The 72,089-nt window shown below is 39.2% G+C and overlaps 4 protein-coding genes and 1 pseudogene across 4 annotated transcripts; all 5 read left to right on the plus strand.

Moving 5' to 3' along the window:
- Positions 1-5,321: 5,321 nt before the first annotated feature.
- LOC138915953 (vomeronasal type-1 receptor 4-like) lies at positions 5,322-6,523 on the plus strand. The gene has a single exon (XM_070224910.1). The coding sequence runs from the start codon at positions 5,424-5,426 to the stop codon at positions 6,453-6,455; it is 1,032 nt and encodes a 343-aa protein (XP_070081011.1). The 5' UTR covers positions 5,322-5,423; the 3' UTR covers positions 6,456-6,523.
- A 23,970-nt stretch (positions 6,524-30,493) lies between these two features.
- Positions 30,494-31,586, plus strand: EQUCABV1R927 (vomeronasal 1 receptor equCabV1R927). The gene has a single exon (XM_070224911.1). It carries the CDS (start codon positions 30,503-30,505, stop codon positions 31,532-31,534), a length of 1,032 nt encoding a protein of 343 aa, XP_070081012.1. The 5' UTR covers positions 30,494-30,502; the 3' UTR covers positions 31,535-31,586.
- A 735-nt stretch (positions 31,587-32,321) lies between these two features.
- On the plus strand, positions 32,322-33,382 carry LOC100062658 (polycomb group RING finger protein 5). The gene has a single exon (XM_005596484.4). It carries the CDS (start codon positions 32,465-32,467, stop codon positions 33,233-33,235), a length of 771 nt encoding a protein of 256 aa, XP_005596541.1. The 5' UTR covers positions 32,322-32,464; the 3' UTR covers positions 33,236-33,382.
- Positions 33,383-59,805: 26,423 nt separating this feature from the next.
- Positions 59,806-60,741, plus strand: EQUCABV1R926 (vomeronasal 1 receptor equCabV1R926). The gene is given in 1 exon segment (NM_001166869.2): positions 59,806-60,741. A coding segment is annotated over 1 exon segment (936 nt).
- On the plus strand, positions 69,510-70,376 carry EQUCABV1R-PS951 (vomeronasal 1 receptor equCabV1R-ps951 pseudogene; annotated as a pseudogene).

Here is a 72,089-nt window from a genome sequence, read left to right on the forward strand (position 1 = left end):
AAACATTAGCTTGTAAGAGCACATAAACTTTAGAATAAAGTGTTATATTTTAGAAATACCACAATAAAGAAAGATATTTTCATTACGTCTATCTTGGGATATAAAAATTCTGTGATGCTAAAGTTTTTGAATCTGTAAGCAGGCCTTTTGAAGGGATGACTTGACACATTTTTTCAACAGCACAGCCTCTCCTGTTAGACTTCCTATTTGATACTGTACACAATACCACAAAAGGGAAGAGAACATACTGTTGAGAGTTCTAAATCCCAAATTTTATGTGCTCGTCTCTACTGTAGATTCAACTTAAGGAGTATTCAGGAACATCTTATATGACCAAGATTGTCGTTCCAGAACTGCAATGAGAAACCATAGGAAATGAAAACGGTTATTGAAGAGATACCAGCAATCCCATATCCATTACAGCATTATTTACAAAAGTAGTGACAAAAGCCAAGATATGGAAGAACAGGTGTCTGTCAATGGAAGAATGTGTAAAGAAGATGCGATATATATGTACCATGAAGTATAATTCAGACATGGGAAAGAAAGAAATTCTGCCATTTGAAACAACATGGATGGACCTCAGAGGCACAATGCTTCAAGAGATAAGTCAGAAAGAGAAAGGATAATACTGTGTGATCTCACTTACATGTGGACTCTAACATAGCCACACTCATCAAATGACAGAGTCAAATGGTGCTTACCAGGGGCCGGGGCTTGGGGAAACAGGAGAGAGGTTGTTTTTGGCTTCAAACTTGCAGCTAGTAGACAAATAGGTCCTGGAGATCTAATGCACAGTATAGTGAATACAAAACACAACGTTTTATTGTAATCATGAAACTTCTTATGAGTCTAGATCTCCATTATTCCAAACACTGAAAGAAAAGATAATGAGGTGATGTGCTAGAGGTACTAGCACTCAGTGATAATCGTATTACAATATGTAAATGTAGCAAATCAATACGATGTACCCTTTGAATTTACACAATGTAATATGTCAAATGTATTTCATTAAAGATAAACATATATGACTCCTTATTTTTTATCATAAGTGAGAGAATAGACACATGAGAGAATCAATGAATGGCCTCATATCTGTCCTCCGCCAGCTCCGTCTTCTTAGGCTCATCCGACCTCGCACTCTACCTCTTTGCCCCCTTGTACATCTTCATCTGTCCACCTGTGACCTTTAGACATCCAATAAAACTCTACATGCACTCTGACCTCGACAGAACCCTTTTGACTTCAGTATTGCACTCTCCACCTTCAGCTTGTGACCTTTTTCACCTCCAAACCTCTGTGACCAGTATTCTAGAGACCTCATTCTAACCCTCCTCAGCCTTTGTCACCTCTGCAAAATCTGTCTTGCATGCCCTCCTTTCTCTTGCCTTCTATCTGCTCTCAATTCTGATATCTTATCCCATTCCCTGGGACTTCTATGCCCTGGCACCCTCTTTCATCCCAGCTCTGAAGTCATACGCATCATCAGTTGCCCCAGAAACCCAGTTTGTACCATGCACTCATTGCATCGAACTCTATAATTCTGGACACATTCTCCTTGTCTTTTTGGCTCACACATGCCCACTGACCTTTACTGTCTTATTGTCCTCTGCCCATTTGGCCTTCTTGCCTGTGCCCACCATTTCCCCTAGTGCCATCTCCTTTTCCCCACATTCTGCCGAAATTCAACTGTTATCATCTACCAAAATCTCTCTACCCTATCTGAATTCGCCTTCCCTCCAAACAATGGTGTTTAAATGAAGCCCCTTCTGGCACTTCCTCACTTTTGACATTAACTTCCCCTCCCGATTAGCATTTTTATTCCCTTGATCCTATCCCCCCTTGATCTCTTCAGATCTCCAAATCTCCCACCTTTCCTTCATTGCACATTTTGCCTGCTCTGTCTTTCATCCCCAGCATTGCACTTTAATACTTCACCAGTATTAAAAACCATTGCCTTTTCTCTTTCTGTTCACTCCCTTGCCCTGTACTCTCTATAACTCCAAGCCCCCTGGCTCTCGGCACCCCCATATTATGTCTTCTTGGTCCTGTGGCCTATTCTTACTCCACTCTATCACATAGGCACTTTCACTCCCCCAAAAACCCAAGTTTCTCAGTATGTGTCTTGACGTAAGATGACAACGCTCACAGCACATTTTAAGTGCTGTGCATTGTAATAAATATGGCCCATGTGATTGTTGCAGGGTTATCAAAACTATAGAGGGCAGCATGGCCCTCCTTTTCAGGCATCCAGAAGTCTGGAAATACAAGTATTCTTCTGTATAAGATCATGTAATTGAGATACACCCATGCTTGGTGACTGTTATTTTATGAAGAAGTGTAATTGTGAGTTTATGGAAGTGTATGTATGTATAATTACATATTTAATTGTAAATTTTATGTGATCAATATGTGCATTAGTTTTTGTTTTTTTTTTTTAAAGATTTTATTTTTTCCTTTTTCTCCCCAAAGCCCCCCGGTACATAGTTGTGTATTCTTCGTTGTGGGTTCTTCTAGTTGTGGCATGTGGGACGCTGCCTCAGCGTGGTCTGATGAGCAGTGCCATGTCCGCGCCCAGGATTCGAACTGACAAAACACTGGGTCGCCTGCAGCAGAGCGCGCGAACTTAACCACTCGGCCACGGGGCCAGCCCCAATATGTGCATTAGTTTTTGTGTGTGCAATTAACATTTTGAGAACATGTAAGTGTGTATATATATAAGAATGTGAATGTGTGACTATGAGTTTGAATGTGTGAAGGAATGTGTATGCTTGTGTGTTTTTGCTTGTGTGTGTAAATGAGTGCATGTAAGATGGATTGTCCAGCATTATGGTTCTGCCAAGTGACTTGACAAGGGGGGATAATAGATCCCTTTTGAACTTGCATCACAGTTGATTTGTTTGCAGGAAAACCTACAGAATTAAATTCAACTTGCAATTTATAACTGTATTTTGTTCTGACCAACCAAAAACATATTTCTTAAATTCAAAAACATAGCTTCTTACTGAAAATATTGTACAAAAAAGAAATAAGGATAGAGGAGTGTGTTGATAATTTGATGGTCTTGAATTAAGGAAGTAGCATTGGCTTATCTGATACTTAAAAGCATGGTGGAATCTCCCCGTTAAAGCATCTCATTCTGGTGCTTTCTATCTGAGGGACTGTTTTAAAAACTTCTCTCACTATTTTATGGATATTTGTATGATTCTGCTTCCTATCACTAGTGAGGGTCACTATTGGTGGAGTTTCCTTACTGTTTACACATTCATTGACATTGAGGTGTGCAAATGAGTGCAATGACATCTAATGTAAATTATTGGTATCATGTCCCTCTTCTTGCATCCTTTTTAAAACACATTTCTTTGAACATAACTGATGATGCAACTTAGCTGTGTGAAGTTAGAAAATAGCTCACTTTAGCTAGAACATCTGGGGGAAATAGAACATCCACTGAGATACACATACCCACTGCCAGTCGATCAAATGTGAGACCTAAGTATTTCCTGCCCTGCTCCATGTGAGACACTGTCTGCCTCCAGGGTTCACGGAAAAGTATGTCCATGCCTCCCACAAACACACCAATAGTCTCTTAAGGGATGTTAGCTAGAAACTTGTAGTTGTTCTTGGTAATTAGCACCTGGGAAGAAAGTTTTGAAAAAATATTCTCAGCTCCCAAGCCTGTTCCTGCCAATGATGCTACAAGTGAAATGATAATTGCGGTTCTGAGGGGAGCTGAGGTCACAGAATCAGAAACTCATATATCAGGGTCTAGCTAATTCTGTCACACATGTACCGACTGCTTTGACCTTCGTGCTAACCCTACCATGCCAGCAGCAGGAAAAAATGGATGAGTTTTAGATTTATTCATCTGAGAGTTAGAACCTGTAAGAGAAGGAGTTGTATCAGGAATCTGGGTAAGTGAATGTAATGGACAAGGCAAATGTTCTTTCATGTACCTGGTCAAGTGCCAAAGCCAGGTATGAAGACGGAATAAATCTTGAGGATAAACTGAGTGAGATATCAAGAGAGATGTGTTCCTAGATCTTCCAGCAATCCAGCATGGCTCAAAGGTAGGGACAGTGGTTATTATGGTTTAATCCAAGTCGTGTAATATTTGATATCTATGTGCTTAAGGACTGTACCTCAGGTGTCAAGCTGCTGTTCAGCTTACTTACAGGAATCATAGACATAATCTTCAGGTTTCTAGAGGTACACCGAGTGTAGCTCTATTGTCGTAATAAAGAGTATGATGAACATACAAAGATCAGTTGATCCTGTGCAGTAACAGTGTGTCTAGCAGCAGTTGCTGGAGAAGAAATGTCTTCTCTAACTCAGTATATGAAGCGCTTAACAGATTTCCTGATAATGTCTCTATTAATTATAGACAGACTTTTCCCACTTAAAGTGAGTAAGCAGCACTTTAAAAAAATATAGCAATAAGTTCAGAAAATATGTTTAGGCTCAAATTCTTCTTTTGATACTTCTGATGCTTTTAAATATTATAACAGTATATTGAGACACCCAAAAATGTATGTAATTTATACACTACATGCTCTTTTCCTTGGCATCACATCATTGCATGTTGCCTGTGTACCTTGTACTTTAATCTTCTTCACAAATCTTTCATTCCTGCTAATAATTTCATCTAACATAGGTATGAATAAATGACATGTATATGATTTGAAATTAGTAATAATTTGTTTCTACCATACACTGTTTATCAGGCATCAGTGTTTCTATCTCATACTTCCTGTGACTTAGACCGTTGTCCTTTTGTTCCTGAAATCAATGCAAACGAATCTTTCTTTTCCATCCTAATGTTGAGGAATTCTTGCATTCGTTAAACTCAACTTGTACTGGGACAGGATCGTGCAGTTTTATCCTGCAACTAGGGCATCTACATTTTATTAAGATCTGTAAAGCTTTAGTCAAAGTCTATATCTGCCTCTCAAATGTCTTCATACATAAGTGAAATCTCATCACTACCAAATTTTAGATAAAAGATCACCGATCTAAGTGGAAACAACAAGATCGAAAAGCAAAACTGAATTTAGATCTGGCTTATTTGAAGAACAAAACTATTAATTTAGTGTATTATGGATTAAATGCACCACTTTATTGCCAGGTTAAAATCCCCACTGTGTTCTCAACCAGTGTGTTAATTTAGATGAAACACTTCACCTCTCTGTCCCTTTGTTGTCCTCATCTTTATAAGGAATGTAACAGTGGCTGCCTCATGAATTTGTGAGGAATAAAGAAGTTACTGCATCTGTGACCTTCATGGCAGTATTTCTTACATTGCAAGTGTTCATTCATGATTCTACTTTCAATTCTTGGAGTCCTCTGAAGGACAGAAAAAACTTTAAGTAATTATTTCTACATAGGATTTGTTGGTAAGTGGAGTAAATTGTATTTCAGTTGACATGATTCCTGTGGCCCACACCTCCTATTCCTCTGCAGGATCCTCTGGCTCAGAAGACAAATATGAGGCATTGAGAAGTGAGAGGATGGCCGCCAGGGATTTGGCAATAGGGACGATTCTCTTATTACAGACTACATTCGGAATTGTGGGGAATTTCTTTCTTCTTTGCCATTATCTTTTCCTTCATTTCACTGAGTGTAGGTTAAGATCCACAGATTTGATTATCAAGAACCTGATTGTAGCCAACTTATTGGTCCTGTTATCTAGTGGAATCCGCTATACATTGTCATCTTTTGGAGTGGATCCTGGTCATCCTGATTTGGAATGCAGATTTTTGCCCTATCTTTGCGCAGTGGGCAGGGGTGTGTCCATTGGCACCACCAGCCTCTTGAGTGTCATCCAGGCCATCATCATCAGCCCCAGGAACTCCAGATGGACAGAGATTAAAGGGGAAGCTCTGAAGTGCATTGTCCCTTCAATTACCCTGTGCTGGGCGCTGCACATGCTGATAAATATCATTTTTCCTATGTTTATGACTATCCGTGGGAGCCACAAAAACACCACAAATAGAAAAAATTTAGGATACTGTTCTACTGTTCGTCATGACAAAACCAGAAACAACTTATATGCAGCATTGCTGTCATTCCCTGATGTTTTCTGTTTTGGACTTATGTTCTTGGCCAGTGGCTCCATCGTTTTCATCCTGTACAAGCACAAGCAGAGGGTGAAACATCTTCATAAGACCAATGTCTCCCTCAGAACCTCCCCTGAGTCCAGAGCTACCAACACCGTCCTTCTCCTGGTGAGCACCTTTGTCCTTTTTAACACCCTTTCCTCCATTTTTCATGCACTATTGGCTCTTGTTAATAATCCCAGCTCCTTCCTCTTGGCGGTCACTTCAGCAAGCACTCTGTGTTTCCCAAGTCTCAGTCCCTTTCTGCTCATGAGCCATGAATCCAGGGTATCCAGGGTGTGGTTTGCCTGGACAAAAAATACAAAATCCTTCAGGCTGGCCCACTTGTCTAGTGGTTAATTTAGCACACTTCGCTTCAGTGGCCTGGGATTTGCAAATTCAGATCCTGGTTGTGGGCCAAGCGTCACTTGTCAAGCCAAGCTGTGGCAGGATCCCACAGATGAAATAGAGGAAGGTAGCCACAGATGTTTGCTCAGGGCCAATCTTCCTCAAGCAAAAAGAGGAGGATTGGCAATAGATGTTGGCTCAGGACCTATCTTCCTCACATAAAAAAGTAATAATTTTTAAAAAATACAAAATCCCCTAATCTAATGAGAAACATGAAAATTGTCTGTATTTCTACAATGTTCATTAGATAGCTCACTCATCCTCCTCAGAGTCCTAAGTACAGTTATGTCTCGCTGACCACAGAATGTAAACAAGACATGCTGAATTTCTTCTTCAAAATAAATAATAGTTTGGAATAGTAATCGAAATGTAATATCACATATTTATCACAGATTGATAAATGTGATTGATTTATCATGTGATTGATGTGCTGCTAATACTTGCAGTAGAGGACTGCAGAATTAACGCAACAATGAACACTGAGTTCTAAAATAATCTGGACATTTTGGAGAAGTCTTTGACTGTGTAACTTCAATCTATTACAGCAAATTCCCCAGAGATGAACTAGGCACAACATTTTTAGAAAAGATGCTTAAAAGTAAAATAGCGTGTTGCTGGTCATAACTGAAACTGAAGACAAGGGTGCTGCAGGGGAAGTTTAGCCAATGAGTAAAGTTTTTTCGAGTGAAATGAGTTTTGTACATTACATCCTTCAGGAAGCAGGAGTCATTTATTTGAAAGATGATGTTGTGGTTGGAGGTAAGCATGTTTAAACATTTAACATTTTCAGGTAGAAATGGCCAGCTTAATTTATAGAGGGGCAAATGATAGCACAAAATTAGATTTTAGCTGATTTTCAAATCACGTGATGTGAGTGGGACAATTTCAAAGACACGAATTGCATGGAATTGGGTTCTGTAGAAGGCAGCGTTTTCTCTTTGGGGAAGACGATTTGGGCATGTTGGCAATGAAGAGGTTTGGAGGTGCACACTCCAGTCTCTAAAATGACTAAATAGATGGCCATTAAATTTGGAGCATGGTAGGGAGAGGTATTTTGAAGGGAAAGACATGAGTCCATTCTATTTATGTGGAGTTTGTGACTCCTTGATTTTCAAGGAGGAAAGTGAATATTTCCTTAATTTCAGGAGAGGTTTTTAAATAGGTTTCTCTGTATTTACATTCTGAAGCTGATGCAAAGTAATGAGAATTCAGTAGCTTAAATTACAAAGGTATTTTGAACTAAATGATATATATTGGTTCTTGTATGACAAATAGAAATCATTCCTTTATCTCACACAAGCGACTTCAATATTTCACACAAATTATATCGTTAAACAAGTATTAGAAAAAAACACATGTGGACACACACATAAGTACAATTGTGATGATAAATGTATATGTCTGTGTAATTTGTGTGTGTATTTGTATCTGTGTGTGAATTTTGAGTATATCTGTATATATTCATATACATATAAAGTCAACTATCTTTGTTATCAGTCATTCAGTATATTGGAAATTTGTACATTGAGAAAAGAATTAATATAGTACTAATTACAATAAAGACAAATCTTAACTTGTATGTTACCTGATGTTATATTGCTATGCTGGTTGTTTAATTGTTAAAATTCCATAGAATGACTTTTTCACTTTCCTACTTTAATTTTATTATTTGGCCATATCTCTTCAGAAATCCAATGAACATAGTGAAAAACATTTGAGTTTAAAACATGTAATTGGTCTATTTAATTTTATATAATATAATTATATAATATAATATATTATAATAAAATATAATATAATGATATAATAATTGATACATTTCAGTGTCAATAGAGTTTATTTTCTTATTTTATCTAACTTCTACTGTATTCATTTATAAATATGTCTACATTATAATTCTTCATTATGATTGATCCCTTTTCTTTTAAAGTTGTATGCTCATTATGTGTTAATTTTTGCCTAGAAATGTCAATATAAATTTAAAAGTTAATCACAGTGTCATTCTGTTTAAGACTCTAAACCCTAGCTTTACAGTATAAGGACTTTACGATGCTGATCTACTCACCATATCCCACCTTTCTGATTGGTGATATATGTTTTCCAAATTTAAAGACACAAACACACTTCATAAGTGCATAGCTCAAGGGCAGTTCACATTTCTGTTCTCAGTACCTAGTTCACCCAAGGGAATTTCGTCTAACAGACCCCTAGAAGTCCATCATGGTCCCTTCCGGTCACTGCTCTTCAGGGGAGTCACTGCTCATCAGGGGAGCCACTGCTCTGGCATGTAACAGCACAGGTCACATTAGCCTCTTTTGCAATCTATATGGAAAAATAAATAGAGCCTTTACTCTTTTTATTTTCATTTTTTGTTATCCATTATATTGTTTGTGAATGTATTACTGCATGTTCCTGGTAATCATTCATTTACATTGCAGTATAGGACTCTAGTGTTTGAATAGAAAACAATCATTGCACTGTTAGGCTTATGGGTTGTTTTCAGTTTGGGACTATTTAAGACATGTTTTGATGACATGTGCCAATTTCTCTTGGCTATTTATGGAATAGTGGAATTATCGGGTGTCATGTTTACACCTCTTTAGCTTTAGCTGATAGTGCCAAAGAGGTTTGGGAGATGTTTATACCAATCTCCCCACCCACCAACAGTGTGAGAGACTCTTGGTTTGCCCACATCATTTTCAAGACTTTCATTATTTTTTCTCTTCTTTTTTCTTCTCTCCAAAGCCCCCCAGCACATAGTATTATATTCTAGCTGTAGGTCCTTCCAGCTCTGCTACGTGGGACCCCCCCTTAGCACAGGTTGATCAGCGGTGCTAGATCTGTGCCCAGGATCTGAACCGACGAAACCCTGGGCCCACAAAGCGGAGTGTGCAAACTTACCCACTTGGATACAGGGCCGGCCCCATGTCTTTTACTGTTTTATCTTTTTTTTTAAGGCTTCTGATTGATGTGTGATTGTACCAAGTGGTGAATTAAGTTTTATTTTCTGGATTATTATGTAAGTTGAGCATATTTTCACTTACGTCATGGCAATTTGGCAATCACTGTTTGAACTGTGTGTTCATTTATTCTGTCTATTGTTTCTATCTTGTCTTTTTCTCTGTAATTTGTAGTGATTCTCAGTATCAGCTGGACATGTTTCCTGTCTTTATTCTCAATCATTGGTGCTCTCTCTGTCTTTTCATTTGTGTCTGTGTTTGTCTTGATGAAGAGAAAGTCTTAATTTTTAATATAACTTGATATTTCCTCCTTCGTAGGTAATGTTTACCATTCTGTTTTAGAAATATTTTCGTATCCTACGACTGCAGATGTATTCTTTTTTCATTTTAGAAACTTTACAGAGCTTTAAAATTTAGATTCAGAATAAATCCAGAATGGATTTGTTGTGTGCACAGATAGCAAATTATATATTTTTCTAAGCTAGCAAATTTCACTGGATTCAGAACATGTGATATTATGCTTTCTTTTCATTTGCTCTCGCCTCTCCTTGCTCACCTAGGATAACATCACCCCTCTCCCTTGGATCAGTCTCTCCTGTGAAGTGTCCTGGTAAATCTGTGTCTTTTCCTGCCTCCTTCAGTCTTTAATAACCTCACAGGACCACACAACCAAGGTCAGTCTTGGTATCAGAAATCTTCAATGGATCTTTTTACTCAATTATTCTCAAGTTTGAAAGAGAAAGGCATACTCGATCAGGAGACAATTTTCCATGGGCCTCTCAAATTTTTTCATGACTTGTGTCAGATACTGTTCTGGACTACCTCGCAAGGGTTTTTGAATAACTGCTTTGGGAGATGACGATTGTATTTGTTGTGGAGCAAGGACAGATTAATTAGCTGACAAATATAATAAAGATAATGCCTTCCTCAGAAGCAAAGGTTGGGCAGTTGTACTTATAACCCACGTGAAAAGATTGAGGTTTGTTCAGCTTAATGTCGCCAGAAGTGACACAAGCCTACTACGTGTGCAGCATCCTCCTTGACCTCTCTGCACGGCCCTCTTGATGTTATGGGTGCAGCAGGAACAGAGGTGAACACAAAGGTCTTGATGCCTGTTGGGCAACAGTGAACAATGTCTTGTCTAAGTTCCAGGAGTCTCATGACTTCTGCTAACAGTCATGAAAATGGCAGACTAACTTGAGGGTCTGCAATGGGGCAAAATATCGGACACTCTGGATTTCTTGGCAGTCTTGACAGTGAGGATGGGATAGTGGCTGAGCCATGCAGCCAATAGCCTTTGTGCATTGTCATAGTATCAAACGGAAGCGAACTTGATGAGGCAGTTGGGGCCTATCTCCGTCTGTTTGGGCAGCTATAATAAAATTCCACTAACTGGGTGGCTTGTAAACAACAATTTCTATCTCCCGGTTTTGGAGGATAGAGGTGTGGGATCAGGGTGCCAGTTTGGTCATGTGAGGACACTCATCTGGTTTGCAGAGTCCTTACTGTATCTTCACAAGGTGGAAGGAGGCAAGGGAGCTCTCTCAGGCTTCTTTTAAAGGGCACCAATCCCATTTGTTCGGGATCTGTCCTCATGATGTAGTTGTCTCCCAGATTCCACTTCCTAGTACCCCATCTTGGCCAATAAATTTCAACGCATAAATTTTGAGGGGAAATGACTACTCCTTTTGAAATAATTCAATATTCTCTTGTTGTTCTTACGTCAGAATGTAAGAGTAGTTGTTCTGTTATTTGTTTGTGATTCCCCATCCCATAAGTGCCAGAGGGGCTTGTCTCATTCAGAAGGAGCTGCAGGTAGATCAGTGTTAGTGGGACCAATTACCCTTTCACTTGCCCCCCAGAGGCTGGGTAAAGATTCAGATCTAGTACCAGGAACTTTTGATATTCAAACTTTTTGTTATGTAAGTGATATTCTCTTTGTTGGCAAGTTTGATGATTCAGTCTTGAGAGCCTGTATTAGAACTTCTTTTCATCTGTCAGTCAGGATAGCAGGCTGAGAAAACCTTACCAAAATTCAGAGTCCCATTTTCCTACGAAAGTTTATTGGGAGTCTGGGAGTCTATGGGCAGATTGACAATCCTCAACCCTTCCAGCAGTGAAGGCATAATTGTTGTCGCTTTGGCTCCTGATGTTTAGAAGAAGGCCCAGCCCCTACTAGATTTCTGCCATGTGGGAAATAACACAAGGCATTATGAGTGATGATTTTTTCGTTAGTGTCTCTGGCAAAGGCAGGCAGCCCTCCATCTTGAAGCCCCTCTTGTGTTAACTCAGGGCAACCTTGACACAACGATCAGGTATTCTCTTTAGACAGCAGTAGTTAGATTGCTCTGTGCGCTGTCTTCCATACTGAAGCCTGAGTGTTCGAAAGCCTGTGAGTCTTCAGCTTAAGAAATAACAAAAATTCCACTGAGTAAATTTTATGATCAAAGTGCTTTATGCAATGATTCGTGAATCTGGGAGCATCCCCCCTAGCAAACAGAAAGGAGCTCCAATGGGCTACAGAAAAGGAAAAGTTTTTAAAGGCCTAGAGGGGGTGGAAAAAAGGGGAATTCTGTCTAAAGAATGCATTGCTTTGAGAGAAGTAACCCTTTATAGGGGAATCTAAGGAGTCTATGGGGCAATTTGCCTCACTAGAGGTGACGAGGTAATTCCAGTTTGCCTGGTCCAAGTTTACATTCCAAGGGAGGTGGAAACAATTAACACCAACAATTAGGTGTTAAGTCTGGGTTTGTTAATGTGGAGCTTGGCACAGGTGACTCCATTTGGGGCCTGCTGCCTCCTTTTTAACAATTTCTCACTTTTGTGTAGACTCTGAGATAACTGAGAGATATGGTCAAACCTGAATCTATTAGAACTTCTCTCTACTACCACTCACAGCTTTTATCGATCCTTTGATTGGTATCAATAGGCCTTGATGTTGTTGCTTAATCACTGTGGTAGTCACAGCCCATGGCTTCAGGCCCCAAATCTTTAAGTTGGTCATTCTCTTTGCTCCCTCTCTGATGTTGCAGTCTTACGGAGATCATATGCTTAGTGGTTCACAGCTACAAACATGCTTTTAAAACTTTTGAGAGAATGCAACCCACTATGGAGATTATTACAAGCAGGATAATGTCCAATGTTTGCAGTTCATGTTGAAGACACTGTCCTCAACTCAAACCATTGAAAATCAAATAAGTCAAAGAAAGATCCTGCTGACAAAGTCACCTCTGAGCATGTAGCATCATCAACTTTCATCAATGATCTTATTTCTGAGCTTCAGCTTCCCCAGGTGTGTTAATCCAGGTGCAGCAGGAGGTGTTGGCCACAGCCCAGAAACCTCCTTGCTCAGTGACAATTGGTATACTATTGATTATATTCTTATAATCAATAGAAACCAATCGACTATTAAGAGCAACTGTGACAAGAAAGTCTAAGGATCTCTGTTGAGCCTCTATTGTTTGAGCAGGAGATTCTGTATATTCTCAAGAGTTAAGGAGAGGTTTCTGATCATTTTCTCATTTATATTTACTCCTAACCAGGCATTATGGCCTGGCCAAAAAAAGAAAATCGTGGGTCACGAACTCATCCGCTAGGTCCATTCTAAGCTGATGATGTATATCCAAGGGAGTCGAACCATAAATTGTGTCATTTTCTTGTGGCGAGTTAGGAGCACAGTTGGATAAGCTAAGAAGCATTGTCCATCAATGCAACAGCCGTCTAGGCATTCATAGCCCCAAGGAGAAACTGCATACACTTGGGAAGACCAAAGGCAATATCTTAGGCTAAGTGAGTCCAGTCATTTCAGCAAGTTTAGAAATTTTGACTTTCAGGATGCCATAATTCTTTTAACCTTGCCTGATGATTGAGGATGATAGTGACCTTGATAATTCCAAGAAGTCTGCAAGGTTTTTGTTATGACTCATCTGACGTGTCCAGCGAAATCAGTGCCTCAGTCACTGGAGACTGTGGAAGGTGTACTCCAATTGGGAAACATATTTTCCAAGAACTTCTTTGCTACTATGCAGGCATCAACTTTGTGGCAAGGAAGCTTTCAACTCCTTCTGAAAAACATACATACAACAACAAGAACGTATTGGTAAGCTGTTCCAGGTGGCAGTTGAATGAAGTCCAGCTGCAGGTGCTCAAAGGGTCCAGAGGGAGGAGGTCTGAAGCCTTTTGGGAAAGAAAATAGTTATTTCAGGATCAATCGCCTGACATTTAGGTCTTAGGGGTAGTCTGCTGTTGCCGTTTTATAGAGGTCTCCCTACCAATGTCTATGCCTAATTATACTCATCTTAAATGCACCGTGTGGGAGAAGGAATGTAAAACCTAAAAAATGGGTATGACGGGGAGTGGAGTAGAACCAAGAGGTCATTTGGGTTTCCCATAGCCCTGAATTTTCACTTAATTTACAACCATTGTTTGCCCATCATAATTTATCTGATTCAGGAAAAGTGTTGCCATGTTGCAAGGGCATGAGGATGGTGCAAGTCTGTCAACAAGGACTTACGTTTCACAGGAGCAGAATGGAATTCATCCACATGTGCCACGATCTGTATAGATTCTGTTGCCGCTGTCTTTCTGTGGAAGTCAGGCAGGGGATTTTGCTGATAATCAGATTCAATCCTTTTAGTGTGAGCATCCATTTTCATAAGAGCAATTTTAACAATTAAGAGAATAGCAGTAAGAAGATCATTTGCCTGTCCATTTATGATTCGGGTGTGAGGACATGAGAAAACCCTTTCGTTACCATAAAATAGTAAATTGTGGACAACCCCAAAGGCATATCACCAGCAGTATTAATATTAAGAGATTGTCCTTCTATAAACTGGCAAGTTCTCTAAGGGCCTGGAGCTCTGCTTGTTCAGCTGTTTTAGCTTGCTGGAGGTTTCTCCTTTCAAGGAGTTCCTATTGGGTAGTAATAGCATAATCAGCCTGGCAATTTCCTTTTTTATTTGTACATTATGACCAATCAACAAAGCAGATTCGATCAGGATTAGTAAAGGGTTGTCTCATAAATTAGGATGCATGTCCCAAAAGGAGATGTTATTACCTGAGCCATGGGGCTTGCCTTCAATAGGCAGAGATAGTAATGCAGGAGGATTAAAGATTTTGCAATGTTTGAGATGTAGATTCTGTGATAAAAGCAGAAGGACCTCATAGAAGGTTAGTCAGCTCGCACGGAAGTGTTGAGTCAATTCAGAGTTGAGAATACTTCGGACAGCATGTAGGGTTTATAAAGAAAAGTCATTTGCTAGGGTTAAATATGCAGAGGTTTCTACTAACTTTGCATGTGAACTATAGCCTTTAGACAGCAGGGACACACACAAGAAACTGATTGGAGTTGTATGCTATAGTAAACAACAGGCTTGTGTTTCTTGCCATGTTCTTCTTTGAACTCTCCCAGGGTCTGGTTATCTCTTTCCTGCACAAATGAAGCAAAATGTTGGAATAGTTCTGTAGCCCTAAGGTAGGTGGTTCTTGCAGCACTTGTTTTGGTCTTATAACAGCCTGCACATATTTATGTCCTGAGGAAAGGATTCAGGGACTGAAATTTGCTGAGTCTGTAAAGTGAGGAAGCCAATAAAGAAATGTTAGCAACCCAAAGTCTGTCATAAGCAGGCAAGCCTAGACATCTGCTAAGATGTCACAAGCTGCAAGCCTAAGAAATTCTTTGATTAGACTAATTTTGGGGAGGATATGGCTGGATTCCTTCAGCACTTAGATTATGACCTAGGGAATGAACAGTGTCTAGAGATCATTTCAATTTTTCCTTAGAGACTTTATGTCCTTTTTCAGCTATCTGTGGCAGCAGCGAAGTGGAAACGTTTATGGCTGCCTCTTTGGTTACTGAGCACAGCAAGAAGTTCTCTACGTATTGTAAGAGGGTCAGTATCCCGCGGGTCAGGAGGATGTTTAAAACTTGGTGGTGTAAGGAATTTGGAGAAATAAGAAGGGGCCTCAGTGAAGGCTTCATGCTGTCCAGGTAGATTGTTGAATGACCCATGTGAAGGCAAAGAGATATTGGCTGTTGGAGTCTAGAGTGAGGCTGCACCAATTTGTACAACAGTGAACTATTTTGAGTTTGCCTGACCCTGTGACAACAGGGTGTTCAGGCTTGGATCAACCGGGAAGCAAGGATTGACTCTCTTGTTAATAGCTCTGAAATCCTGAACAAATTGTCATCCTCTCCCATTAGGTTTCTGACCTGGTCAGATCGGTGTTTTACAGATGGTGGTACAGGGGCTGTTCAGCCCCGCGGTGAGTATGTCTTCTGCTATGGGTGTGAGGCCTTGTATGGCCTCGGGATTTAGTGGATAATGAGGCAACTGAAGAGGAGGTTTACTCACATCTACCTGGAACTTTATAGGCTCTGCACTTTTTATTCTCACATTGTTGCTTTAAAATTTCCTCACAGATTATTAAGCAGCTCAATTACTTTAGAGAACTTTTGTTGGAATTTGTCCCCTTCCACGTCAAGGGCCAATTATAAAGAGCATAAAATATCAGGTTCAGGTTGGTCAGGAAACACTGTGGTGAGGTCACCATTAAAGCAAAGAGTATTAGCCATTTTAATTTAGACAGCAGATCTCTACCTAACAGAATTACTGGGGCTGTGTCACATAACAAAGAAAGATGCATTTCAGTGTCATTTGTACGGGTTGAGATAGAAATTATTTTGAAACTTTATTACATATCTGTACTACACAAACCATTTTTCACTCTGAGTGATTTGCTGTCTTATGAGTGCGGGATCTTATGGAGAAAATGTAGCTCTAGCATCAATAAGTACTTGGCTAGTTTTCCCATTAATGTTCTGTGGCACTTTTTCCAGTTTTACTGAGATATAACTGACACATAATTTGTATAAGATTAAGGTGTACCACATAATAATTTGATATATTTATACAGTGAAGTGGTTATGAGATAAATTTAGTTAACATTAGTTACCTGTTTTTTTTTTAATTTCAGTAATTTTATTGAGATCATAGTGGTTTATACCATTGTGTAATTTTGAGTGTACATTATTACTTATCAGTTTCTGAATAGACGTCATCGTGCTTACCACCACTAGTCTAACTTATTTCCATCACCATATGTCTTTGCCCCTTTACTCCTTTTGCCCCCGGGCCAACCTCCTTCACCTGTGGTAACCACTAATCTGTTCTCTTTATCAATGTATTTGATATCTTCCAGATATGAGTGAAATCATGCAGTATTAGTCTTTGTCTGGCTTATTTCACTTAACATCATCCACTCAAGGTCCATCCATGTTGTTGCAAATGAGACAAATTTGCTTTTGATGGCTGAGCAGTATTCCACTGTGCATATATTCCACATCTCCTTTATGCATTCATCTGTGGAAGGGCACTTGGGTTGCTTCCACATCTTGGCTATCGTGAACAATGCTGCAATGAACATAGGGGGAGGGGTCAATTTTGATGGGAGGAAATAAAAAATCATGTTGTTCCACTATCAGATTCCTATTGCAACCAAATGAAGTTAAGATGAAAAGTTCAGGCATCTGGTGTAATACAAAAATTATAGGAAAGATCCACCTTTCAGAGGTTAATGAGACTTATGATACTAAGATGAAGATGTTTATGCCTATTGGGAGCTCCAGTTAAGACCCCCAGCTGAGGTTAAATCATGGAGGATGAATGGCCTGAAGATAGGTTAGACTGAGCTTCCCGAGAAATGCAGCGTTCACTTCAGCACTTTGAGGACACTGACCATAAAGTACAAGTAACTCCACGTAAAGAAGGAGAAGAATGGTTCAGTTAGTCCAGAAATATGCTGCTGTTTGTCTAGGTTTCATTTAATGATTTTTTTTTCTCTTTTGTCTCATGTCCTCACATTGATATTATAAAAGCTGTATTCACAACTGTAATTTTGTTCGTATCATGTTATTCTGATGTTATGCTACGTGTTGAAGGAGAGGACAACAGGAGCAGGCCCAGATCATGTTAGCCAGGAAGGTTGAAGTGATCTGGAATGCATTTTTAATAAAAGACTTGTAAGATTGGTAAGGAGATGAGAGATAACTCACTATGTCATAAAAAATTAAAAAAAGAAAGAACTCGTTGGTCACAAATGCAACCCTGAGTTGATAAGACCAAAAGGGGGATTGTGGACAGATTTTTCGAACCCCTCTCCCTGGTCTAACAGGCAAATCTAGCAAGGAAGCTGCATAGGTCTGAAGTGAGTACCATAAAATCCTGGCTGTGCTGTGGAGCAGCCGTGCAGGCCCGCTTCAGCCTGTGCCAAATGACCTTGCAACCCCACATCTCATGAGTGAAGATGCCAGCTGGACAATTCCACAACAGGAGGAGAAAATGGGGTACCCAGCGCTCCCATTTCCCAGCTGCATTTCTTAGAGAATGAGAGACTAATTCCCTACCCTAATCCTTGCCTCCCTCCATACTTAGATAATGTTGACATCTCTGAACTTTGATGTATAACGAAGTAATTCTTGTTTATGTTACCTTCATGCATAATCTAAGGAAAAGCCCAGATGTACTCTATCCCCCTTTTATACATATATGAAGTGTAGTTACGTCATTTATTTTCTTGTGCTCTTCATGCGTGAGCACTGTTTTGTGAAAGAAATATGAGCTGTGCTTCAACTCACACACCTTGGAGCGTTTCCATCAGAGCACTCTGTTGAAATGTTTTTCCCTGGTGCTCAAATCCTCAGAATCCTTATTGAATAAACTCCTTCACTAATATCACCTACACTCTTTGTTTCAGTTAACATTGGAATTGGCTTTCAAATATGATTAGATTGACAGGTGGGAATGAGTTCATTTCCATTATTAAAGAGAGGACTGATAGTCCCTGGTGTGATTTGGCAATGGAAATATGCAAAATTTCTGCATTGGTTACTCCTAATCAGCCACCCATAAGCAGTCAGTATCTGAGTGACTGTGCATATGACACTTTCAAACATTTTTGGAAAACTAATGAATGGGGTAACGTTGGCTGGTTGCTCCTAATGCTGCTGGACAAAGAAGTGAAAGTGAAACTGAAGCTCAGGGATTCAAATTCCCAGCTGAAGCACAGTGTAAATGCCCTGAAGGCATCTGTCTGTGCCCTGAAGGAGACCTTTATCTCCTGTAGCCACTCAGCTGAGACTGCTGAAAATCAAATGCGGAATCTCCTCCTGAGACTGGCTGAATTGTAACTGCAAGGTGCATTCCTGGCCTCATAAGGTGTCTGTCATTAAAGTGCGGGCAGTAATTGGGAAAAAATAGGATTCTGATAAATTGTAATGTGGATGTGTGGGAAGAGCCTGATGAGGCTAGGGACACTGAGCCCCTAAATTCTGACAGGTCTTCTTTGCCACTGGGAAAGGTCTCTCCGTCTCCATTGGAACTGGTCTCCCCACCCTGAGTAGGATTGGCCTCCCCACCGCAATTGGAATGGCCCCCTACCCCTGGCAGTGGAACATCTGCAAAAACAGCCTGTTGGCTTTTTTACCTTGTCCAAGGGAATAACCCTGCATTACCTGAGGAAACTTTAATGGCCTCTCCTGAAGCAGTTGCCCTGCAAGACAATGCTGATTCTCCTCAGGACCCACTCCCACTACTCCTTCTTGCTCCTAGAAGTATATCCAGACTCAAGTCCCAGTAGGCTCCTAATAGTGAGCTACAAAGTGTGACCCCTGAGGTGGTGCCCTACACTCCAAAAGAACAGCTTGAGTTTTCTAACTTATACAACAGGTCTCCTGGGAACGTGTGTGGGAATGGATATTAGGGCATGGGATAAGGGTGGAATGATATAAAATTGGATCATGACAAATTTATTGGTACATGCTGTCTAAGCAGAGATTCTGCTTTTACACTTTGCAGCTCATGATGTTAGAAACAGCTCTAACAGTTTGGTTGAGCACTTGAAAACATTGCTCAGCAGATGGCTCATCGGGAGTAAATTGAAAATGCCTCCACTCCTTTGAATGTGGAGCAATGGATTCACAGGTGTAGGGCATATTTTCACATGTTTGTTAGACATCGGGCAACCTCCTTTTGAAGCATATGTTAGTGTTTTTGTTCATTTCTACTATTCTGTTGTCTGACTTTTCTTTTTTTTGCTGATTTGAAAGAGGTCTCTATATCTGTGGGATATTATTCTTTTCTTGCTTCCCTCTTTCCTTGATTCTGTCATTGGAATGTTAGAGTGGATTTGTCACTTAAGATCTGCCCACCATACTGAAAGGCTCCACAAGACATCTTTTTCATGAATACTTTGAGAAATATATTGGTGAGGGGAGCCCCAGCATCCTCCAAGAGCTCCTTGATTGCTCTTCTCTCCGAGCCAGTCGTTCTTTATACTGGGAACTGCTGCCACTGAGCTGGGCAACCTAAATACAATGGGAGCAATTGGATCCCGGAGTGGCAGGGCCAAGTGATAGCTGTCACTTCACTGTTAACATGCATGCGGGTGCTTTTCAGTTTGTGACAGTTAGGAGTAATGCTGGCATGTAAGTTCTAGAACACGTTTCAGTGACACACCTACAAACCTATGCTGGCTGTACACAGAGTAGAGGAGTTGTTGGCTCATAGGTCTGCATGTCTTCAGCTTTAGGACATAGTGCCAGATAGACTTGGGAAATGGTTGCCCCAATTTTCCCACCCACCAGCGGCATAGGAGATCCTTGTTCATCCACCTCCTTGTGAACACTTGTCATTTTACTTCAGTTTTTATTTTAGTCTGCTGCTTGGTGTGTCATTATATGAAATAGTGATTTTATTGACATTTCTCTGATTACTGAGGAACTTGGGTATATTTTGATATGTTAATTAGACATTGGGCAACCTCTTTTTGAAGTATATGTTAGTTTACTTTGTCCATTTTTACTATTCTCTTGTCTGTCTTCATTTTTCTTGTTGATGTGCAGGAAGTCTCTATATCTGTTGGATATTATTCTTTTCTTGATCCTCTCTCTCTTCCCCTCCCTCCATCCCTCTTTCGTTTGTGCATGTGCATTTCTTTATGTAAAAGAACTTCTTCATTTTAATTTATCATATATATTGGCGACAGATTTATGCTCAGGGTGAATCCACCTCAGCAAAAACAAGCAAACAAACAAACACTAAATAGTCCAATTACAAATAGGGCAACTAGAGCGGGTTGGGTGACTTTATTTAGTGTATGAAACTTGTAACCCTATGGGAAGAGAGTTTCAAAAGGGGTTTAAGGACTGCTACAGATCCATCTGTTTTTCGCTTGCATGTTTGAATAATGGGCAAATGAGTGTGGGCAGGGAAGACTCTAAATATTGCTTGATAAATTTCAGTTGCCATTTTGTAGCCCTTTGTGGTCTAATAAGAGAACATTTTGAAGATGAAGCATCTCAAATACCATCCTTGAGATTTTGCCATTTTGTTTCTTGCATCCGTTTTGGGGCTTCACCGGATCCTACCAACATGCGCACAAGCCAGTAAAGATCTGGCAGCCTGGGTTCCTAGGCCCTGAGAATGACCCCAAATTCTTAAAAAACCTTTTGAAGTTTTTCCCTGCGCTTTGAAAATTCTTTAACTATGGCCCTTAGTTTGGTCTTTGACCAAGGGGTGAATAATACCTTTGGAAACTTTGGGTAATTTTATTGTAAGTGATAACTGATTAGTAGTTTTTTCACACTGGAAAGGCAGTTTGGAGAGAGAAGCAGTAAACATGAGTGCTCAGGTGAAGAAGGATGGAGGGGAGCAGTAAGTCACATCAGTCCTCCTGTCTTTCATTTCAGGTACCCCTGGCGTCTTTAACTTTTCATTAACCTTTTGTAATGAGTCTTTTAATGAAGGTATTTCGGAATCTTGTAGCCCTTTGGGAACATCTGCATACTAATTAAAATAGGCATAGGTATCCCATTTTGTTTGTTTAATTCAGGAACACTTTCCTTCGAGTGCACTTCTTAAGTAAACAATCTCGTCTAATTGGAACATTCCCCATAGTGGCCCTTATAATTCTAGGTCATTTTTAGTAAGATTTTGCCATTTGCCTAGATCTCTCTCTACAGCTTCTGTATAATCCTTACACATGAAATGAGCAATTTGCCAGAAGGTGGCACACTTCACTCTTTAGAAATTCAAGATTCCATCTCTTTTAGCTAGACTTTGTGTCTCTTGTAGCTAGATTCATACCTAAGAGTGACATGTCACAAGGTTGGGGATTGTGTGGCGTTTTACAGTGTATGTCATTGTAGGGCAATTCTTTTTGAGGTTGAGAGGTGACCTAGTGTCAATCTAACCCTTTCTCTGACCGTCTTATCATAACACAGAAGTCCTTGAGTTAGGTGGTATGCACCCTATCAGCTTTTAAGTGCTTGACCAGTGCCTACCAGTTTTTGTGGCTTTATGGCCTCCAAGATCCCTAATAGTTTCCACTAGCCCTTATCTACACAATACAAGACAAACATATGCACCTTAATACACCAGGAGTAGCCAAGAAATGTTACTGCAGACTGGCCTACAAACATACCTGTGCAGACCACAAGCAAGGAGCTGTACCAAATGGAAGGCTTTTATAGACAAAGGGGGAAGACACAAGGAAAGAGCAGATTATGTCATATCTCTTGGGGGATGGGAAGGGTCTATTTGGTAGATAACCTCATTGGTGATAAGAAAATTCCAGGGTCCAGCCACATGGCCTAGCGGTTAAGCTCACGTGCTCCGCTTCAGTGGCCTGGGGTTTCCTCAGTTGGGTCCTTGGCACAGACATGGCATCACTCGTCAGACCATGCCAAGGCAGCATCCCACAGAACACAACCTCAAGGATTACAACTAGAATATAGAACCATGTACTGCTGGGCTTTTGAGAGAAGAAGAAAGAAAGAAGAAGAAAGAAGAAGGAGGAGGGGGAGGGGAAGTGGAGGAGGGGAAGAGGGGAGGAGGAGGAGGAAGAGGAAGAAAAGAAGAAGAGGAAGAAGAGAAGAAGAGAAGAGGAAGGAAAGAAGAGAAGAAGAAGAAAAGAAGAGTGGCAGCATATTTTTGCTCAGGTGCCAGTTGTAAAAAGAAAAAAAAAGAAAATTCCAGACTGGTTAAGATTCCATTCCTGGGCAAGGTTGAAAATGCAATTAGGTTTTATATTAGGCTTTGGTTTGGTGATGATATTGGTTGTTTGATGAGCTGAGTTCAAATGAGTCCATTTGGGAGCTGTTGTTTCTTTTGAACATTGCAGATCTCAGTGCATCCAGAATCTGTATTCAGCACATGGTCCTCTGTGCCTTTGTGCCCCAACAGAGCATCATACTCACAACATTAACAGGCTGCTTGGAGATTCAACATCTCTAAGCCGGCCTCTTATCAGTGCTGGAATCCCATGGCCAATAACTGCTGTAGAGAATGCAAAGAGACAACTTATCCAGCAATTAAATGAAAGCACATGCAAGAGTCAGCCCCACTCTACTCCACCTGCCCACGTTGCCCATCCTGTGCTGGTTCTTGAACAGATGATGCCTGCACATTTACATCCACTTGACATTTGCTTTCACCAGTGCAAACTCTGCATCGAGTCATGCGGTCCGTAGGCGTTTCCTAATAGTAGCCTCCTCCCTCCCCAGGTGGGTCACACATACTGGTTCCCTTTCCTTCGCCACGAAATTGTGAACTGCCAGGAACCAGCAGGATTTGTGTTGAGCTGTGATGGTAGGGTGTAGGGTTCACATGTACTGTGCTTCTTCTCTTTCTTAGTGCTACTGAAACAGGGGTCTGGAGAGAGCAGATGCAGCACTACTAGCTCCATGTTAAAAAGAAAATTCATGACCCCTCTAAAAATCTGCAGAACCGACCCTCTTAGAGTGCCATGTCCCAAAGAATCTGCTTCAACAGGATCCCCAGGTGATTCACAGCTCATTACAATTTGAGAAATAATGTTTAACTAAATGACCCTCAATACTGGTTTCCCACTGAGGACCACTTGGGGAGTGTCAAGAAAAACCATCAACTGTGCTCTCCCGTCTCCTCAACATCCATTCTGTCAGTTGTTAAGCCTTAGGACTCATTTCAGAGAGTGGACCCAAACCTCTTGCCCATTGAGAGGGAAAGGGTCTATTCTGTGAGCGTTTTGTAGGGAGCTCTTGATCTAGTCACGTCCCCAATATTTTAGCAGGATTTCAGATGTTTCTCAGAGGGAATGTCTCCGAAGACAGGGGATGAGAAACTCACATTATGACCTTCAGATCAGAGCTGTTTGTCCTTGAATCTCTCCTGTGGCAGAGGACAGGGAAGGGGAGTCTTCTCTGCATTCCCAGGTCCTTCTGCGTGTTGTTATGAAGGTGGCAAAAGAAGCTGTATTTGTTTGCTATGTGCAGTAACAAGGAGAGGAAGTGAGGGGCTTAAACAAAAGATGTTTACTGTCTCACAGTTCTGGAGGCTGAAAGTTCAAGATGAAGATGTCAGTAGGGCCATGCTTTCTCTCAAGCTCCTAGGGGATAATCTGCTCTAGGCCCCTCTCCTTAATTCTAGTTCCTTGGCTTATGGCAATATTAACTCCGATCATTGCCTGACGTGTTCCCTGTGTGCATGACTGTCTCCAAATTTCTTTCTTTTATAAGAATACCATTCATTTGGATTAGGGGTACACGCTAATCCAGTATGATCTCATCATAACAAATTATATCAGCAAATACTCTATTTCAAATCAGAATACACTGTAAGGTACTGGGGGTTAAGACTACAGCACGCTAATTTTGAAAGAACACAATACAACCCTTAACAGAAGGAGTATGTTGGTATGATAAAAAAGGAAACTTTGGCAAACGTGGTTTTTCAAGAGAATAAGAAATAGGGCTAGAGATGAGAGAAGGGAAAATGTCCTTCTCAGGCAAATATTGAGTCCCAGGTCATATGCTGTGTGCTTGCTTGCTCCTGACATTCCATGATTTTATAACTTGGAAAGCTTTCCTTCTCTATCTCTGAGATATTGAGCCAAGGACAGAATGTTAGCTGCATGTGGGCATGTTTCTGTGTGTGTAGTATTATTTCAGATATAACCTCAGATATATTCTCCAACTTCATAGGAAGTAGGATATACCTCAGTGATGACAACTGTTGCATCTATAGATCAAAATAGTATTGGTTATGGGTAATTCCTGAAGACTTTTACTTCATGTTGTCATGGAAATATTTGACTGTTAAATCTGTTCCCGTGTATATCACTTGAATTTTACTGACATAAGAAATTGCTGCAATTTTACCAGACTAACGCAACACCCGTTTTATTTTCTTATATTTCTTTATTGGAAATCTGACGGACTTGGCTGAGTTTTTAGATTAGGGGGTCAACAAGACTTAATCAGCCAGCCTGGGCTCTATTCTCAAAATTCTGAAGAACAATCCACTTCCAGGATCTGAAATTGTTGGCGGAATTCAGTTCCTTCTTCTAGGTTCCTCCTGCACATATCTCAATCCCATCTTCAAGCCCAGTGATAGCATGTTAAGTCACTCTCATGTTCCAAATCTCTAATCTCCTCTTATATCCCATCTCGCTGCCATCTCTTTCCATATGAGAGGCTCTTGTAACATGTTGGGTCCACCAGATAATCGAAGACAATCTGACTATTTTAATTTCAGCTGATTGCTAACCTTAATTTGAACTCATAATTCCTTTACGATGTATCAATTATGAGCATCCAGGTTACATTACACAGAAGGTTGGAGATTTGCCTATAGCATTATATGAGCCCAGGAAATTGGTTGCAATAAAACAAAATTACTTTTAAACTATCAATATATCTAAAATCTATTTCCACATTTTATGCCTCCTGATGTTTTCTTATACGATAGAGGAAAAGGAGAATATGTCCTTAAAATTCTTCGCTATCTTATTATGTGTCATGTTTTATGGTAAAGCTCAAAACATTAGCTTGTAAGAGCACATAAACTTTAGAATAAAGTGTTACATTTTAGAAATACCACAATAAAGAAAGATATTTTTGTTACGTCTATCTTTGGACATAAAAATTCTGTGATGCTAAAGTTTTTGAATCTGTAAGCAGGCATTTTTAAGGGATGACTTGGCACAGTTTTTCAACACTGAACCCTGAATACTAGTAGACAGCCTCTCGTGTTAGACCTCCTATTTGATACTGTACACAATACCACAAAAGGAAAGAGAACACACCGTTGAGAGTTCTAAATCCCAAATTTTGTGTCCTTATCTCTACTGTAGATTCAACTTAAGGAGTATTCAGGAACATCTTATATGACCAAGATTGTCGTTCCAGAACTGCAATGAGAAACCATAGGAAATGAAAACAGTTATTGAAGAGATACCAGCAATCCCATATCCATTACAGTATTATTTACAAAAGTAGTGACAAAAGCCAAGATATGGAAGAACAGGTGTCTGTCAATGGAAGAATGCGTAAAGAAGATGTGATATATATGTACCATGAAATATAATTCAGACATGGGAAAGAAAGAAATTCTGCCATTTGAAACAACATGGATGGACCTCAGAGGCACAATGTTTCATGAGATAAGTCAGAAAGAGAAAGGATAATGCTGTGTGATCTCACTTGCATGTGGAATCTAACATAGCCAAACTCATCAAATGACAGAGTCAAATGGTGCTTACCAGGGGCCGGGGCTTGGGGAAACAGGAGAGAGGTTGTTTTTGGCTTCAAACTTGCAGCTAGTAGACAAATAGGTCCTGGAGATCTAATGCACAGTATAGTGAATACAAAACACAACGTTTTATTGTAATCATGAAACTTCTTATGAGTCTAGATCTCCATTATTCCAAACACTGAAAGAAAAGATAATGAGGTGATGTGCTAGAGGTGCTATCACTCAGTGATAATCGTATTACAATATGTAAATGTAGCAAATCAATACGATGTACTCCTTGAATTTACACAATGTAATATGTCAAATGTATTTCATTAAAGATAAACATATATGACTCCTCATTTTTCATCATAAGTGAAGGAATAGACAAATGAGAGAATCAATGAATGGCCTCATATCTGTCCTCCACCAGCTCCGTCTTCCTAGGCTCATCCGACCTCGCACTCTACCTCTATGCTCCCTTGTACATCTTCATCTGTCCACCTGTGACCTTTAGACATCCAATAAAACTCTACATGCACTCCGACCTCCACGGAACCCTCTTGACTTCAGTATTGCACTCTCCACCTTCAGCTTGTGACCTTTTTCACCTCCAAACCTCTGTGACCAGTATTCTAGAGACCTCATTCTAACCCTCCTCAGCCTTTGTCACCTCTGCAAAATCTGTCTTGCATGCCCTCCTTTCTCTTGCCTTCTATCTGCTCTCAATTCTGATACATAACTTCTATGCCCTGGCACCCTCATTCATCCCAGCTCTGAAGTCATAGGCATCATCAGTTGCCCCAGAAACCCAGTTTGTACCATGCACTCATTGCATCGAACTCTATAATTCTGGACACATTCTCCTTGTCTTTTTGGCTCACACATGCCCACTGACCTTTACTGTCTTATTGTCCTCTGCCCATTTGGCCTTCTTGCCTGTGCCCACCATTTCCCCTAGTGCCATCTCCTTTTCCCCACATTCTGCCGAAATTCAACTGTTATCATCTACCAAAATCTCTCTACCCTATCTGAATTCGCCTTCCCTCCAAACAATGGTGTTTAAATGAAGCCCCTTCTGGCACTTCCTCACTTTTGACATTAACTTCCCCTCCCCATTAGCATTTTTATTCCCTTGATCCTATCCCCCCTTGATCTCTTCAGATCTCCAAATCTCCCACCTTTCCTTCATTGCACATTTTGCCTGCTCTGTCTTTCATCCCCAGCATTGCACTTTAATACTTCACCAGTATTAAAAACCATTGCCTTTTCTCTTTCTGTTCACTCCCTTGCCCTGTACTCTCTATAACTCCAAGCCCCCTGGCTCTCGGCACCCCCATATTATGTCTTCTTGGTCCTGTGGCCTATTCTTACTCCACTCTATCACATAGGCACTTTCACTCCCCCAAAAACCCAAGTTTCTCAGTATGTGTCTTGACGTAAGATGACAACGCTCACAGCACATTTTAAGTGCTGTGCATTGTAATAAATATGGCCCTTGTGATTGTTGCAGGGTTATCAAAACTATAGAGGGCAGCATGGCCCCCCTTTTTAGGCATCCAGAAGTCTGTAAATGCAACTACTCTTCTGTATAAGATCATGCAATTGAGATACACCCATGCTTGGTGACTGTTATTTTATGAAGAAGTGTAATTGTGAGTTTATGGAAGTGTATGTATTTATAATTGTTTACATATTTAAGTGTAAATTTTATGTGATCAATATGTGCATTATTTTTTGTGTGTCCAATTAACATTGTGAGAGCATGTAAGTGTGTATGTATATAAGAATGTGAATGTGTGACTATAAGTTTGAATGTGTGAAGAAATGTGCATGCCTGTGTGTTTTTGCTTCTGTGTGTAGATGAGTGTATGTAAGATGGATTGTCCAGCTTTATGGCTCTGCCAAGTGACTTGACAAGGGGGGATAATAGATCCCTTTTGAACTTGCATCAGAGTTGATTTGTTTGTAGGAAAACCTACAGAATTAAATTCAACTTGCAATTTATAACTGTATTTTGTTCTGACCAACCAAAAATATATTTCTTAAATTTAAAAACATAGCTTCTTCCTGAAAATATTGTAAAAAAAAAAATAAGGATAGAGGAGTGTGTTGACAATTTGATGGTCTTGAATTAAGGAAGTAGCATTGGCTTATCTGATACTTACAAGCATGGTGGAATCTCCCCGTTAAGGCATCTGATTCTGGTGCTTTCTATCTGAGGGACTGTTTTAAAAACTTCTCTCACTATTTTATGGATATTTGTATGATTCTGCTTCCTATCACAAGTAAGGGTCAGTATTGGTAGAGTTTCCTTACTGTTTACACATTCATTGACATTGAGGTGTGCAAATGAGTGCAATGACATCTAATGTAAATTATTGGTATCATGTCCCTCTTCTTGCATCCTTTTTAAAACACATTTCTTTGAACATAACTGATGATGCAACTTAGCTGTGTGAAGTTAGAAAATAGCTCACTTTAGCTAGAACATCTGGGGGAAATAGAACATCCACTGAGATACACATACCCACTGCCAGTCGATCAAATGTGAGACCTAAGTATTTCCTGCCCTGCTCCATGTGAGACACTGTCTGCCTCCAGGGTTCACGGAAAAGTATGTCCGTGCCTCCCACACACACACCAATAGTCTCTTAGGGGATGTTAGCTAGAAACTTGTAGTTGTTCATGGTAGTTAGCACCTGGGAAGAAAGTTTTGAAAAAATATTCTCAGCTCCCAAGCCTGTTACTGCCAATGATGCTACAAGTGAAATGATAATTGCGGTTCTGAGGGGAGCCGAGGTCACAGAATCAGAAACTCATATATCAGGGTCTAGCTAATTCTGTCAACGTGTACTGACTGCTTTGACCTTCATGCTAACCCCACCATGCCAGCAGCAGGGAAAAATGGGTGAGTTTTAGATTTATTCATCTGAGAGTTAGAACCTGTAAGAGAAGGAGTTGTATCAGGAATCTGGGTAAGTGAATGTAATGGACAAGGCAAATGTTCTTTCATGTACCTGGTCAAGTGCCAAAGCCAGGTATGAAGACGGAATAAATCTTGAGGATAAACTGAGAGAGATATCAAGAGAGATGTGTTCCTAGATCTTCCAGCAATCCAGCATGTCTCAAAGGTAGTGACAGTGGTTATTATGGTTTAATCCAAGTCATATAAAATTTGATATTGATGTGCTTAAGGACTGTAGTTCAGGTGTCAAGCTGCTGTTCAGCTTACTTACAGAATCATAGACATAATCTTCAGGTTTCTAGAGGTACACTGAGGGTACCTGAATTGTTGTAATAAAGAGTATGATGAACATACAAGGATCAGTTGATCGTGTGCAGTAACAGTGTGTCTAGCAGCAGTTGCTGGAGAAGAAATGTCTTCTCTAACTCTGAGTGTATGAAGCGCTTAACAGATTTCATGGTAATGTCTCTATCGATTATAGACAGACTTTTCCCACTTAAAGTGAGTAAGCAGCACTTTAAAAAAATATAGCAATAAGTTCAGAAAATATTTTTAGGCTCAAATGCTTCTTTTGATACTTCTGATGCTTTTAAATATTATAATAGTATATATTAAGAGACCCAAAAATGTATATAATTTACACAATGCATGCTCTTTTCCTTGGCATCACATCATTGCATGTTGCCTGTGTACCTTGTACTTTAATCTTTTTCACAAATCTTTCATTCCTGCTAATAATTTCATCTAACATAGGTATAAATAAATGACATGTATATGATTTGAAATTAGTAATAATTTGTTTCTACCATACACTGTTTATCAGGCATCAGTGTTTCTATCTCATACTTCCTGTGACTCAGAGCATTGTCCTTTTGTTCCTGAAATCAATGCAAATGAATCTTTCTTTTCCATCCTAATGTTGAGGAATTCTTGCATCTGTTAAACTCAACTTGTACTGGGACTGGATCGTGCAGTTTTATCCTGCAACTAGGGCATCTACATTTTATTAAGATCTGTAAAGCTTTAGTCAAAGTCTATATCTGCCTCTCAAATGTCTTCATACATAAGTGAAATCTCATCATTACCAAATATAGATAAAATATCACCAATCTAAGTTGAAATGACAAGATCGAAAAGCAAAACTGAATTTAGATCTGGCTTATTTGAAGAACAAAACTATTAATTTAGTGTATTATGGATTAAATGCACCACTTTATTGCCAGGTTAAAATCCCCACTGTGTTCTCAACCAGTGTGTTAATTTAGATGAAACACTTCACCTCTCTGTCCCTTTGTTGTCCTCATCTTTATAAGGAATGTAACAGTGGCTGCCTCATGAATTTGTGAGGAATAAAGAAGTTACTGCATCTGTGACCTTCATGGCAGTATTTCTTACATTGCAAGTGTTCATTCATGATTCTACTTTCAATTCTTGGAGTCCTCTGAAGGACAGAAAAAACTTTAAGTAATTATTTCTACGTAGGATTTGTTGGTAAGTGGAGAAAATTGTATTTCAGTTGACATGATTCCTGTGGCCCACACCTCCTATTCCTCTGCAGGATCCTCTGGCTCAGAAGACAAACATGAGGCATTGAGAACTGAGAGGATGGCCGCCAGGGATTTGGCAATAGGGACGATTCTCTTATTACAGACTACATTCGGAATTGTGGGGAATTTCTTTCTTCTTTGCCATTATCTTTTCCTTCATTTCACTGAGTGTAGGTTAAGATCCACAGATTTGATTATCAAGAACCTGATTGTAGCCAACTTATTGGTCCTGTTATCTAGTGGAATCCGCTATACATTGTCATCTTTTGGAGTGGATCCTGGTCATCCTGATTTGGAATGCAGATTTTTGCCCTATGTTTGCGCAGTGGGCAGGGGTGTGTCCATTGGCACCACCAGCCTCTTGAGTGTCATCCAGGCCATCATCATCAGCCCCAGGAACTCCAGGTGGGCAGAGATTAAAGGGGAAGCTCTGAAGTGCATTGTCCCTTCAATTACCCTGTGCTGGGTGCTGCACATGCTGATAAATATCATTTTTCCTATGTTTATGACTATCCGTGGGAGCCACAAAAACACCACAAATAGAAAAAATTTAGGATACTGTTCTACTGTTCGTCCTGACAAAACCAGAGTCAACTTATATGCAGCATTGCTGTCATTCCCTGATATTTTCTGTTTTGGACTTATGTTCTTGGCCAGTGGCTCCATCGTTTTCATCCTGTACAAGCACAAGCAGAGGGTGAAACATCTTCATAAGGCCAATGTCTGCCTCAGAAGCTCCCCTGAGTCCAGAGCTACCAAAACCATCCTTGTCCTGGTAAGCACCTTTGTCCTTTTTAACACCGTTTCCTCCATTTTTTATGCACTATTGGCTCTTGTTAATAATCCCAGCTCGTTCCTCTTGGCGGTCACTTCAGCAAGCACTCTGTGTTTCCCAAGTCTCAGTCCCTTTCTGCTCATGAGCCGTGAATCCAGGGTATCCAGGGTGTGGTTTGCCTGGACAAAAAATACAAAATCCTTCAGGCTGGCCCACTTGTCTAGTGGTTAATTTAGCACACTTCGCTTCAGTGGCCTGGGATTTGCAAATTCAGATCCTGGTTGTGGGCCAAGCGTCACTTGTCAAGCCAAACTGTGGCAGGATCCCACAGATGAAATAGAGGAAGGTAGCCACAGATGTTTGCTCAGGGCCAATCTTCCTCAAGCAAAAAGAGGAGGATTGGCAATAGATGTTGGCTCAGGACCTATCTTCCTCACATAAAAAAGTAATAATTTTTAAAAAATACAAAATCCCCTAATCTAATGAGAAACATGAAAATTGTCTGTATTTCTACAATGTTCATTAGATAGCTCACTCATCCTCCTCAGAGTCCTAAGTACAGTTATGTCTCGCTGACCACAGAATGTAAACAAGACATGCTGAATTTCTTCTTCAAAATAAATAATAGTTTGGAATAGTAATTGAAATGTAATATCACATATTTATCATGGATAAAACTCAAGTGATTGATGTGCTGCTAATACTTGCAGTAGAGGACTGCAGAATTCATGCAACAATGAACACTGAGTTCTAAATCATCTGGACATTTTGGAGGATGCTTTGACTGTGTAACTTCAATCTATTACAGCAAATTCCCCAGAGATGAACTAGGCACAACATTTTTAGAAAAGATGCTTAAAAATAAAATAGCATGGGGGGACCGGCCAGGCCGCGGCGGGCGCTGTTTCTCTTTCACTTTCCTTCCCTCTGAGGCCGGCGCGCTGGCGGGCGAGGAGCGGCGGCGGCCGCGGCCGCGGGATATGGAAAAGCAGAACCACCAAAAGGAGTGATGACCAGTGATCTCATGATAAATCTGGATGTCAGTTCTCATGCCTCAGGACATCCAGTTGGGAACTCCACACCAGCTCCTGGCATCAGTCTTTCATCTACTTAATACCCCTCTTTGCCTGTACTACTAAAGCCAGTTATAGCTGACCACGAATGGCTACCCAAAGGAAACACTTGGTAAAAGATTTCAATCCTTACATCACCTGCTATATCTGTAAAGGGTATCTGATCAAGCCAACTACAGTGACCGAATGCCTCCATACCTTCTGTAAGACTTGTATTGTCCAGCACTTTGAAGATAGCAATGATTGTCCAAGGTGTGGCAACCAGGTTCATGAGACCAATCCATTAGAAATGTTGAGGTTGGACAATACGTTAGAGGAAATCATATTTAAACTGGTCCCTGGACTACGAGAACAAGAACTTGAGCGTGAATCTGAATTTTGGAAGAAAAATAAGCCTCGAGAAAATGGACAAGATGATACTTCAAAAGTTGACAGACCTAAAGTTGATGAAGAAGGTGATGAAAATCAAGATGATAAAGACTATCACAGAAGTGACCCACAAATTGCTATATGTCTAGATTGTTTACGAAATAATGGACAATCAGGGGACAATGTAGTAAAGGGTTTAATGAAGAAATTCATTCGGTGTTCTACACGTGTAACTGTGGGAACTATTAAAAAATTTCTAAGTTTAAAACTAAAACTTCCAAGTTCTTATGAGTTGGATGTGCTGTGCAATGGTGAAATTATGGGGAAGGATCATACTATGGAATTCATCTACATGACGAGGTGGCGACTAAGAGGCGAAAACTTTCGGTGTCTGAACTGCTCAGCTTCGCAAGTCTGCTCTCAGGATGGCCCTTTATATCAGTCATACCCCATGGTATTGCAGTATCGACCGAGAATTGATTTTGGTTAGACCAAGGGCCCTAGATGCCACTGAGATGAATCCTGCGCTGTTTGTTGACTCATCGGCAGATTGCACAGGGACCGGTGTGTGGACCAGAGGGACACAACCAGATTTCTCAGCATGCAAATAAGGCCATTGTCTGTCTCTAAATTGTCAGTTGCATTTATGTTGTTTCTATTAAGAGCAAACCAAGTGCCATTCTGCTACTGAACCATCCGCATAAGGTATCTGTGGTGTCTCACAGTGTACAATACACGTCACGGTGGAAACAAGTTAGCTGTGCAGCCATGATTCGGCCTTTGGAATATTTTGCTTGCCTGTTCCAAGATTGTTCTAATGTTTAATTACACTAGTAATATGGCTCAAAAAAAAAAATAAAATAAAATAAAATAGCATGTTGCTGGTCATAACTGAAACTGAAGACAAGGGTGCTGGAGAGGAAGTTTAGCCAATGAGTAAAGTTTTTTGGAGTGAAATGAGTTTTGTACATTACATCCTTCAGGAAGCAGGAGTCATTTATTTGAAAGATGATGTTGTGGTTGGAGGTAAGCATGTTTAAACATTTAACATTTTCAGGTAGAAATGGCCAGCTTAATCTATAGAGGGGCAAATGATAGCACAAAATTAGATTTTAGCTGATTTTCAAATCACGTGATGTGAGTGGGACAATTTTAAAGACACGAATTGCATGGAATTGGGTTCTGTAGAAGGCAGCGTTTTCTCTTTGGGGAAGACGATTTGGGCATGTTGGCAATGAAGAGGTTTGGAGGTGCACACTCCAGTCTCTAAAATGACTAAATAGATGGCCATTAAATTTGGAGCATGGTAGGGAGAGGTATTTTGAAGGGAAAGACATGAGTCCATTCTATTTATGTGGAGTTTGTGACTCCTTGATTTTCAAGGAGGAAAGTGAGTATTTCCTTAATTTCAGGAGAGGTTTTTAAATAGGTTTCTCTGTATTTACATTCTGAAGCTGATGCAAAGTACTGAAAATTCAGTAGCTTAAATTACAAAGGTATTTTGAACTAAATGATGTATATTGGTTCTTGTATGACAAATGGAAATCATTCTTTTAGCTCACACAAGCTACTTCAATATTTCGCACAAATCGTATCGTTAAATACTAGAAAAAAACACATGTGGACACACACATAAGTACAATTGTGATGATAAATGTATATGTCTGAGTGTAATTTCTGTGTGTATTTGTATCTGTGTGTGAATTTTGAATATATATGTATATATTCATATACATATAAAGTCAACTATCTTTGTTATCAATCATTCAATACATTGGAAATTTGTACATCAAGAAAAGAATTAATATAGTACTAATTACAATAAAGACAAATCTTAACTTGTATGTTACTTGATGGTATATTGCTATGCTAGTTCAATTGTTAAAATTCCATAGAATGAATTTTTCACTTTCCTACTTTAATTTTATTATTTGGCCATATCTCTTAAGAAATCCAATGAACATAGTGAAAAATGTTTGAGTTTAAAACATATAATTGGTCCATTTAATTTTATATAATATAATTTTATAATGTAATATATTATAATAATATAGTATAATGATATAATGATGTATACATTTCAGTGTCAGTAGAGTTTATTTTCTTATTTTATCTAACTTCTGCTGTATTCATTTATAAATATGTCTACATTATAATTCTTCATTATGATTGATCCCTTTTCTTTTAAAGTTGTATGCTCATTATATGTTAATTTTTGCCTAGAAATGTCAATATAAATTTAAAAGTTAATCACAGTGTCACTCTATTTAAGACTCTAAACCCTACCTTTACAATATAAGGGCTGTACAACACTAATGTACTCACCATATCCCACCTTTCTGATTGGTGATATATATTTCCCAAATTTAAAGACACAACCACAGTTCATAAGTGCATAGCTCAAGGGCAGTTCACATTTCTGTTCTCAGTACCTAGTTCAACCAAGGGAATTTCGTCTAACAGACCCCTAGAAGTCCATCATGGTCCCTTCCAGTCACTGCTCTTCAGGGGAGTCACTGCTCATCAGGGGAGCCACTGCTCTGGCATGTAACAGCACAGGTCACATTAGCCTCTTTTGCAATCTATATGGAAAAATAAATAGAGCCTTTACTCTTTTTATTTTTATTTTTTGTTATCCCTTATATTGTTTGTGAATGTATTACTGCATGTTCCTGGTAATCATTCATTTGCATTGCAGTATAGGACTCTAGTGTTTGAATAGAAAAGAATCATTCCACTGTTAATAGGCTCATGGGTTGTTTTCAGTTTGGGACTATTTAAGACATGTTTTGATGACATGTGCCAATTTCTCTTGGCTATTTATGGAATAGTGGAATTATTGGGTGTCATGTTTATGCCTCTTTTTTTTTTATTGAGTTATTGATAGGTTACAATCTTGTGAAATTTCAATTGTACTTAATGTTTGTCAGTCATGTTGTAGGTGCACCACTTCACCCTTTGTGCCCACCCCCCACCCCACCTTTCCCCTGGTATCCACTAAACTGTTCTTGGTCCATAGTTTTAAATACCTCATATGAGTGGAGTCATACACAGATTATCTTTCTCTCGCTGGTTTATTTCACTTAACATAATTCTCTCAAGGTCCATCCATGTTATTGCAAATGGAATGATTTTGTTCTGTTTTGCAGCTGAGTAGTATTCCATTGTATATATGTACCACATCTTCTTTATCCATTCGTCTGTTGCTGGACACTTAGGTTGCTTCCATGTCTTGGCTATTGTAAACAGTGCTGCAATAAACATTGGGGTGCACAGGACTTTTGGGATTGCTGACTTCAGGCTCTTTGGATAAATACCCAGTAGTGGGATGGCTGGATCGTATGGTAGTTCTATTTTTAGTTTTTTGAGGAATCTCCATACTGTTTTCCATAGTGGCTGCACTAGTTTGCATTCCCACCAGCAGTGGATGAGGGTTCCTTTTTCTCCACAACCTCTCCAACATTTGTTACTATTAGTTTTAGATATTTTTGTCATTCTAACGGGTGTAAGGTGATATCTTAGTGTAGTTTTGATTTGCATTTCCCTGATGATCAGCGATGATGAGCATCTTTTCATGTGCCTATTGGCCATCAGTATATCTTCTTTGGAGAAATGTCTGTTCATGTCTCCAGCCCATTTTTTGATTGGGTTGTTTGATGTTTTGTGATTGAGTTGCGAGAGTTCTTTATATATTATGGATATTAAGCCTTTGTCAGATATATGACTTGCAAATATTTTTTCCCAGTTAGTGGGTTGTTTTTTTGTTTCAATCCTGTTTTCATTTGCCTTGAAGAAGCTCTTTAATCTGATGAAGTCCCATTTGTTTATTCTTTCTATTGTTTCCCTTCTCTGAGAAGGTATGGTGTCCGAAAAGATCCTTTTAATACTGATGTCAAAGAGTGTACTGCCTACGTTTTCTTCCAGAAGCCTTATGGTTTCAGGTCTCACCTTTAGGTCTTTAATCCATTTTGAGTTTATTTTGGTGAACGGTGAAAAAGAATGGTCAATTTTCATTCTTTTACACGTGGCTTTCTAGTTTTCCCAGCACCATTTGTTGAAAAGACTTTCTTTTCTCCATTGTATGCCCTCAGCTCCTTTGTCAAAGATAAGCTGTCCATAGATGTGTGGTTTTAATGTTTACGCCTCTTTAGCTTTAGCTGATAGTGCCAAAGAGGTTTGGGAGACGTTTATACCAATCTCCCCACCCACCAACCGTGTAAGAGACTCTTGGTTTGTCCACATCCTTTTCAAGACTTTTATTATTTTTTCTCTTCTCTTTTCTTCTCCCCAAAGCCCCTCAGTACATAGTTGTATATTCTACTTGTAGGCCCTTCTGGCTCTGCTATGTGGGACGCCACCTCAGCCTGGCTTGATGAATCGTGCTAGGTCTGCACCTAGGATCTGAACTGGTGAAACCCTGGGCTGCCGAAGCACAGTGTACAAACTTAAACACTCGACCACAGGGCCAGCCCCAAGACTTTTATTCTTTTTTCTCTTTTCTTTTTTAGGCTTCCAGTGGATGTGTGATAGTACCAAACAGTGAATTAATTTGCATTTTCTTGATTATTATGTAAGTTGAGCATATTTTCACTTATTTCTCGTCCATTGGGCCACCTCTGTTTGAACTATGTGTTAGTTTATTTTGTAGGTTTTTTCTATCATGTTGTTGTTTTCTCATTAATTTGTTGTGGTTCTCATTATGAGCTGCACATGTTTCCTTAATTGTAGATCATTCATGCTTTCTTTATTTCTGTCTTTGTGTGTGTATGTCTTGATGAAGAGAAAGTCTTAATTTTAATATAACTCGATATTTCCTCCTTTGTAGGTAAACTTTGTCATCGTGTTTAAGAAATATTTTCCTATTCTAAGACTGCTGAGGTATTCTTTTTTCATGCTTTATAGAGCTCTAAAGTTTAGATTGGCAAGCCATTCAGAATGGACTTGTTGAGCGTGCAGAATATCAAATTATATATTTTTCTAAGCTAGCAAATTTCATTGGATTCAGAATATATATTATTATTCTTTCCTTACATTTGCTCTCCCCTCTCATTGCTCACCTAGGATAATATCACCTCACCTTTGGATGTGTCTCTCCTGTGAAGTGTCCTGGCAAATCTATGTCTTCTCCTGCCTCCTTCAGTATTTAACAACCCCACAGCACCACACAACCAAGGTCAGTCTTGGTACCAAAAATCTTCAATGGATCTTTTCACTCAATAAATTAATTATTCTCAAGATTGAAAGAGAAAGGAGACCATTTTCCTTAGGGGTCTCAAATTTCTTTCACATCTTGTGTCAGATACTGTTCTGGACTACCTTGCAAGGGTTTTTGAATAACTGCTTTCGAAGATGGCAATTGTGTCTGTCACAGGGGAAAGGACAGATTAATTAGCTGACAAATATAATAAAGATAATGCCTTCCTCAGAAGCAAAGGTTGGGCATTTGTACTTATAACCAACATTAAAAGCTTGAGGTTTGTTAACCTTAGTGTTCTCCAGATGTGACACCAGCCTAGTTTGTGTGCAGAATCTTCCTTGATCTCTTTGCGTGGCCCCCTTTGACCTTGTGGGTGCAATAGAGAGGTGAACACAAAGCTGTTGATGTCTTTTGGGCAACGATGAACAATGTCTTGTTTAAATTCCAGGAGTCTCCTAACCTGTCCTCCCATTCATGAAACTGGCAGACTAACTTATTGGTCTGCAATGGGGTAAAATATTGTACACTTTGGGGCTGGCCCCGTGGCCAAGTGGTTAAGTTCGCGCACTCCACTGCAGGTTGCCCAGTGTTTTGTTGGTTCAAATCCTGGGCGCGGACATGGCACTGCTCCTTAAACCACGCTGAGGCAGCATCCCACATGCCACAACTAGAAGGACCCACAACGAAGAATATACAACTATGTACTGGGGGGCTTTGGGGAGAAAAAGGAGACAAATAAAATCTTAAAAAAAAATATTGCACACTTGGCATTTCTTGGCATTTCTTCAAATGTATTTCTTGATAGTGAGGATAGGAGAGTGTCTGAGCCATACAACCAAGAGCCTTTGTGTATTGCCACATTATCAAAAGGAAGATAACTTGCTGAGGTAGTCAGAGCCTATCTCTGTCTGTTTGGGCGTTTGTAACAAAATTCTACTAATTGGGTGCCTAATAAACAACAATTTATATCTCCCAGTTCTGGAGGCTAGAAGTCTGGGCTCAAGGTGCCAGTTTGATCAGGTGAGGGCACTTTTCTGGGTTGCAGACTTCTTGTAGCTTTAAAAAGTGGAAGGAGGTAAAGGCGCTCTCTCGGTCCTCTTTTAAAGGGCACCAATCCTATTTATTAGGGATCTGTCCTCATGACGTAATCACCTCCCACATTCCAATGCCTAGTACCTCATCTTGGGTAATGAATTTCAATACATAAATTTTGAGGGGACGTGACTAGACGCTCTTAAAAATTCAATATCATCTTGTTATTCTCACATCAGAAGGTAACGGTAATTGTTCTATTATTTGTTTGTGCTTCCTTATCCCATAAGTGCCAGAGGGCTTTATCTCAATCAGGGGGAGTTGCAGGTAGATAAGTGTTGGTAAGACAGATTCCCCTTTCACTTGCACCCAGAGGTTGAGTAAAGATTAAGATCGAGTGCCACTAACTTGTGATGTACAAACATTTTGTTATGTAAGTGATATTCTCTTTGTTGGCAAGTTTGACAACTCTGTCTTAATAGCCCGTGTTAAAACAAATTTTCATCTGTCAGTCAGGATAGGAGGCTGAGAAAATCTTACCAAAATCCAGAGTCCCATTTTCCAATGAAAGTTTATTGGGAGTCTACGGGCATATTTACAATCCTCAACTCTTCCAGCAGTGAAGGAAAAACTGTAATCTGTCTCCTCATCTTACAGAAGGAGGCCCAGGTCTTACTCGATTGCCTGCCACTTGGGAGAGAGCACAAAGTTTTTGAGTGATGATTTTGTCATTTAGAGACTCTAGCAAAGGCTGGCAGCCTCCATCTCGAAGCCCCTCTTGATATATTAACTCAGGGCCACCCTGACACAATTAATAGGTATTCTCTTTAGACAGCAGTAATTAGCTTGCTAGTGAGCTGTCTTGTAAACTTAAGCGTCTTAGAAACCCTTTGACTCTTTAGCTTAATAAGGAACAAAAATTAAACTGAGTAAATTGAATGATCAAAGAGGCTTTATTCAATGATTCGTGAATCTGGGAGCATCCCACCTAGCAAACAGAAGGGAGCTCCAATGGGCTACAGAAAAGGAAACGGTTTTAAAGGCAAGGAGGGGGTGAAAAAAGGGAATTATTTCTAAAGAAAGCATTGCTGTAAGGTCACCATTTTTAGGGGAATCTAAGGAGTCTATGGGAAAGATTACCTCACTCGTGTTGACCACATAATTCCAGTTTGCCTGGTACAGTTTACATTCCAAGGGAGGTTGAAGTTACAATTAGGTATTAAGTTCTGGTTTGTTAATGTGGAGCTTGGCACAGGTAACTCCATTTGGGGCCTGCTGTCTCCTTCTTAACAATTTCTCAGTTTTGTGTAGCCTCTTAGATTAACTGAGCGATATGATCAAAATTAAAGGTATTAGAACCTCTCTCAGCTACCACTCACAGCTTTTATTGATCCTTTGGTTAATATCCACAGGTCACGATATGTTTGTTTAATCCCTCTTATAGTCACAGCTCATGGCTTCAGGCCCCAAATCTTTAAGTTGGTCATTCTCTTTGTTCCTTTTCTGATGTTCCAGGCTTAGGGAGATCATATGCTTGCTGTTTTGTAGCTACAAACATGCATTTAACACTTTTGAGAGAATACAACACACTAGGGAGATTATTATAAGCAGGATAATTTGCACTGTCTACAGTTCATGTTGAAGACACCGTCCCCAGCTCAAACCATTCAAAATCAAATAAGTTAAGGAAAGACCCTGCTGATAAAGTCACCTCTGTGCATGTAGCTCACTCAGTGATCTTATTTCTGAGCTTCAACTTCCCCAGGTGTGTTAATCCAGGTGCAGCAGGAGGTGTTGGCCACAGAAACCTCCTTGCTCACTTCAAAGACAGTCAATATATTATTGATTATGTTATTATAATCAGTAATAATCAATCTACCATCAAGAGCAACTTTGGCCAGAAAGTCTAAGGGTCTCTGTTGAGCATCTACTGTTTGAGCATCAGATTCTGTGTATTCTCAAGAGTTAAGAAGAGGTTTCTGCTCATATTCTCATTTACATTTTCCCCTCACCCCGGAAGTATGGCCTGGGCAAAGGAAGTCAATCCTGGGTCATGAACTCCTTCTGATATGTCCAGTCTCAGCTGATGATGTAGATCCAAGGGAATGGACCCATAAATTGTCTCCTTTTTTTGTGGCAAGTTAATGGCAGAGTTAGATAATCTAAGAAGCATTGCCCACCAATGCATCAGCCACCTAGGCATTCATAAGTCCAATGAGAAAGATAATGAACACAGACAAAAGCAAAGCCTGTCAGGGCACACACCATTCCTGGTAATTGTTGTTGAATCCATTTGCAGGGATTGGTGCAGTTACCATTTCAAGTCAAGGGTCAGTTAGATTTTCAGTATATGGAAGGGAAATGAGCTAGCCTGAAACAAAGAGTTGTTCTATATACCTTGCAAAGATGGATCCTGCTGTTGAGACCTCTTAATGTGGAGACAGATCAGATCTAGATAATCACAAGAATGTGAGGGTGCATATGTACTCAGATTTATATATGTAATTATGTCTAATTGGACAAATACAGTTATAACTGGAGAAAGGTTACATCGAGGCTCTTTATGTTCAAGTCATTAAAGTTGAACTCGGTAAGTGACTTTTAAGGAGGGTGAATCATTTTTCCAGTGACATTGGGAATGGAAGAGAAATTGATCACAGGGAACACTGGGGCTATCCCCATCATGGGTAGATTGGAATCTTTGATGAAATATCCAAGATCTGAAAATTACTCTTCTTCGCAATGGCATGAGAGATACCCATGAGTGTGTAATTTTTCCAGGGCGTTGGGAGAGTAAAGGATGGAAATAATGGCAGAACGGGCTTCATGTTTAATAAAATTATGAACTGTTGATCTGATTTCTTGGATGGAATCAGTCTACCTCAATGTCAGCTATTTCTCTTCCTTGTCAAGTTGATTTAGAGGACTCCAGCATTTGTACAGGACCAGATGTCAAGTGGAGCCTTCATTAAGTGTGAGACATGTGACTCAGGCTTAATGCCTTCTAATTTCACTCAGTGTCAAGGTCATGAGCACTTGGTAAGTACCCTTCCAACAGGACTTGAGAGCTGTCTTCCTCTGATGATGTGTCCAGAATACCCAGTCACCAAATTCCAGGGTTTGTTCAACAGAATGCTTGGAACTGGGATCAGGAATGGTATTTTAACCTGTTACTGATAGGCTTTAGCATAAGACATTAAAGAGTTGCAGTAGCTGGTCATACTAGCATGAGACATCAGTGGGTCAGCAGAAAGTTATTTTCCAATAGACGTTGGTCTGCCAGTGACTGTCTCATGTGGAGTGAGCTTATATTTCTCAAAGAGAGTACTGTGACCAATCAGGAAGATCAAAGACAATATCTTAGGCCAAGGAAGTCCAGTCATTTCAGCAAGTTTAAAGATTTTAACTTTCAGGATCCCATGAATTCTTTCACCCTTGCCTGATGATTGAGGATGCTAGTGTCCTTGATAATTCCAAGAAGTTTGCAAGGTTTTTGTTAGGACTCATCTGACTTGCCCAGTGAAGTGGGTGCCTCAGTCACTGGAGACTATGGAAGGTATACTCCAATTGGGAAACATATTTTCCAAGGACTTCTTTGCCACTGTGGGGGCATCAACTTTGTGGCAAGGAAGGGTTCAACTCATCCTGAAAAACATATGCATAATAACAAGAGCATATTGGTAAGCCAAACCAAGTGGCTGTTGAATAAACTCCAGTGGCAGGTGCTCAAAGCGTCCAGTGGGAGGAGGTCTGAAGCATTTTGGGAAAGAAAATAGTTATTCCAGGGTTAAACAACTGACAGTTCAGAAATTTTGGGTAATCTGCTGTTGCAGTTTTATAGAGGTCTCCCCACCAATGTTTATGCCTAATTATAGTCATCTTAAATGCACCATGTGGGGTGAAGGAATGTAAAAAACTAAAAAATGGGTATGCCAGGGAGTAGGGTAGAACCAAGCGGCCATTTGGGTTTCCCAAAGCTCTGATTGTTCATTTAATTTACAATTGTTTGTCCATCTTAATTTATCTGATTTATGAGTAGTGTTGCCATGTTACAAAGGAATCAAGGTGGTGCAGTCTGTCAACAAGGACTTATGTCCCAAGGAAGCAGAAAGGAATTCATCCACATGTGCCACAATCTGTATAGATTCTGTCACCACTGTCTTTGTGTGAAAGTCAGGCAGGGGATTTTCCTGATAATCAGATTCAGTCATTTTAGTGTGAGCCTCAATTTTGATGATAGCAATTTCACAAGGTAAGAGAAGAGCAGTAAGAAGATCATTTACTTGTCCACTTTTGATTGGGGTGCCAGAGGATGTGAGAAAACCCTTTTATTTCCATAACATACTAAATTGTGGACAACCTCCAGGGCATATCACCTGTCAGTATTAATATTAAGAGATTGTCCTTCTAAAAATTGGCATTTTTTGTAAGGGCATGGGTCTCTTCTTGATCACCTGTTTCAGATTGCAAGAGGTTTCTCCTTTCAAGTAGTTCATATTGGGCAGTAATAGCATAACCAGCCTGGAAACTGCCTACTGTGTGTCTACAGTATGACCAATCAACAAAGCAGATTAGATCAGGATTAGCAAGGGGATGTCTCATAAATTAGGTTACAGAGTCACAAAATGAGACGTGATTACCTGAGCGATGGGGCTTGTTTTCAACAGGCAGAGATAGTAATGTAGGAGCATTAAAGATTTTACAGTGTTTAAGCTGTAGATTATGTAATATAAGCAGAAGTCTCTCATAGAAGGTTAGTTAGCTTGCACAGAAGCGTTGAGTCGATTCAGAGTTAAGAAGACTTTGGAGAGCGTGCAGTGTTTATAAATGAAAGCCATTTCCTAGGGTTAAATATGCTGAGGTATCTACTAACTTTGCATCTGAGCTATAGCCTTAAGACAGCAGAGACACGCACAAGCAACTGATTCGAGCAGTATGCTATAATAAACAACAGGGCTTTGTTTATTATTCTTCTGTGAACCTTCACAGGGCCTGGTTATCTCTTTCCTGCACAAATGAAGCAGAGTATTTCAATAGTTATGTAGCCCTAAGGTAGATGGTGCTTGCAGTACTTGTTTTAGTCTCATAAAAACCTGCTCATATTTATGTCCCAACAAAGGGATTCAGGGACTGAAATTTGCTGAGTTTGCAAAGTTAGGAAGCCAATAGAGAAACATTAGCAACCCACAGTCTGTCATAACCAGCCAAGCCTAGACATCTACTAAGATGTCACTGAGTTGTAACCTAAGAAATTCTTTGACCAGACTAATTTTCTAGGGGGAGATGACTGGATTCCTTCAGCACGTAGATTATGACTTAGGTAATGAAGAGTTTCTAGAGATAATTGTGATTTTTCCTTAGAGACTTTATGTCCTTTTTCAGCTAACCATGGCAGCAAATAAATGAAATTATTTAAGTCTGCCTCTTTGGTTACTCAGCACAGCATGCCGTTCTCTACATATTGTAAAAGGGTCATCATCCTGGGGACCAGGAAGATGTTTAAAACTTGGTGGGGTAAGTAATTTGGAGAAATACAAAGGGGCCTCAGTGAACCCTTGATACTGTCCATGTACCTTGTTGAATGTCCCAAGTGAAGGCCAATAGATATTGGCTGTTGGGTTTTACATGGATGCTGTACAAAGATTACAGCAGTGAACCATTTTGAGTTTGCTTGGCCTGGTCACAACATGGTGTTCAGACTTGGATCAACTGGGAAGCAACGATTAACTATCTTGTTAATATCTCTCAAGTCCTGGACAAATCGCCATCCCCTCCCATTCGGTTTCTGACCTGGCGAGATCCAAAATTTTCATTAGCGATACGTGTTTGAAAAATTTAAAGACACACACACAGGTCATAAGTGCATAGCTCACTGAAAGTTTACAAAGTGAACACATTTCTGTACGCGATATATAGATCACTAAAGAGAATATCGTCAGACCCCTGGAAGCCCCTTGTGCTTCCTCCCAGTCACTACTCGTCAAGGGACACACTGCTCTGAGGTCTAACAGCAGAGGTCACTTTATGCCATTTTGTGATTTATAGAAGGGAAATAATAGAGCAGTAACTCAATTGTATTTAGCTTTTCTTATTCCTTATGTTGTTTGTGAATGTATTGCTGTATGTTGTTGCTGTTGATCATTCACTCACATTGTTGTATAATATACTATTGTGTGAATATAAAAGAATTTAATCATTCCATTGTTACTGGCATATGGGTGATTTACAGTTTGAGACTATTAGGAATAGTGCTGGTATGTACATTAGGACATATTTTGATGACACACATACCAATTTCTGTTGGCTCTAAATGTAATAGTGGACTTGTTGGGTGACAGGTTTACATCTCTTTAGCTTTAGGAGACAGTGCCAAAGAGGGTTGGAAAGTGTTTGCACCATTTCCACACCCATCAGCAGTGCAGGAGATTCTTGGTGTGTCCACATCCTTGTCACCACTTTTTTTTTTGTTTAAAAGTTTTCACTTTCTGTTGGTATGTAATGGTGTCAAGCAGGGATTTTAGTTGCTGCTTTTGATTATCATGGAAGTTGAGTGTATTTTCACATATTTATTAGACATTGAGCAACCTCTTTTTGAAGCATGCATTAGTTTGTTTTGTGCATTTTTCTACTGTGTTGTCTTTTTCTTACATGTTTGTAATAGTTCTTCATATCGGCTGGACGTATTTCCTTTCCGCGTTTTTTCCTTTTCTCTCATGATCTCTCTGTAACTTCTCTGATGATCTTTCTCTTCCTCCCTCTCACTCTGTGTGTGTGAGTGTGATTGTCTTAATGAGGACCAAGCCTTATTTTGAACATAATTTGGTATTTCTTTCTTTACAGATAATCTTTATTATCTTGTTTAAGAACTATTTTCCTATTTTAAGACTAGAGAAATGTCCTCCCTTGTTTTAATTTTAAAACCTCATATATCTTTATAAGTTAAATCAGCAATCCATCCAAAATTATATACTGTGTATGTGTGGATAGTGAATTATATTTTTTCTGATAAGCTAAGAAATTTCATCTCACTAAGAATATGTCGTATTCTTCCTCCTTTTCATTTGCTCTTACCTCTTTTTGCTCACCTAGGTTAACATTATCTATTTCCTGGATCTGTCTTTCCCATAAAGTCCCCTGGCAAATCTGTGTCTCTTCCTTTCTCCTTCAGTCTTTAACAACTACACAGCACCACGCAACCAAGGTCAGTCTTGGTGTGAAACGGCTTCAGTGGATCTTTTAACAAAATCAATTATGACCAAATTTTAAAAGAAAGCTGCACCCTATTGGGAGACAATTTCCATGAGAATCTCAATTTTTTTCATATCTTGTCTCAACTTCTGTTCCTGACTACATTCCAAGGATTTTTGTATGAACAGCCTTAGATGATGGCAACAGTGTCTATCTTGGGGCGGATGGGCTAATTAATTACCTGATTAAGTCATTAAATTAAAGTTTTAATTTAATTGATAAATACATAATTAATTTGTTATTGATAAATATAATCCCTTCATCAGCGGCAAAGTTGGGCAAGTGTACTTACACCCAACTGAAAAGACTGGTATTTCTTAAGCTTAATATAAGTGGTGACAGAAAACTACTATGTGTGTGGCATCCATGTGGATCTCTTCGTATGGCCACCGTGATTCATGTGGCAGAAATGGGAATGGATGAAGACATGAAGCCCTTTTTGCCTGTTGTGCCGTATATAACAGTGTCTTTCTCCTCAGTCCCATGAGTCTCATTTCTTGCACCATCATGCATGAAATTGGCAGGCTAACTCTTTGGTCTACAAATGGAGTAAAATTTTACACCCTTTCATTTCTTGGCAATCTTGGCAATGATGAGGGGATAGTGAAAGAGCCATACAACCAATAGCCTTTTTGCATTGTCATAGTATCAAAGGAAAGCTAACTTGATGAGGTAACTGAGGTCCTTTTGAGGGCTTCAATGTCTTGTTATTATTTCTATATCAAAATAGAATACCAATGGTTGTGCCATTTGCTTGTACTTTTCCACCCCTTAAGTGCCAGAAGTGAGTATCCCAATCTTGGTGTCATGCAGATAGAGAATTTCTAGTGGGACAAGCTACTCTTTTGTTTGCCACCAGATGGCAGGTTAAGGATTTAGGTCATATGACACTAACCTCTGATCTACAAAGTTTTCATGTCATTGCTAATTATGTCTCAATCAAGGTGATGCTAGAGAGCTCCCTTCAAAACTGTGGGCTTACTGTTAGAAACCTTGTGACTCTCTGGGTTTCTATTCCAATTTGGGATGAGTACACTTGGACTCCAATACTAAGGAGGTAGAAAGGGCCCCAAAAGTCCTGAGTCTCCTGAAAAGCATGTAATCGACAATATAGGCAGACTGGACTCAGTGACTTCTCAGCTTTACAAGAATAAGTGGTATCTATCCCTGTGGAGGACATTTTAACCTGTACACTGTGGCTGAAGCCATTGGCACGAGGAGCCCTAGACCCTTGAGACTCCCCTAAATTCATGGCCCTGGTTCACTGATTTTAGCTAAGCTGAAACCCAGTGTTATTCCCTGGGCCAGTGTGGTTGTTTAGTCTCAGTGCCAGCTCTGCAGAACCGAAATCAGATGTGATGTTCCGTTCATGGTCAAATCTCAGATTCCTGCAGTACTTCCAGTGGACTAGTTGTTTAGCATGCCACTGGGAACAGTACAGACTGGCAGATTAATGGCACCCCTCTTTGGGGCTGTGAACTGTGGAAACAAATGGCAGTGCTGCTATAATTCTCTGGGTCACTCATTTAGATGTCCATGGTAAAGGCATGTTCTTTGAAGAGACTGACCAGAATCAAGCTGCTGATTCAGCCTGTTTCTGATGCAAAGCTACCTCTGCATGGCCAACATGTGCCTGGCTCTCTTTCAGCTTGATTGAGATGTAATTAGCAAATAAAAATGTAAAGTATTTAAAGTATACATTGTGATGTTTTGATATACATATATAGTGTGAAATGATTCCCACATCTAGTTAGTTCAGACATCCGTCACCTCATGCACTTATTTTTTTTAAGTTTTTTGACAAGAACATTTAGTTCTACTCTCTTAGTACATTTCAATTATACTGTCCAGTGTTATCAACTATAGTGGCCATGTTATACGTTAGATCCTCAGACCTATTCATCTTATAGCTGAAAGTTTTTACCCTTTTACCAACCCCTCCCTATTTCCCCCATTGCCCAGCCCCTGGCAACCAGTTCTCTATTCTCTGGCATACTTGTGACTCTAGATGAAAGTTAACCATTTTGTACCGTGACTGGGGAAGCCATGACCTATTTGCCAGACTGCTCATTCTCCCTCTTAGAGCTAAAACTGTGCCTCACCTGTTAACACTTTCAGCCAACTCTTCTCCATCACATCTCTGTTCATCTTGAGTATAACCTGTGTCATGTTTTAACCATTCTGGATCATTTGTACTCTGGCCATGGTGTGCCTTTTATTGCATCAGGTACAAAAATAATTGGACCAGTAGTCTGACACCATGTTCTTTACATACTACTTGTCTATATTCTTGATTATATACTTTAGTGACTAATTATGTCTGTCCTCAACTGTATTATATCCTCTCAGCTTCTTCTATGATAATGATAGAGATGAAGGGTATGAAAGGTCATGTGAACATATTTCCAAAATCCAACGTCTGTGCTGACTATTTATTATGTGAATGTGTCTTTCTTTCCCCTAAGAGAAACGCCAGGTCCCCCTGGTTGTCCATATTCTGAGAGACATAATAAAACAAAAGAAGACTATAGGATGAGTCTTTTTATTTTTTTAATAACCTTTTCACTTTAGAACACTTTTAGATTTACCACAATTGCAAAGATGGAACAGTGTCCACGTGTCCCACATTCAATTTCACAGATGATTAACATCTTACATTCCTATGTACATTTATTATAATTAATGAATAAAAGTTAATACATTTTTATTAAGTAAAGTCCATATTTTATTTGGATTTCATTATTTTTACCTTCTTTCCTTTTTATGTTCCAGTATCCTATTCAGATACCAAATAACATTTAATACTCGTGTCTCCTTAGGCTCCACGGGGCTCTGATACTTTGTTGCGTTGTCCTTGTTTCTGATGATGTCGACAGTTTTGAGGAGTTCTGGTCAGATATTTTTGAGATCATTGCTCAACTGGGATTTGTTTGATGTTTTTCCTGTGATTAGAGTGGGCTTACAGGTTTAGAAGAGGAGGACTATAGGGATAAAATGCCATTTTTCATCACATTGTATGAAAGATATATAACCCAAATCCCTTATCCCTGTCAGTATTAACATGTGTGAGGTAGCGTGTGTCAAGTTTCCCCTCTGAGAAGTTACAATTTTTGTCCCCTGTGCACTTTGGAGGGAAGTTCCTATGTGCAACCCGCACTTAAGCAGTGGGAAGTTACGTTCCACCTCATTAATGATAGTGTCTATGAAATATTTGGAATCTTCCTGGAAAGGTTTGTCTGAAAAGGTTTTTCTCTCATTTATTTACGAATTCAGTATTTTATTTATATCAGTATAGACTCACGTATATCTATTTTATACTTTTACTTATACTGAAAGACAACTTGTATTTTTACTCAAAATTTTCCAGTGTGGCCATGGGGAGCTCTTTCACTTGACTGTTTGGTTCCTTTGACATACCCCAGTATAAGGTTTTTCTAAAAAAAATTAGCATTTCCTCACTTTATAGTACTCTGCAATGCTCAAGGCTTACTTTGTATGTGTCCTGTCCTAGACGTAGATTCAGCCATTTGTCAAGGGAGTTCTGGTTTCTTTTCTTAGAGAATGATGTTATGAACCAAGATATGGACAGTCGGTGTTCTCATTGGTACCGGGATGTCTTTGTATCTATGCCTTCTCACCTCAAAGAGCAAGTAAATGTATACGTGTCTACAAAAATTCATGAACACATACCTATAAATATGACTGTATGGATTCATCTCTGTTGATGTTAAGCTAACAGAAGTTCCTACTGATGTCTCTGACTCTAATCCCTTACACATGGTTCATTCTAGCTTCTTGCTCTTTTCTGATTCTGAGTCTTCCAAACTCATTTCTGATTCAGTTGTGTATATACAGACTTGTCCTCTGGCACCTGGTCCTTCCGGACAAAGTTTCTGAGTGAAATTACGGGATGATTGCCAAAAAGTTGAAATTGCAAGTATCAGCCTGAGACACTCTGATGATGTGAGGTAGAGGAACAGGGACAAATGGACACCTGGGATGTTATGTGTCAGCCAGTGGGAGGCGTGTGCATAAGAGTATAATGAAGTTTGTCCTTCAAAGGCCCCTCCTGTCAGTGCTGCTCCTGAGTGTCCAGAAGGTACGTTCCAGCCCAGTGGACCCACAGGATAGAATGTCCAGCCAAAGAGAATAATTCTGAAGCCTTAAATCATAGGAATTTGCCTTCCTATGTTTTTTACTTGCTTGGGACAGGTGTCTCCTTTCTTCTTTCCAGTTTCTCCCTTTTGGAATCAGATTGTCTGTCCTATGCCTGTCTAGACCATTTTGTTTTGGAAGCAGAGAACTTATCTGTTTTCCCGGGTTTACAGATGGAAAGGACTTTATCTTATAGTGAATTGTATCTCATGTCTCCAACATGCTTGATTTAGCTGATATTTAGAGGAGATTTGAGACTTAGAATTGGTGCCAGATGGGTTAAGACATTTGTGATGTGGAAATGGGGGCATGTATATTTTGCATGTGAGAAGGACATGAATGTGTGGTCCAGATGGCTCAGTGTGATGGGCCGAATTGTGTCATCCCAAATTGATAGATTGGAACCCTAAAATCTAGTATCTCAGAACATCACTATATTTAGAAATAGGGCCTTTAAAGTGGTGATTAAGTTAACCTGAGTCCAGTAGCATGGGCAGTGCCACACTCTGACTGGTGTCACTATAAGAAGAAATTTGGACACACTGAGAAACACCAGACCTATGTGCATACAGGAGAAAGACCGTGTGTGGACACATGAAGAAGGTGGCCATTGGCAAGCCAAGGAGGAGACTTTACAAGAAACCAAAGCTACTGACACGTTGATCTTAAACTTTTAGCCTTCTGAACTGTGAAAAAATAAATGTCGATATTTTAAGCCACTCAGGCTGTTGTATTTTGTTATGGCATCTCTAGCAGATTAATACAAAATCTGTCTGTTCAATACTGGGACCACCAAGGGTGCCCCTTAATCTCTTCTTTCTTTGGGGTCCCAGGTTCTCCATCTCTGAGAATGTCACCATTTGGAGCCTGACTGTCTCAGATGGCAGAGACCTCAGAGAAAGGACAAAGGAAGGAAGCAGAACTGGGACACTTCTCCCAATCTTTGGTCTGCCCATCCATGGGAATCAAAGTATAATGGAGTCTGCAAAGGGTTTTCCACACTAGGGGGATTTGAGATGTAGTGAGAAAGCTATTGGTTGGTTTTCGAAGCGGAACTTTCTGGTTCTGACTTGAGACACATTGTTAATTTCCCTAATTCTCAGAATCTTCTCATAAGATGGCCCATTGCCAGCATTCCTCATGGGGATATTGTGAGTCCCACAGAGAATTCTGCATGTGAAAGCACTTGGTAAATATAAAGCACTGCACATGTGTGAGACTTCCTATTATAGACCCAGAAGGTTTGTCATTGTATCCTAGTTCGTGATGCTTCCAGAATCTAAAATCACTAGACTCTTCTCAAAAATGGCATTCTTCTAACCTTTCTACAAAATCCCTTGTCTCCTAATGTCATGACATCTATATTCGTCTCCTGCTTCTCAGCTTGGCAAATTATTCAGATAAAAGCTGAGGCACTTCTTTATCCTTCTCAAAATTATTTCATCTTTTCCTCTCTGTTCTGTATCTCCATTCCAGCACTGGACTGTGGAATTCCAAACTCCCAATAAAGTCTTGTACTGACGTGAGAGAGGTGGAAGTAGAAATACGCCAAGTGAAGTGGGGGCTGGGAGAGTGTGATGAGACAGTTGGATTGTGTGGGGAACGGCATTGAACATGGGTGATAGAGAAAAGTGGTGAGAAATAGGGCACAGGAAGGGGGACATAATTGTGCAGACAGCATGGGGTTTTGTGGGAGAGTTCAGGAAGAGAGAGTGAGAAAATGCACATGGAGTTAGAAGACTGCTGAGTGTGTAAAGTGCTCTCTGGGGTTTAAGGGCACAAAGGGCCAAGTGTGCAAACAATTGAAAGGTGTAGTGCATGTTGGACTCTGTGGGGATAAGGGGTACAGCAGTCATGGGGACAAAGAGGGTAATGGGGATGGGTTCAGTGGGAAGACATGAGTCAAGGGATAGGGCGAGTAAAAGACACAGGACATTTCCTGTCAACAAAGGGTTAAAGAACACAGTGAGAAGGGGCATATATGTTTTATAAGATTGAAATACTCTTCTGATGGTGGAAAATAACACTATGGTGCTTAGATAGATGCAAGGCAGAACTCTATTACTTACAGTTTCAAAAGAGTTCAGAAAGACAAGTATGGCCATGGGGGTCAGCACCCAAGGACAGGCTACCAGCAACCTGAATCATAGCAAGGGGGACGGGTTAGTCAGGGTTGGGGGCTCCCTAAGCATTGGCTGCTTGGAATAATTTCCCAGGCTCCAGAGTAAAGATGTCCCCATTTGTCTCTTACCTGTTCTGGAGTGATTAGAGCTGTGCAATGTGGCCAGAGAAAGGGAGCCAATTAGCGAAGTGCTTGAAGTGTAGACTTGATCAGCTGCTCAGGAAGGGAAACTGACCACCTACTAGACAGGCCCTCATGAGTGAGGCAAGATAACATTTAAAACACAAAAGAAACAAACTGCATTACCGTACGTTGTTGGAATATGAATGTGCTCTATGTAGTTAATGGTCCAAGACAGAAACAGAGGTGGGAAGGTGAGGTGGAGCCTTCTAGAGGGGACATCACGCCCATGGAGACAAGATGGTTGCTGGTGATAAAGTCAGCTGGAGAGGTAGTGGATTTGAAGAGGCTACAGCACCCAGAGGAAAAGGGCAGATGTAGGGGGATGAACGAGGGATGTGAGGAGCTAATAATACCCAATGTTTGAGGGCTGAGACTTTGAGGGAGGGGTCATAGAAGACAGGGAATATGGGCTGAAGTCACTGAAATGGGAACAAATCTAGGTCAAGTGGGAATGAGGATGTGGAGGCAAGAAGGTGAGGAGTGTTGGGTTGAGCTCCCTGGAAGGGTAGGGGAGTGCGAAAGGACAGAGGATGGAGACTGAGGGAATGGAGGTGCAAGTGCAAAGACCCTATTTCCGAATAAGGTTACATTCTGAGGTATTATGAGTGAAAACTTCAATATATCCATTTTGGGAAACACAGTTCAAGCCGTAATGGACTGGGTATGTTAATGCCATATAAAAAAATAGGGCCTCAAGATAAGGCCCTTTTGACTTTTCAAGATAATGAGGAAGAAAGTAGGAGAAAAAGAGAAGGGGCTGTCTCTGTTTCCATCTCATGTTGAATTCAAGGTCAGATGCCGTGTCCTTTCTTCATCCTGAAATGCCATATTTTAATAATTTGAAAAGCGTTACTTCTCTACGATGGACATCTTGAGCCAAACAGCCTATGTTAATTGTGTGTGTGTGCGTGTGGTTTGTGTGTGGAGTGCAATTTCAAATACAATTTGAGGTATATTCTGAAAATGCCTAAGAGGGAGGATATACCTCAGTGATGAAAATAATTTCATCTGGAGAACAAAATCCCATCAGCCATGGATAATTCACAAATACTTTTACTGCTTTAATATTTTATCATTAAGTTTGTCCTGTGTGTACTACTTTTATATTATGAACGTAACAATTTAACATAAACATAAGCATCTTAACACAATATCCATTGTCTTTTTTTCAGCTTTATTGAAGTGTAATTTACAGACACAAATTCTTTACATTTGAAGCAGACAACTGGAAGTTTCGATAAAATCTATTTGTTTTCTTACAGATATTTGATCACAAATCTGGGGGACCCGGCTGAGTACTCTAAGGTCTCACAAGCCAAAATTAAGGTTTCATGTAGTTTGGTGTCTATTCTCATTACTCTGGGAAAGAACAGACTCCAGGATCTTTTAGGTTGTTTTCACAACTCATTTCCTTCTTACAGTGCCCCGTGTGCCCACACACTCCATCTTCAACTCCAGCAATAGCATGTTAAATCCCTCATGTTTCAAACCTTTGATCACCTCTTCTGTCCCATCTCTCTGCCTTCTCTTTCTGCATGAAGAGTTCGTGTAATATGTTGGGTCCACCAGATAACCGAGAACAGTCTGCCTATTTTAATATCAGCTGATTAGAAACCTTAATTTGAACTGCGTAATTCGTTTATGATGTCCTAATCATAACCATCTACATTATGTTACATACAACATTGGAAACTTGCCTATAGTATTTTATGAGCCCAGTAAATTTATGGCAATAAAATAGTATTTTTAAACTATCAATATATCTAAAAACTATTTCCACAGTTTACCGCTTGTGATGGTTTCTTATGTGATAGATGCAAGGGAGAATATGTCCATAAAATATCTTATTACACATTATTTTTATGGTAAAGCTTAAAAAATAAGCTTGTGAGAGCACATAACGGTTAGAATAAGGTGTTATGTTTTAGAGTTGCCACATAAAGAAAGATATTTTCCTCATGTCATTGTTGGGACCTACAGATTCTTGTGGCACTAGTTTTTGAATCTGCAAGCAGGCCTTTTGAAGAGATTATTTGGCACCTTTTTTGAACGCTGAACACTGGATACTAGTAACCAGCTTCTGTTAGAGCTGCTGTTTGATACTGTACAGGGGACCACAAAGGCACAGATAACATAGTGTTGAGTGTTGATCATCCCAAAATTTGGTGCTCTTCTCTACTGTAGATTCAGTTTGAGGAGTATTCAGGAACATTTTATTTGAGCCAGACTTTTGCCCCTGAACAGGAATTAGAAGCCATAGGAAATGAAAACAGTTCCTGAAGAGATACCAGCAACCGCATATTCATTGCTGCACTATTTACCATAGTATTTACAGTAGCCAAGATATGGAACAACTTAAACGTCTGTGAATGAGTGAATGCACAAAGAAGATGTGGAATAATATGAAATATTATTCAGTCATGGGAAAGAAAGAAATGCTGCAGTTGAAAACAACTGGGATTGACATCAAAGGCCCTAGGCTACATGAGATAAGTCAGAAAACGAAAGAGTAATACTGTGTGATCTCATTTACATGTGGAATCCAACAGAGCCAAACTCATCAAATCACAGAGTCAAATGGTGGTTACCAGGGACAGGGAGTTGGGGAAACAGGAGAGATGTGGTTTATGGCTACAAACTTACAGCTAGTAGACAAATAGGTCTTGGATATCTATCGCACCGTAGAGTGAATACAGAGTATAATGTTTTATTGTAGTCATCAAACTTCTTAAGAGTCAAGATCTCAATTATTCCAAACACGTAAAGAAATGATAATTAGGTGATGTGATAGAGGTGCTATCACTGGAATGACAATTATATTACAATATAGAAATGTGTCAAATAAATATGATGTACACCTTGGATGAAATATATGTCAAATATATTTCAATAATGAAATGTACATGACTCCTCATGTTTGATCCTAAGTGAGGGAATAGATAAATGAGGGAATCAATTCATGGCCTCCAGTCTCCCCTCTGACACCTCCTTCATGCCTAGACGCATCCAGCCTCGCACTCTACCTCTATGCCCTTTTGTGCATCTACATCTGTCCATCTGTAACCTTTAGACATCTAATATGACTCCACGTACACTCCAACCTCCATTGAACACTTTTGACATCAGTATTGCACTCTCTACCTTCAGCTTGTGACCTTTTCACCTCCATATCTCTGTGACCAGTATTCTAGGGAGCTCAGTCTAACCCACCTCAGCCTTTGTCAGCTCTGCAAAATCTGTCTTGCATGCCTTCCTTTCTCTTGCCTTCTATCTGCTCTCAATTCCAATATCTCATCCCATTCGCTGGGACTTCTATGCCCTGGTACTCTCATTCATCCAGCTCTGAAGTCATAGGCAACATCAGTGGCCCCAGAAACTCAGTTTATACCATGCACTCATTACATCGAACTCTATAGTTGCTGACACATTCCCCTTGTCTTTTTGGCTCACTGACCTTTACTGTCTCATTGTCCTCTGTCCATTTGGCCTTCATGCCTATGCCTACCATTTCCCCTAGTGCCATCTCCTTTTCCCCACATTCTGCCGAAATTCAACTGTTATCATCTACCAAGATTTACCTGCCCAAACTGAATTCGCCTTCCCTCCAAACAATGGTGTTTAAATGAAGCCCCTTCTGGCATTTCCTCACTTTTGACATTAACTTCCCCTCCCCATTAGCATTTTTATTCCCTTGATCCTATCCCTCCTTGATCTCTTCAGATCCCAAAATGCCCCGCCTTCCCTTCCTTGTACACTTTGCCCTCTCTGTATGTCGTCACCAGCATTGCACTTTAGTGCTTCAACATTATTAAAAACCATTGCCTTTTCTCTTTCTGTTCACTCCCTTGCCCTGTAATCTCCATAACTCCAGGCCCCCTGGCTCTTGGCACCCCCATATTATCCTTATGTCTCCTTGGTCCTGTGGCCTATTCTTACTCCACTCTATCACGTACTCACATACTGTCACTCCAGCAAAAAACCCAAGTTTCTCAGTATGTGTCCTGATGTAAGATGACAATGCTCACAGCACATTTTAAGTTCTGTGCATTGTAGTACATATGGCCCTTGTGATTGTTGCAGGGGTATGAAAACTATAGAGGGCAGCATGGCCCCCCTTTTCAGGCATCCAGAAGTCTGGAAATGCAACTATTCTTCTGTGTAATATCATGTAATTTAGATATACCCATGCTTGGTGACTGTTATTTTATGAAGAAGTGTAATTGTGAGTTTATGGAAGTGTATGTATTTATAATTGTTTACATATATAAGTGTAAATTTTATGTGATCAATATGTACATTATTTTTTGTGTGTGCAATTAACATTGTGAGAGCATGTAAGTGTGTATGTATATAAGAATGTGAATGTGTGACTATAAGTTTGAAAGTGTGAAGAAATGTGCATGCATGAGTGTTTTTGCTTCTGTGTGTAAATGAGTGTGTGTAAGATGGATTGTCCAGCATTATGGCTCTGCCAAGTGACTTGACAAGGGGGGATAATAGATAGCATTGTGAACTTGCATCAAAGAGTTGATTTGTTTGTAGGAAAACCTAGAGAATTAAATTCAACTTGCAATTTATAACTGTATTTTGTTCTGACCAATCAAAAATATATTTCTTAAATTTAAAAACATAGTTTCTTACTGAAAATATTGTGAAAAAATGGATTAGAAGAGTGTGTTAACAATTTGATGGTCTTGAATTAAGGAAGTAGCATTGGCTTATCTGATACTTATAAGCATGGTGGAATCTCCTTGTTAAAGCATCTGATTCTGGTGCTTTCTATCTGAGGGACTGTTTTAAAAACTTCTCTCATTATTTCATGGATATTTGTATGATTCTGCTTCCTATCACAAGTGAGGGTCAGTATTGGTAGAGTTTCCTTACTGTTTACACATTCATTGACATTGAGGTGTGCAAATGAGTGCAATGACATCTAATGTAAATTATTGGTATCATGTCCCTCTTCTTGCATCCTTTTTAAAACACATTTCTTTGAACATAACTGATGGTGCAACTTAGCTGTGTGAAGTTAGAAAATAGCTCACTTTAGCTAGAACATCTGGGGGAAATAGAACATCCACTGAGATACACATACCCACTGCCAGTCAATCAAATGTGAGACCTAAGTATTTCCTGCCCTGCTCCATGTGAGACACTGTCTGCCTCCAGGGTTCACGGAAAAGTATGTCCATGCCTCCCACACATACACCAATAGTCTCTTAAGGGATGTTAGCTAGAAACTTGTAGTTGTTCTTGGTAATTAGCACCTGGGAAGAAAGTTTTGAAAAAATATTCTCAGCTCCCAAGCCTGTTACTGCCAATGATGCTACAAGTGAAATGATAATTGCGGTTCTGAGGGGAGCCGAGGTCACAGAATCAGAAACTCATATATCAGGGTCTAGCTAACTCTGTCACACATGTACTGACTGCTTTGACCTTCATGCTAACCCTACCATGCCAGCAGCAGGAAAAAATGGATGAGTTTTAGATTTATTCATCTGAGAGTTAGAACCTGTAAGAGAAGGAGTTGTATCAGGAATCTGGGTAAGTGAATGTAATGGACAAGGCAAATGTTCTTTCATGTACCTGGTCAAGTGCCAAAGCCAGGTATGAAGACGGAATAAATCTTGAGGATAAACTGAGAGAGATATCAAGAGAGATGTGTTCCTAGATCTTCCAGCAATCCAGCATGGCTCAAAGGTAGGGACAGTGGTTATTGTGGTTTAATCCGAGTAATATAAAATTTGATTCCCATGTGCTTAAGGACTGTAGTTCAGGTGTCAAGCTGCTGTTCAGCTTACTTACAGGAGTCATCGACATAATTTTCAGGTTTCTAGAGGTACACCGAGGGTACCTCAATTGTTGTAATAAAGAGTATGATGAACCTACAAGGATCATTTGATCCTTGCAGAAACAGTGTATCTTTTAGCAGTTGCTGGAGAAGAAATGTTTTCTCTAACTGGGAGTATGAAGAGCTTAACAGATTTCATGATAGTGTCTCTATTGGTTATAGACAGACTTTTCCCACTTAAAGTGAGTAAGCTGCATTTAAAAAAATATAACAAGTTCAGAAAACATTTTTAGGCTCAAATCCTTCTTTTGATATTTCTGATGCTTCTAAATATTAAACACTATATATTTTAACACCCAAAAATGTAGGTAATTTATACAATACATGCTTTTTTCCTTAGCATCACATCATTGCATGTTGCCTGTGTACAGTGTACTTTAATATTTTTCACAAATTTTGCATTCCTGCTAATAACTTCATCGAATGTAGGTATGAATAAATGACATGTATATGATTTGAAATTAGTAATAATTTGTTTCTACCATACACTGTTTATCAGGCATCAGTGTTTCTATCTCATACTTCCTGTGACTCGGAGTATTGTACTTTTGTTCCTGAGATAAATGCAAATGAATCTTTCTTTGCCATCCTAATGTTGAGGCATTCTTGCATTCATTAAACTAAACTTGTGCTGGGACAGGATCCTGAAGTTTTATCCTGCAGCTAGGGCATCTACCTTTTATTAAGATCTCTAAAGCTTTAGTCAAAGTCTATATCTGCCCCTAAAATAAGTCTTCATCAATAAATGAAAACTCATCATTACCAAATTTCAGATCAAATATCACCAATCTAAGTTGAAATGACAAGGTGGAAAAACAAAACTGAATTTAGATCTGGCTTATTTGAAGAACAAAACTATTAATTTAGTGTATTATGGATTAAATGCACCACTTGATTACCAGGTTAAAATCCCCACTGTGTACTCAACCAGTGTGTTAATTTAGATGAAACACTGAAGCTCTCTGTTGTCCTCGTCTTTATAAGGAAAGTAACAGTGACTGCCTCATGAATTTGGGAGGAATAAAGAAATTACTGCATCTGTGACCTTCATGGCAGTAATTTATACATAGTAAGTGTTCATTAATGATTCTACTTTCAATTCTTGGAAGCCTCTAAAGGACAGAAAAAACTTTAATTATTTCAAAGTAGGAATTGTTGCTAAGTGGAGAATATTGTATTTCTGTTGACATGATTCATGTGGCCCACACCTCCTATTCCCCTGCAGGATCCTCTAGCTCAGAAGACACATATAAGGCGTTGAGAACTGATAGGATGGCTGCCAGGGATTTGGCGGTAGGAATGATCTTCTTATTACAGACTACATTTGGAATCCTGGGGAATTTCTTTCTTATTTGTCATTATCTCTTCCTTTATTTGACTGGGTGTAGGATAAGGTCCACAGATTTGATTATCAAGAACCAGACTGTAGCCAATTTATTGCTCCTGTTCGCTAGTGGAATCCGCTATACGTTGTCATCTTTTGGAGTGGATCCTGTTCATCCTGATTTGGAATGCAGATTTTTGCCCTATGTTCGCGCAGTGGGCAGGGGTGTGTCCATTGGCACCACCTGCCTCTTGAGTGTCATCCAGGCCATCATCATCAGCCCCAGGAACTCCAGGTTGGCAGAGATTAAAGTGAAAGCTCTCAGGTGCATTGTCCCTTCAATTTCCCTGTGCTGGATGCTGCACATGCTGATAAATATCGTTTATCCTATGTTTATGGCTGCCAACAGGAGCCACAAAAACATCACAAATAGAAAAAGTTTTGGATACTGTTCTGCTGTTCATCATGACAAAGCCAGAGACAACTTATATGCAGCATTGCTGTCATTCCCTGATGTTTTCTGTTTGGGGCTTATGTTCTTGGCCAGTGGCTCCATCGTTTTCATCCTATACAGGCACAAGCAGAGAGTTCAAAGACTTCATAAGACCAATGTCTCCCTCAAAACCTCCCCTGAGTCCAGAGCTACCAAAACTGTCCTTCTCCTGGTGAGCACCTTTGTCCTTTTTAATACCCTTTCCTCCGTTTTTCAAGCACTTTTGGCTCTTTTGAATAATCCCAACTGGTTCTTCCTGAAGGCCACTTCAGTAAGCACTCTTTGTTTCCCAAGTCTCAGTCCCTTTCTGCTCATGAGCCGTGAATCCAGTGTATCCAGGCTGTGCTTTGCCTGGACAAAACATACAAAATCCTTCAGGCCGGCCCAGTAGTCTAGTGTTAATTTAGCATGCTTTGCGTCAGTGGCCTGGGATTTGCAAATTCAGATCCTGGTTGTGGACCAAGTGTCACTTGTCAAGCCAAGCTGTGGCGGCATCCCACAGATGAAATAGGGGAATAGCCACAGATGTTTGCTCAGGGCCAATCTTCCTCAAGCAAAAAGAGGAAGATTAGCAATAGATGTTGGCTTTGGACCTATCTTCTCCACACCCAAAAAAATAATAATAATTTTTAAAATACAAAGTCCCCTAATCTAATGAGAAATATGAAAATCATCTGTATTTCTACAATGTTCATTAGATAACTCACTCATCCTCCTCAGAGTCCTAGGTACAGTTGTCTCGCTGACCAGAGAATTTTAACAAGACATGCTGAACATCTTCTTCAAAATAAATAATAGGTTGGAATAGTAATTGTAATGTAATATCATATAATTATCATGGATAAAACTCATGTGATTGATGTGCTACTAATACTTGCAGTGGAGAACTTCACAATTCATGCAACAATGAACACCATGTCCTGAAATAATCTTGACATTTTGGAGAAGGCTGTAACTTCAATCTATTACAGCAAATTTCCCAGATATGAACTAGGCATAAAATTTTTAGAAAAGATCCATAAAAATAGAACACCATGTTGTTGGCCATAACTGGAACTGAAGACAAGGGTGCTTGAGGGGAAATTTAGCCAATGAGTAAAGTTTTTTGGAGCGAAATATGAATTTTGTACATTACATCCTTCAAGAAACAGGAATCATTTATTTGAAATATGATCTTATGGTTGGAGAAAAACATGTTTAAACATTTAACAGTTTCAGATACCAATGGCTAGATTAATCTATAGAGGAGCAAATGATAGCATAAAATTAGATTTTAGCTGATTATCAAATCACATGATGTGAGTGGGACAATTTTAAAGACACGAATTGCATGGAATTGGGATCTGTAGAAAGCAGCGTTTTCTCTTTGGTGAAGATGATTTGGGCATGTTGGCAATGAAGAGGTTTGGAGTTGCATTGTCCTGTCTCTAAAACGATTAAATAGATGGGCATTAAATTTGGAGGGTGGTAGGGAAAGGTATTTTAAAGGGAAAGACATGAATCCATTTCTGTTTATGTGGAGTTTGTGACTTCTTGATTTTCAAGGAGTGAAGTGAGTATTTCCCTAATTTCAGGAGAGATTTTTAAATAGGTTTCTCTGTATTTCCATTCTGAAGTTGAAGCAAAGTACTGAAAATTCAGTAGCTTGAATTACAAAGGTATTTTGAGGCAAAGGATATATATTGGTTCTTGCATGACAAAAAGAAATCAATCTTTTAGCTCACACAAGATACTTAAATATTTCACACAAATTATATCATTAAACAAATATTAGAAAAAACATGTGGACACACACATAACTATAATTGTGATTATATGTGTATATGTATATGTATATGTCTGTGAGTGATCTGTGTGTGTATATGTATACGTGTGTGAATTTTGAGCATATCTGTATATATTCATATAAATATAAAGTCAACTATCTTTGTTATCAATCATTCAATATATCGGAAATTTGTACAGAAAATTAATTTGTACAGAGAAAATTAATATAGTACTAATTACAATAAAGACAAATCTTAACCTGTATGTTATCTGATGTTATATTGCTATCCTAGTTGTTTAATTGGTAAAATTCTGTAGAATGAATTTTTCACTTTCCTACTTTAATTTTATTATCTGGCCATATCTATTAAAAAATCCAATGAACATAGTAAAAAGTGTTTGAGTTTAAAACATGTAATTGTTCTGTTAATTTTGATATAATAATTGATACATTTCACTGTCAATAGCGTTTATTTTCTTATTTTATCTAACTTCTATTTTATTCATTTACAAGTATGTCTACATTATAATTCTTCATTATAATTGATCCCTTTTCTTTTAAAGTTGTATGCTCATTGTGTTAATTTTGCCTAGAAATGTCAACATAAATAAAAGCCAATCACAGTGTCCTTCTATTTAACACTCTTAAACCCCACCTTTTAATATAAGGACATTATGATGCTAATCTACTCACCATATCCCACCTTTCTGATTGGTGATATATGTTTTAAAAATTTAAAGACACAAACACAGTTCATAAGTGCTTAGCTCAAGGGCAGTTCACATTTCTGTTCTCAGTACCTAGTTCAACAAAGGGACTTTCGTCTGACAGACCCCTAGAAGTCCATCATGATCCCTCCCAGTCACTGCTCTTCAGGGGAGCCACTGCTCTGACCTCTAACAGCACAGGTCGCATTACCCTCTTTTGCAATCTATATGGAAAAAAAATACAGCCTTTACTCTTTTATTTCTGTTTTTTGTCATCCCTTATGTTGTTTGTGAATTTATTACTGCATGTTGCTGGTAATCATTCATTCACATTGCTGTATAGGACTCTAGTGTTTGAATAGAAAACAATTAGTTTAATCATTCCACTGTTGATAGGCTTATGGGTTGTTTTCAGTTTGAGACTATTTAAGACATGTTTTGATGACACATGCCAATTTCTCTTGGCTATATATGGAATAGTGGAATTCTCGGGGGACGTGTTTCCACCTCTTTAGCTTTAGCTGGTAGTGCCAAAGAGGTTTGGGAGACATTTGTAACAATTTCTACACCCACCAACAGTGTGAGAGATTCTTGGTTTGACCACATCCTTTTCAAGACTTTTATTGTTTTCTCCTCTTCTTTTTTCTTCTTCTCCCCAAAGCCCCTCAGTATATAGTTGTATGTTCTAGTTGTAGGTCCTCCTGCATCAAATGTGGAGTTGAATATACGGAAAACCAAAGGATGCTTTTCAACTCCTAATTTATGTTTCCTAATGACCAAAACAACAAATGCTCTTTAGAGAAAATTCATTCAAAAAAAAAATAGAGAGAGAACTGTGGTAACCATTTGCTCCTGTTGAGTTGATCCTACCTGAGAACTAGCTTATCTGAGAGTTACCAGAATGGTGGAATCTGCTTGTTGAACCATGTGATCTGGGTTCTCTTATTTGTGAGGGCCTCCTTTAGTTCCTTCTCTCTGTCTTCTATGTATGTTTTTCTGTCTCCAATTCTTCTCATTAATAGAGGGCCATAAGGGTAAAGTCTATTTTCCTACAAAATTTCTATATTAATTGACAATGGATTATGCAAATGAGTCCAAATTAATTAACTTGATTTGTGCAAGTGATTTCTAGGGTGAGTTATTTAAATCAAGTTATTAATTTTATTTGTATCTCTTTGAAAATCTTTCCCAGGTGCTTTGTCTCATTTCATTTCTCCGCTAATATCAATGATGGTTCAGCTCAGTGGAATGAAGGTTAGGCAAGAACTAGATGTGAGGTAGAAGAACTTCTCAGTGAAGCGACGAATCCAACAAGACATACAGACTTGCAGCCAGTCCCTCATGTGTCAGACCTCAGCATTTCTTTCTCCCTCCATTTGAGACCTTGTCTGCCTTCAGGGATCTTGGAAAAGAAAGAGCCTCTCTAAAACACTGCAATACTGTACTGAAGAGGGTAACTAAAATCTTGCAATTGTTTTTGGTAATTAACAAACTGGAGAAAAGTTTCAGAATTGTCCATAGCATCCTAGCTTGCAGTGCCAATGCTGCTGCAAATGAAATAATTGTAGTTCTGAGGGTAGGAGAGGTCACAGCATCACCAACCTATATATCAGGATCTAGCTGCCTCCCTCCCTCACACATTTTGGACATAGTGAACATCACAGTGAGCCCACTGCCCGGTAGCAGGAAGGAGATGGGTGAGTAATTTCTATTTCAGTCTTGGAGGCAGAGTGTGAAAAAGAAAGGCATATCAAGCATCTGGGTGAATTATTATATCAGAAAAAGGCAATCTTCTGTGTATTAACCTAATTCAGTGTCAATGGCATGCAGGAAAGTGGAATAATTCTGAAGCATGAGTGAGTTAGTACAGAATAATGAGTGTCCTAGACCCTACACCATCCATGATGACTCTTAGTGTAGTTTAGTGTGATCCTCACTGACAGATAGATTACAGGGAATTGACTCTTGGATCCATATTTCTCGCTTAAAAAGGGTGCCTACTCCACAGTGGTCCTCAGAATGTTTTGGATTTATGACTGAAACTACACTGACATGACCAGGTTGAGAGCAGCCAACAGCTGGTGTCGACAGCTCTCCCAGGAGACCAGAACAGGCCAGTCATTAAGAGACTGTGCATTCATTTTGCTTATGGCTGAACTTACCCATTCTTGTCACAGTATTTGTCTTTCCAAGCCACCCCAATACGTAGATATCAACTATTGGTCTTGGGAAAAGGTCATGACTTTGAACCTTGCAAATGATGACTGAGCACATCAATTTAGTTCCTTAAAGACATGTTTTTATATAAATCCACAACCCAGAGTTTTGTATCCATCTTACATGAAACTCTTTTAAATCTTCTTATTAATTTTGACTTCATAAGATACATTTATGCTGTAGGATATGCCCTAGGGATACTCTCTAGATCAATTCTTCCAGGAGACATTTTTGGAAGAGAACTCAAAGAAATTAACAGAACAGACCAATATCAGCATTACTGTGTGGCAGGAGTCATAAAAGTTGAACTCAGTAAGTGACTTCCAATGAGGGTCGATCGTGTTTGCAGTGATATTGGGAACAGAAGAGAAATTGATCACAGGGAACACTGGGGCTCTCTCCACCATGGATTGATTGGCATCTTTGATGACCAATCCAGCATCTGAAAATTACTCCCCTTACCAATGACATGGGAGATACCAATGAGTGTGTTATCTTTCTAGGCCAATGAGAGAGTAAAGGGAAGAAAGAAAAGTGGAAAGTTTTCATGTTTAATGAAAATATGAAGTGTTGATCTGATTTCTTGGATGGAAGCAGTCTACCTCAATGTCAGCTACTTCCCTTTCTTCTGAATTTTATTAGGATAACTATAGCATCTGTACAGGATCAGATGTCAAGTGGATCTTTCTTAAACTGTGGGATGTGCACCCGAGGCTTAATGCCTTCCAATTTCACAGCAGTGTCAGGGTCAAGAGTGCTTGGTAAGTTCCCTTCCAACAGAATTTGAGAGCTGTCTTCCTCTGATGATGTGTCCAGAATACCCAGTCACCTGACCCCAGGCTTTGTCTAACAGAATTCTTTGAACTGGGATCTTGGAATGCTACTTTAACCTGTTGATCATAGCCTTCAGCATAAGCTATTAAAGGGTTACAGTAGCTGGTCATACTAGCATGGGGTAACAGTGGGTTGGCTGAAAGTTGTATACCAATGGACATTGGTCTGCTGGTGATTGCTCATGTGGCATGAACTTATATTTCCCAAAGAGAGTACTGTGAACAGTCAGCAAGACCAATAGCCAATATCTTAGGCCAAGGGAGTCCAGTCATTTAAGCAAGTTCAGAAATTTTAACTTTTAGTATCTCATTAGTTCTTTCAACCTTGCCTGATGACTGAGGGCGATAGTGACATTGATAATTCCAAGAAGTTTGCAAGGTTTTTGTTATGGCTCATATGACTTGTCCAGTGAAGTGAGTGCCTCAGTCACTGGAGACTGTTAAAGTTGTACTCCAATGGGAAATGTGTTTTCCAACAACTTCTTTGCTACTGTGCAGGCATCAACTTTATGGCAAAGGAAGGTTTCAACTCATCCTGAAAACATACATACAATAAGAAGAACATATTGGTAAGCCACACAAGGTGGCAGTTGAATGAAGTCCAGTTGCAGGTGCTTAAACTGTCCAGAGAGAGGAGGTCTGAAGCCTTTCAGGGAAAAAAAAAAAAAGTTATTCCAGGATTATCCAGATATTAGGGGTAAAATGCTGTTGCAATTTTATAGAGGTCTTCATACCAATGTATATTCCTAATTTGAGTCATCTTAAATGCAACATGTTGGGTGAAGGAATGTAAAAACTGAAAAATGGGTGTGCCAGGTAGTGGGGAAGAACCAAATGGCCGTTTGGGTTTCCCATAGCCCTTATTGTTCATTTAGTTTGCAACCATTTTTTGTCCACCTTAATTTCTGTGATTCAGGAGCAGTGTTGCCATTTTGCAAGGGCATCAGCACGGTGCAATCTGTCAACAAGCAGGTATTTTTCACAGAAGCAGAATGGACTTCATCCATACGTGCCACAATCTTTATAGGTTCTGTTGCCACTGCCTTTGCATGAAAGTCAGCCTGGCGATTTTTCTGATATCAGATTTAGCCTTTTAATGTGAGCCTCAAATTTGGTGTTAGCAATTTAGGAAGGTAAAAGAATAGCAGTAAAAAGATCGCTTGATTTTTGTCCATTTTTGATTGGAGTGCCAGGGGACATAAGAAAACGCCTTTGTTTCCATAACATCTTGAATTGTGGACAGCATCAAAGGCAAACCAATGATCAGTAATATATTAACAGATTGTCCTTCTAATAACTGGCATTTTCTGTGAGGGCATGGAACTCTGTCTGTTCAGCTGATTTAGCTTGTGAGCGGTTTCCCCTTTCAAATAGCTCATATTGAAAAGTAATAGCATAACCAGCTTGGAAATTCCCTTTTTTCACTTCTACGATATGACCAATTAACAAAACAGATTAGATCATAAGTAAAGAGGTGTTGCATAAATTAGGACACAGCATCACAAAATGAGATGTTATTATCAGAGCTATGGATCTTGCCTTCAACAGGCAGAGATAGTAATATAGGAAGCTTAAGGACTTTGCAATGTTTAAGAGGTAGATGATGTGATAAAAGCAGAAGGATCTCATCGAAGGTTAGTCAGCTTGCACAGAAATGTTGAGTCAATTCATAGTTAAGAAGACTTTGGACAGCATATAGTGTTTGTAAATAAAAGTTATTTCTTAGGGTTAAATACGCTGTTTCTATTAACTTTGCATCGGAAGCTATAGCCTTAATACAGAAGGGAAAGGCACAAGCAACTGAATCAAGTTATATGCTGTAATAAGCAACAGGCTTGTGTTTATTGTCATGTTCTTCTAGCGAACATTCCCAGGGCCTGGTTATCTCTTTCCTGCACAAATGAAGCAAAATATTGGAATAGTTATGTAGCCCTAAGGTAGATGGTTCTTGAAGCACTTGTTTTAGTCTAATAAAAGCCTGCACATATTTATATCCCAATGAAAGGATTCAGGGACTGAAATTTGGTAAGTTCATAGAGTAAGGAAGCCAAGAGAAAAACATTAGGGACCCACAGTTTGCCATAACCAGCCAAGCCTAAAAATCTGCTAAGATGTCACTTTGATATAAGCCCAAGAAATTCTTTGATTAGCTTAAATTTTTCTGAGGTAGTTGCATTCCTTCAGCACTTAGATTATGACCTAGGTAATGATCAGTGTCTGGAGATAATCGTAATTTTTCCTTAGAGACTTTATATCTTTTTTCAGCTAACTCTGGCAGCAAATAAATGAAATCTTTTATGGCTGCCCCTTTTGGTTACTGAGCAAAGAAAGAAGTTCCTGCATATTTTAAAAGGGTCAGTAACCTGGGGATCAGGAGGGTGCTTTAAACTTGGTGGAGTAAGCAATTTGGAGAAATAAGAGGGGGCCTCAGTGAATCCTTGATACTTTTCTGTCCAGGTATGTTATTGATTATTCCAAGTGAAGGCAAATAGATATTGGTTCTTGGAGTACACAGGGGTGTTGTACAAAGGTCTACTACAGTGAACCATTTTGAGTTTGGTGGTCTTTTGGACAACAAGTTGTTCAGGTTTGGATCAACTGGGAAGCAAGGATTAACAATCTTGTTAATAGCTCTCAAGTCCTGGACAAATCACCAACCCCTCCTTTTAGGTTTCTGAACTGGCAAGATCAGTGTTGTACAGGTGCCAGTACAGGGAACGATTAGCCCCTAGGTCAGTAGGTCTTCTGATATGGGTGTGAGGTCTTGTACAGCCTCAGGATTTAGTGGATACTGAGGCAAGTTAAGAAGATGTTTAGTTATATCTATCTCAATCTTTATAGGCTCTGAACTTTTTATTCTCCCAATGTCAGTTTCAGAAATTTACTCACAGAGTATAAATAAGTGGAAACTTGTCACTACCAAAATTTTAAAGTGAAATGCCACCAATCTAAGTTGTAATGACAAGGTGTAAAAACAAACCTAAATTTAGATCTGGTTCACTTGAGGAACACAGATAACTGGTATTTTAGGATATTAAGGATTAAGTGCACCATCTTTGCTACCAGCCCAGCCAGGTTCAAATCCCCACTCTGCCCCTAACCACTGAGTGAATTCAGAGGAAACACCTAACCTCTCTGTGCTTGTTTTGCCCTCATCTGTATAAGGAATGTAATAGTGCCTGACCCATGAATTTTTGGCCTTCATACCAGTGATTCATCCTTTGCAAGTGTTTTTTAATGGTTATACTTTCAACTCTTGGAAGACTCTAAAGGACAGGAAAACTTTAGTTACTTAAAAGTAGGAATTGCTATTGTAAATAATGCCGCGATGAACATAGGGGTGCATGGGATCCTTGGAATTTCTGATTTCAGGTTCTTAGGATGGATACCCAGTAGTGGCATGGCTGGGACATAAGGTATTTCTATTTTTAACTGTTTGAGAAAGCTCCATTCTGTTTTCCATAATTTCACAAGGTTGTAAACTATCATAATCTTAATTAAAAAAAAAGTAGGAACTGCTGGTAAGTGGAGAGTATTGGATTTCAGTTGGCATAATACATGTGGTCCACACCTCCTATTCCCATACAGGATCCTCTAGCTCAGAAACTAATATCGGTCTTTGAGAAGTGACACAATGGCCACAAAGGTTTTGGCACTAGGAATGATTTTCTTATTACAGACTCTATTTGGAATCCTGGGGGACTTCTTTCTTCTTTACCATAATCACTTCCTTAATTTCACTGGGTGTAGGATAAGGTCCACTGGTTTGATTGTCAAGAATGTTTTGGCTCACAAGAGACACTTAAATATTTACCACAAATTAGATCACAAAACAAGAAGAAGAAAAAGTAGAGATAGACACACACCTACAATTGTATATGTTTAAATACAGATGTATCTCTTTCTGCATGTGATCTGTGAGTATATATGTATATATACACATACCTATAATGTAATCATGCTTGTTATCCGTCAATCAATATATTGCAAACTTGTACATTAAGGCAAATTTAAAATAGTGCTAGTGAAAATATTGAAAATTCTTCAAGTTTATGTTGTCTGATGTCTATAATGCCATGCTAGTTGTTTAATAGTTAAAATTCCATAAAGTATACTTCTCATTGTCCTACTTTAATTCTATCATTTGGATATATGTCTTGAGGAAATATCCATTAAAAAAATTTAAAAAATATTTGATTTTAAAAGAGGTCATTAGTCTATTTAAGTTTAGTATAGTAATCCATACATTTGAGTCAATAGAGTTTATTTTCTAATTTATCTATGTTAACTTGTTTTCTATTATTTTTAAATATACTCCTACATTATAATTGACCTTTTTCTTTGAAAGTTGTATATTCATTATTTGTTAGATTTTACCTAGAAATTTCAGCATGCATTTAAAGTTAACCACAGCGTCATTGTATGTACTACCTTTATATCCCATATTTACAATGTAAGAATATTACAGCACTAATCTATTCACCATATCCCACTTTTTTGATTGGTGATATGCTTTTTCAAAATTTAAAGATGCGCACACAGGTCATAAGCTCATAGCTTACTGAAAGTTTACAAAGTGAACACATTTCTGTACTCAGTACTTAGATCAATAAAGAAAATATCGTCAGACCCCTGGAAGCCCCTTGTACTTCCTCCCAGTCACTCATCCTCAGGGGAACCACTCCTCTGACATCTAATAGCACAGGTCACTTTACCCTTTTTGTATGTTATAGAAAAGAAATCATACAGCAATAACTCAATTGTATTCAGCTTTTGTCATTCCTCATGTTGTTTGTGAATTTAATGCTGCATGTTGTTGATCATCTATTCCCATTGCTGTACACGATTCTATTGCGTGAACATAAAAGCAATTAATTTAATTGTTTCGTTGTTACTTGGCATATGGTGACTGTCTGTTTGAGACGATTAGGAATACTGATGGTATGTACATTTAGGGCATATTCTGATGACACACATACCAACTTCTGTTGGCTCTATATGTCATAGTGGACTTGTCAGGCAACAGGTTTACGTCTCTTTAGCTCTAGGAGATAAGGCCAAAGAGGTTTGGAAAGTGTTTGCACCAATTTCTACACCTATCAGCAGTGTAGGAGGTTCTTGGTCTGTCCACATCCATGTTACCACATTTAATATTTTTTGTCCTTTTTATGTGTTGACTTCCAGTTTCTATGTAATGGTATCAAGTAGGGAATTTAGTTGCTTTTTTTCATTACCATGGAAGTAGAGCATATTTTCTCTATTTCTCATGTTTCTCATATTTATTTCTCATATTTCTCATTTATTATCATATTTCTCATATTTCATATTTCTCATATTTATTAGACATTGAGCAACCCCTTTTTGAAGCATGTGTTAATTTTGTCCACGTTTTCTGTTGTGTTGTCTTTTTCTTACATATTTGTAGTAGTTCTGCATATCAGCTGGATGTATTTCCTTTTCTTATTCTCTCTCTTTCTCTTGTGATCTCTCTGTTGATCTTTCTTTTTCCGTTTCTTTGTGTGTATGTGAGTGTGTTTGTCTTGATGAGAAACAAGTCTTAATTTAAAAATAATTTGATATTTCCTTTTCTACAGGTAATGTTTATTACTTTGTTTAAGAAATATTTTCCTATTTGAATACGAGAGATATTCTCCATCATTTTATTTGAAAAACATCATATCTCTTTATAAGTTAAATTGGCATTCCATGCAAAATTATATATTCTGTATGTGTGGATGGTGAAATTTTTTTCTGATAGCTTACAAATTTTATTTCACTAAGAAGATCTCATATTATTCTTTCTTTTCATTTGCTTTTACTTGTCTTTGCTCACCTTGGTCAACATCACCTATTTCCTGGATCTGTCTTTCCCTAAAGTCCTTTAGTAAATCTGTGTCTTTTCCTGACTCCTTCAGTCTTGAACAACCTCACAGCACCACACAACCAAAGGTAGTCTTGGTACCAAAAATCTTCAGTGGATCTTTTAACTCAATAATTATCCCCAAATTTTAAGGGGAAAGACAATTTTCCATGAGAATCTCAAATTTTTTTCATATCTTGTATCATCTTTTGTTCCGGACTACCTTGCAATGATTTTTGTATTAACAGCTTTGGAAGACGGCAATAGTGTGTCTTGGGGGCAAGGGCTGATTAATTACCCAATTAATTAATTAAAGTAAACCAAAGTGTAATTTAATTGATTAAATTAAATATG

This window comes from Equus caballus, chromosome 10, assembly GCF_041296265.1.
Source record: "Equus caballus isolate H_3958 breed thoroughbred chromosome 10, TB-T2T, whole genome shotgun sequence".
Classification (NCBI taxonomy): Eukaryota; Metazoa; Chordata; class Mammalia; order Perissodactyla; family Equidae; genus Equus; species Equus caballus.

What these genes read in the sequence shown, in the direction of transcription:
- EQUCABV1R927 (XM_070224911.1), top strand. Translation starts at nt 30,503, where the DNA reads ATGATTCCTGTGGCCCACACCTCCTATTCCTCTGCAGGATCCTCTGGC.
- LOC138915953 (XM_070224910.1), top strand. Translation starts at nt 5,424, where the DNA reads ATGATTCCTGTGGCCCACACCTCCTATTCCTCTGCAGGATCCTCTGGC.
- LOC100062658 (XM_005596484.4), top strand. Translation starts at nt 32,465, where the DNA reads ATGGCTACCCAAAGGAAACACTTGGTAAAAGATTTCAATCCTTACATC.